At 34.8% G+C, this 72089-nt stretch overlaps 1 protein-coding gene across 1 annotated transcript; it reads left to right on the top strand.

Moving 5' to 3' along the window:
* Positions 1-13141: 13141 nt before the first annotated feature.
* LOC117323713 (non-symbiotic hemoglobin 1-like) lies at positions 13142-66814 on the top strand. Its single transcript, XM_033879129.1, has 3 exons — positions 13142-14181; positions 60625-60850; positions 64162-66814. Exons 1-3 carry the CDS (start codon positions 13937-13939, stop codon positions 64291-64293), a joined length of 603 nt encoding a protein of 200 aa, XP_033735020.1. The 5' UTR covers positions 13142-13936; the 3' UTR covers positions 64294-66814.
* The last annotated feature ends 5275 nt before the right edge of the window (positions 66815-72089 follow it).

Here is a 72089-nt window from a genome sequence, read left to right as displayed (position 1 = left end):
GACAATGGCAAGGTGTATTTTTATTTTTCTAATCTACGTCACAGAATTTAAAAAAAAAACAAATCCGGACATGTGTTTACACAAATACATGTACTAGGTTAATGTTGTTGGAGTATGTATATCACATACGTAATGGTTACAGGAACTGCGTATCATCAAAGGCTACCACCTGTCCAATAGAGGTGATTTAGTTCACGGATATTACCTACCTATTTTGTCTTAGGAATCCACTCCATGCTACACCTCATGCGATGCTATTTCCGACTCATACTGGCTACCTTTCGCGTTTCACGTAAAGAGTGGAAATCAATATTGTTGTTTTAATCAATATGAATATTTTGTAAAATGAACTAATGCACAAGATTCTACTATATATCCTTAAATGTTACGTAGAGCCGAGCGTTTGCATTCTGTGTTGGCTTCCGTAATTTGCTTCTGTAATTTACAAACATTTTTTTCTGTGGATTGCGAATCTATTAATTTCAACTTATAATAATCTTGCTCAGCATGATTCCGTCTACAGACTATGGCAATACATCATGGTATTTCTATGTATTATTGGATTTTATTTTGCACTCCGCACCCCTCTAAGAGCAACGCATACACACATCCCGACCATAAAGGAAAGCGATCAGGAAAAACAGTTAATGTAATAAGTCTCCCCGCAGAGATTCGAACGCACGTTGTATACTCCCTCAGCCTGACGTACTTATATCTGTCGGTGTGTAGACTTAAACACTAGGTTACTGATTATTAATTAATCTATAACAAAGTAGCCAATATGTTTCTCAATCAAACCATATCACCCGCTATACTGATTTGCGTGATGTACATCGTTTTTTGATAAAAGCTATTGCCTGCCTTCCCGTGTAGCATGCAGTTCGCATACACGCAAGCAGCTTTGCTTCTGGTGCATACTTTTACACACACATATATATATATCTATATTATCATAATAGAGTAAACGTTGTGAGATGAAAAGAAATTACCAACCGTTCAAATCATTTGGCATGTGCATCTTCCTTCTCTGTAATGTTTCCAAAAGGAGAACACAGATAGATAGTACAGACGACACAGAGCTGTTTAGAGCACTTTAAATCTTAAAGTATATTATAACTGTCACATATAGTTGGTTAGTCCTCCGCGGATCTGTATGTGATGTCTTGTCCTAAACGGCAAATGGCATGTTGAGACAATGTAAATCAGCTTGAACAAGTTTGACATATAAAAGGTCGGATGATAAAGCAATGATCGGGTCAAAAACATCTGGTCTGGACCTGTGACATTTGAAGAATGAGACATTGCGTTCAGTGTTATCGCAAACCTCAGAGACTAAAACCCCACTAAAAAAGTATAATATCAAGCGATTAAAAAACGCAACAGCCCTTTCTTTGTCTTATTGTTTTTATTTTATTGTTTCCGATACATGCCCATGTCTAGCTTAAACTATAAATGTCCAAAACAAGTAAATTCAAGCATTACAAATCCATACAGGTAAATCGCTCTCGGCGATTCAATATTTCTCTTATACTATTTCTATACCATATGCTTCTCCACATGTTCTCTTCGTCTTCTTGTATCAACTAGTAGGGTGTAAATGTGTTTGACCAATCAGAGCGAACCTTTCTATTCACCTCATTGAAACTTGCCGATTTTTCTAATCGAAGCGAAGCTAGATACATTGGTTATTTTGCTGAATTTCTCAAATACCCAGACTAGCTTTTGACAAAATACTCACTTGACGTTAGCTACTCATGCACAGATTTCCTATAACAGCATAAAAACGCTTAAATTGCGCTGATCAATCCTTTAAAAATGGCACAGTCAAGTTGACGTTGAGAAATGTCACAAATAAATGACGTCATGAAATATGTAATTGATTCTCGCACTTTTTGACACTATTCATTTTTCGATGCTTTTAATTTAATTTTAAGCATATAAAATGCAATATAAAGAAAATCGAATGGTGTCCCGTTTGATATAACATATTTTTCACTCGTAAGCCAGAATATTTCGAATACCGATAATCTGTCATACTCGTGAAATATATGTTATATTAAACGGGGAACCATTAAATATCCTCTTTTTATTTATAAGGATAGCGTAACTAACCAGTTTTCATTGTCCTTATCCAATTCGAAATATTACTTAGAATTAATCCTTTTTTAATTAATTCAGGATAGAATCATAAATCCGATACCTCTTCCCGCCTGCCGAACACTAATTTCCTATATACATAATGTATTGCTTTGTATTTTGTCCTGAATTTATGATATTTTGTAAAGATTTATAGGCATAAATGGATATGTTTGTAAACGCGGACATCACCATTTGATATCCATGTATTTAATATCCTTTCGGTTGCTGGCTCCAATTTCAATTATGATACAATCTCGACGATTTTCACGTGCATGTCGCCATTTGCTTTTATTTGTTCTTATAAACGTTTGTTGTCAGTCATCACGTGGATCCATGGTGACCAGCACGTGCCATCACATGAACACGAGGTTTTACACGTGTATCTGCATGGTTGTAAACAGGAATGAATAAGTGTGGATGTTGTGTGTAGTTTGTAGGAGCCTATCGTGACCGTGTCTCATTCGTCAATTTACTCTCCTTTTCTCGCAAGACTCTGTGTTCTTGTTGTTCAATACAACAGACGCCGCTTTGACAGCATAGTGACAACTTTTGGATTGACGAATCAGAATGTCGCTTTCTATTCATTTCATAAATGAAGCAATAGTAGGACTGAAATATGTTGATTTACTCGCACTCATTTCAATCTAATATACATTTGATAATAATTTTGTAGCCAACAATTGTCAATAAATACCTCATCAATGGACTTCTTTTGTTATCTAGTAATCTAGAACATGATATTCCAAAGATTAGGGAAATGATGTTTTTTTTATCTTATCCGTCCCCATCCCCCGACCCCACCCCTTTCGTTCTTCAACATATTGCATTTGTGACAAAGGATTATGCATGCATATTTCTAAGTAACAATAATTAGTTTACATGTTTTTATATATGTCCATTCTTTCCGTTCTCTGTTTGAAAAAAAAGGACCTTGTTATTTTAAATTTCCAATCTGACAAAACCTATCTTGATGAATCTTGTGATATCAAAGATACCTCTGTAACATAGTTCAACTCTATATGTTCTGGAATGTTTTAATAGATATGGATAAATTTGTTCTGGCTAATAAAATTACAACATTTCAATATTTTCTAACCAAACACGACGTTGATTTTTTAGATGCCTGTATAAAATTTCTATATAACATCAATTATATTATTTTGATATTGACGTCATGTGGATGTTAGGACACCATGACTAAACAAAATGATCATCATATTGGCGATATAAAGATTGTCGCATATTTATCCTTCATTTTTTTTTTTTTTTTTTTTATTATTATTTTTTTTTTTTTTTTACGTTGGAAGTCAATGTTTGAGGAATATTTGTTTCGCAATGCGCATATTTTTCGTGTTACCGTGATGTGTACATTTTCAAATTATTATCATGTTCTTCAAGTTTCGCAGCGTGGAAATGTTTTCATATCGATATCTAAATGTGTAGGTTTCTGCAATGCTCATACTAGTACAATATATAGGTCAGAAATTTCTTAATTAAAACTCTATAAGCATGTCATTGCTAAAGTAAATTCCACATAATTACTAAATATTTGTACCGAAATTTTGTCCCTAAATATGCTTCGTGGATGTAAACTTATGGATGCGATAATGACAATAACTTTAATAACCCAATAATCAACAAAACAATTAAACACGTGAAAATATGTTATCTTACAAGTATCATTAGATTTCCTATTGTTTTTGTTTGTAAATGCTGTCCATTATCCGGAGATTCTCATTATGAATCATACCATGTATCACTGAAAGTTTCTGAAGATTTTGAGCTTTACATTACATTCTTCATAACAATCTTTAGGACTTATGTTAAATTATGTATTGTCATTATCATAACATTTTGATTTGATTCACGTTAACAGGACCATGCTCTTCAGAACACGCTAATGGCATAGCATTACATGAAGGCTTATTTTGGTTAACTACTAACCGGCCGTAAGAGCAAGTAGGGACGAGATCTGATCATTTCTTAAGTTTATAAACATATGGGCATATAAGATTACTTTGTTTGGTAAAAACTGAGGATATCGGAAGATTTGTAGACAATCTATAGTATCCCTGATTCCAAATTAAAGATAGACACATTTTGTCATTTTTGTACAGGGCTTGTGTTGACAAATTTGGACAACAAGAAAACGTCATTCTGAATAGGATTATCGGAGTCGTTAAAGGTTAAATCCACAGTTTTTTTTATTATCACAAATGATAAAAGATGTTACTTGTAACGTGTGAAAACATGTAAAGGGGAACATCATATTAATCTATATTTTGGTAAACTTCCAGTTTAAAAAATGGGGAAACATGAGGAAACACCGATAAGGAGATCGCTGGCGCTTGTTTCATTTTCGGAGTAATACATTAAAACATGGCATGACGGCATCTTAATTATATCTACGCCATTGAATTAAATCAACAAATGAACAATTATAGTTTTGTCGAATTTGCATATTTCCTTCCGATGTAAAATGTCCATTTTTACTGCAATTTAGAAATGACTGCCACTATTATACATGGTATATTTTGTAACTTAAAAAAGCAAATCATTACTTCGATTTCAAATTTGGTATGATTTTTTCTCATTTTGTATTCTAGACGCTCTTGCAATTTAGCTAGGTAAATAGAGTTCGATTTTTTTTTTACTTTTACCCAATTTGCTGTTTAATTCATGTTTTGACTTATCCCAGTCTCAATCTTGTATATAGATATCCTTTTATATATTTTTATTTTTATATTTTTTCGTTGATCATATAATTACCTTGTTTTGTCATTTGCTAAAATAAATTTTCTATATTACAGACATGTACATTTTCTAATATATCATAACTGTGTCATGATTGGTTGATTCAATGTAAATATACATGTAAACGACGCCCACCACAAAAAAACACCTCCAGAATATTTTCTTACACGAATATGACACACACGATTATTTCACATTTCCGTCACTACAAAACAACATTGTAAACAGTCCTGAATTGACCCCAACTATCTCCTTTCACGGCAGTTTGAATACAATATTTGGTGGAAACATATCTCAATTCTTCTTACTCAAATAGTGGAACAAGTGAACGTATATCGATTAAAAAAACGCCGCCCGATAGTTCTGCATGACAGCGACATTGAATGACTGTTGAGGAATGGATTTTCGTGCCAAGTGTCAACCTGTGACGTCAGTAGCTTGTGTGGTTGCTTTTTTCTATATTATTGACAGACTAGAGTTTGATTTCTTGTTTTCTTTACAAACGATTCATATGCAAATTTAGATAATAAAAATGTACTACGCACCAATATAAAGTAAATTCTACAAGAAGTTCGTTATTTTTCCGCACTATTTTTTTATGACACGTGTTCACTTGACCGACTTCTGGTTTTAAGTGATTAGATCCAATAACAGCGTTGATCAGTTTATCTATAAGCTGCATGAACAATTCAAAACACAACAAAGCAATGATAGATACAGCATGTTATTCGTTTTCTTGATATTAAATTGATTGTTTGACTTTGGAAGTTTTCGTTTTTGGTAGAGACGGGCAGATATGAAAAAAGTCAAAACGAGTATCATAAATATAGCATGAAGGAAAATGAATGACAGATTTGCCATGCCTCTTATGTATTGTCCTTATGTAGGAACAAAATGCACTCTCGTTATCAAACACTAATCTATTAAACTACGCTTTCATAGTTTTTGTCTTATAATCTTCATGCAGCGCGAATTTTCAAGTACATATTTAAACACAAATAGATAAAGAAATTTCCCCACCCATCATGAAAATATCAATTGTACAATCTCAAAATATTCACCATATGTCCTGATTCTCCCCAAGCGCCGTGGCTCGTTTGTGAGAACATGGCATTGCCTCGATTTGGCCAACATGCTCAATATCTATTTACGCTTCGTCCGCCATCAAAGAAGAAGCAGATGCTCACCAAACAAGGTACTTGTCTTATTTTCCATGAAATTGTGTCCGCGTGAAACATAACTATCTGTTACTATCTTCCTCTTTTACTATGCGTTTTGATTTCCAACTACGTTTTTATACTCATGTAGCTATTTTCTTTGTTATTTCAACCTAACACGAATATTAGTGACATCGATATGGCATCTCGAAGTATACAACTATTAAACATTGATCAACAATATAGCGGAGTACATGTTTGAAAGGAAGTCTAGATCTGAACCATCAATAAGAGTATGGCAGTTTCAGGTGCCCGTTCGAATTCAGCTTTAATGAAAGATGATCATATTGAAGCATGCATAACAAAATTATTTTCAAACATATAAAATAATACCTCATAATTGACTACTTATGGATGGAGCATGTTCACTTGGACCTATAATACTACGTGTAATTAATTAAATGAAATCAACCTAAAACTTTATTTTGAAATAGGCTTGTGATTCCAGGTAACATAAAGTGCTTCTGTGACGTTAAGAGGACTGCACCCATGAAAGGCAGCTATTAGTTTACAGATTTGTAAGAAGACATATCCATTATCACCGTGTTTTCCTCTGTGTACTTTCCCACAAATACTACGTTACAGTGATGGCAGAACTTTCTTGTGAGCAATAGTTGAATGTATTGGCGGAAATCCCTAATCTATACCCCTGGGAGCAATGTAAATAAGGCAGCGATTACTTCTATGCACACGCACGTTGTGTTTCCTGTAGCAAAGTTCTCGTGTACTATGATTTCAAAAACTTTTTTCTGATCATACTTTTTATCAGCTATCTAATTGTACCTCCTAGTATTAATAGCAATAAAGAAATACAACCGTAAATACAACCGTAAATGAATCAAAGATACCTTCATCTGTTCAAATCAACAATGTAAAAATATCTGAGTTCGTAGGGAAACATGTTTTCTAAAGGTCGGCCTACACTGTATGCGTAATAAACAACCTAAAAAAGAAAGTGACTTTTAATAATGCAAAGATTTAGTACAAAAAAAGGTTAGTGTGTGCTTGAGAAAAGAAAAGCGAACTAAATGTTTTTCCTTGGCACATGAAACTATTTTTGAATTTCATACAAACATGCTTATTATTGCAGACTAAGAAGAATGCTTCTACGACTTTATTGAATTGGTATTATAAATGTTTTATCATGGTATAAATATGCTGAATATTAACGTTACGATGGTACTCAAAAGCACGATGGTCACTGTATAGTAAAACGACGAGATCAGACATGGAATTAGCTGATTCTTTTGGGGACATTTTTCAACCGCAAATAACTCGTGAAAGGATTTTTTATTTAACTGGATCGGTATAACAACAGCGGTTACACATACTGTGGTTATAACGACGCCTTTCAACGGGATATACATTACTGAAATTTGCAAGGTGCAGGTTCATCTACTGACGATGTTAAGAGATTTTGTCGGATTTTAATAGTATATATTAGGCATTGCTAAACTCATTTGTGTGTAGGGGGTGGGGTGGGGTATATATTTCATGTGAAATAAAAGAAATGGTAATTCGGAAAGATACCTTCGGGAAATCATAACCATCAAATGAAAAAAAATAGTATAGTGCAATGCTGTTTAATATCCCGCCATAAAATATGGTAGATGTAACATTTTGTTTTGATGTTTACTATAAACATTTTCGCTCACATATTCTTTGTGAAATTTCGTTTCGTTCGACGGAACTAGGGAAAATGAAATCAAATATTGAACGAACTGTAGTTTAGAGTATGTGGTACATCTCCACGCCATGTTCGAACCTATGTAGCTTTCAGAGCCGCTCTTGCAGTAATGTATTCATTGAAGACGAGGAATGAGTGGACAATTGGGAAAGACGATATGTTTATCAGCACAGGTGACGTTGTTTGGTGACTGATTATTCGAGCACGTGTAATTATATGAGTAGTTATCAGATAACAATTACTTGATGTTGAAGCCAATACTTTAGCAGAAATAGAATCATTGAAGAATCGAACAAACTTCACCCATGTATGCGAACTTCATATGTATTCCGGTATATGAATTGAAGCAATTTTAATTCTAGAAATTCGATTTCAACGTGTAAATCCTATGAAACGTACATCACTCCTTCTGTATCCTCCCAAATATAAAAAAAAAAAAGAAAATGTTTTATCTTAAACAGGTTACAACTAGAACACTGCTGATATAGTACTTATACATGTATCAGACCCAAAGAAATCTCTGTACTAGTATTGCAGGGTATATTATAAAAAAAACGACGTTTTTCACATAATGTTTTTGTACCAAAAAAGATATTTTTGTGTGAAAAATATCCATAGCAAGTAACGAGAATGTACACAACATGTAATTATCAAGGATTATTATCTAATTTATTTATCATAAAGCATTATTATAACACAATATTGAATCAAGTACCGATTGTCGTAGCTACCAAATGTTTGTTTTTGTTTATTGATTCATGAATCATTTTACAAAGCTATCGATCGGACATTAAAAGGTGTGCTTGCATAGTTTTTCCAATTATTTGAAGGTTACATTACTGTGTCATTATCTTTTAGACAATTATTGTCACAAGTCATGCGATTTTGTTTCTTTAACACAACTGGTAAATCATTTATGTTGACATATCACAAACATAAACAGGAAGGCACCTTATGGCATGTTTATGTTTTTGTCGAGATCCGTGATAGCATAACTAAATCAGCCCAGATAATGACTGCGGCATGTCGACAAAATAACATTGTTTAAAGTCAAGTTGGTGAAAACAAAAGACGCACTGTGTCACATTAATAGTTTTAACAGGTTGCCTCAAATAATGATAGATAGAATCTGCCTACTTCGGTCATTCGACTTAGATATGGACTGCAAATGATGATAGATGTTGTAAAGGTGGTTGGATGGGATGTATGTGACAATACAATGTATGCCAGGATATTGTAAAGCTGGATTCGATCGAGATACCACATACATTGTTTTTCTATTTTCAAAGTTGTTGTTCGTTTGTACTAGTTAATTGGTAAGAAGATATCTTAATTTCAGTGTGTTATAGGGTATGATTTTGGAACTAATGCAGACGTAATTAGCAAGAAGATGAAATGCTTACAACATTTAATACGACAATAAATCCAGGCACTTGCTACAAACATGCTTTAAGCTTAATTCGGAAAGTTTTGTCAATTGCATAACAACATGTAAATGGGATAGTTTAGCTTATTGACTATCTTGTTTTGAATACGAGATGTGTAATTGAAAATAATATATACATTTTTATACAAACAATTTAATATGTACATTTCTGTGACATCGTTCTTTATACTGAGCTAGAAATTTTCCTTCCTTATCAACCGAGGTTAATTACGTTCTACAGCCAAAGAAATTAGTCAAATTATTACAATGTAAGTCACATTATATTCATTTTATGTGACATCTTATGACCATATCATACTTAGCATTTCCCCGATCGAATCACTTTCAAAACGCAGCAAACTTATATATCGTGATATAAACGAATATAAACTGAATTATACAACTTTATTTTCAATTGCAATACGCATTTAATACAGGTTTGTTTGGGGGTTTTGTAGCAATTGAGTACACTACTTAATTTCATTCCAAAATACACGTGTTTTCCAAGAACTTTTGTGACTTTTTTTACCTAACAGGATATTGCTTACTTTCTAAGTAAAGGAATGTTTCGAAATACTAATATCAATATATAACGTTTGGTCTTTAAAGAGACATGCCTAAATTGATTACCTACGTGAGATAGTGCAGCCTTGTCAATGTAAAAGCCGAAACAGTCATTCCTATCGAATCATTAATGGCTTACTGAGCTAAGTAACTCCTTATCTCGTGTGGTCATTGATCTCAGGGCCCGGGAACATTGGCATCCAAACGAAAAATGTCTAAATGAGGTTAACGGATACCTCCCGGCAGCTTCCTCATCCAGACCGGAGATAACTCCACACTCTCCATGTAGAGACAACAATCACTTATTTATTAACTAATACTATCAGAGGAAGCAGATTCATCAGTGCGATTCGGGAACCGACAGCTTTGTTAAACATTCATGTGACCAAGTTCGTGTACTGTTGTCAACAAATCCCAATTGTTTTCAGGGCTATGAAGTGCTGCGATTCATTGTCACTTTTACATCACTAATTTAAAAGATCGTGTGATACGATTGTTCAATTGCGTATACTTGTTCAATAAAATTAAATGATGTATATCGATATCAACACATATCATCACGCTTATCGCTTAAATCCTAAAATAGCCCATCACGCCTGGATACATGTACATTTCCTGAAATAATCACACCTAGGTTCGCTTCCTTATCAAATCTATCACACTTAGATGCATGTTTAACAATGAAGGCATGTCAAAAAACGTACACCAGTTATTCTGAGCAGGATTTTGTACAGTACGTTATATTCATTTCACCTGTCTTTAAGGTTGAAGTCTTAACAAGAAGTGATGTTTCCGATACGTTTTGGGGGCTTACTGCAACAATGATATATGTATATCATATATCTGTCCTGATCATTTGATGTTGTGAATGAATATTTCTAATGCAACAAAAATAATCTGAAAAAGGTGTTACTTTTTACTGACATAGACTTTCTTGTGTTGTGATATTTGAATGCCTTTAAACACGCCAACAAGTGTATTGTTTCAAAAACAGAGAACGTGAATAAAAAAAGCTGGAAAAATAACCCAAATAATCCTAAGCAAGTGCAACTTTATTCTAATGGCATACATTACACAAAATATCATAGAAAGGGGTAAACAAAACATTTCACCACATCAATGATATTTATACACGTCCTAAACAATCCATCTGATATACTAATGTATGTACTGTAAATATAAATAACCATAACGTCATTATCATATGGCCTTTTTTATACGCTCAGGTTGTCTATTTACATGTTGACTAATGACCTATAAGTCATTGGATACTATCTTAACAGACATGTAGCGCTTATGCAAAGCGATAATGACGTGTTCCAGTGATAAATGTATGCATCAGAAAAAAATTCACCGGACCAATTATAGACCCCCTCACAATAATGCCATCAGATAGGCACTTAAGAAATAAACCCTGAATCAGTTCACAATATCAATAATTTTGATTATATTCACCAAAAAAAATATCCAAACCAATTATATGTGTCATAAAACAATTCTTCACGCCATTAATGTGAGTCTTAAATATGAATGATACCAGTGATAAACATTCCACATGCACGAATACATCCACTATGTATAAAATTTAAACAATTGCGAAATGTTGAGCAAATTTGAGATGCGCAGAGAGTATGAAACACAAGCGAGGTAATGGAATTTCACCCCGACATGTCGTTTACAGAAGTAAGAGACCAGTTTTGTGGGACATCAAAGCCATCCCCTTGATTACATTACCAAATGGCGGCTCTATCTTGTTAGCGTTGTCCAAGAAATAGAACGATTCGATTTCTACGATCAACTTAATGTTGGGTTTATCCTCTAAATGGCGAGGCCGTGATTTATGTCCTGTTGAGAAGCCGAACGAATTACATCACAACGTTTGGTCTGATAGGAGCGGCGGCATTTATTTAATATTGTAATATAAACATAATTAGCCAGGGGTACATTTTGTTTGATAAATTTTATTGAGGTTATTCATTACCTACGTAAATCCATTCGGTAATCTGAGGACAATATCACATTTCTGTAACTCATACAACTGGCAAAAGATAACATAATTATATATCATTGACCAAATTGATTTGAAACGTATTCCAATGATCTACGGTGCTTTATGAGTCACGTGTAAACCAAAGGATAGAATATAAGTCTTACAATGCTTTATTCTTTTAAATTTGTGTGTAATTTTTCAAGTTTCCCATGTTGAAATGGTAACCTTCAGCAAATGCCGCTACCGGGAAATCTCTCCTACAATACTACGAGTGTGAGGAGTATCGGAGAGAGCGCCAGCGGTCTGTAGGCGTTGGGTTGTAGGGTTAGGATTTGGTTGATGATGTTAAGTTAGAAGGAGAGTGGATGAGGTATACATATTACATATTAAATATATCAAAATAAACAAAACAAACTTTCAAAATATTGAACTATTACTATTTAGTGACTGATGGTGGTGAAGTCATCATATGTATTTTACATTATATACTGCAAAGAGTACGTATTTTCACTTTGTCTATTTTTTCTATGAAACATATCTACACGTAAATTCAATTATAAATATCTTTATTTTCTGAAAAGATATGAAAACATGAGTTATCATATACTTTAGTATAATAACTTTTCAATGAGTGTTTGTATCCACAAAATTCCATGCAATTCTTAAAAATATTTATACATAATCACATGCCGTTTTATCTGTAGAAATATCGTTGGTGATGGGACATGTGGTTTTGGAACGGGAAGTTAGACGTACCGTCACCTAGGCAACAGGGTATGACGATTATATTTAATTACAGTTTATGTATTTTGCCAGGCCAGACAAAATACATATCACATTGTGCCAGTCGCGATATACAGACCAGTGTGTGATATATCATATTAAACATTTGACGTCCACGATAACTTGCCATGTATCAAGGATCCATTTACCACAAGTTGTCACGTATTTGATACCAGATCTTATGCCCTGTTACACTTTTCTCTCACTTTTCTACATACAGAATATGCGATATTACACAGCACAATATTCGACTCAATACAATTTCTACAGCAACACTCAACTTAATTTACAAACGCAGAAAATCACTGAGGCTTCCGAAATCGAAATCATTACTCTGAATTACGGTATCTGTCAAGACATTGTCATTAGGGAAGGTCGTTTTTATAATATGAGCTAAAGCATATCACCTTCCCCACATCCAGGTACTTACTAACATCTTTTTGCGGTCAATGTATGATAGACAGATACATTGTGTTACGCGCATACACAAATGTGACGTTCATATCGAGTTATGAACTGATTGATATCTGCTCGTGCTTTGCTTCGTGTGATACAGACAGTGTTGGAAGCCGTGTGGAGAACACAGCTAACAGCATTAGTAGATAAGGCTACGTGTTTAGGAAGGCGTACTCCAGGTGTAACCGTCATCATTATTTCAAGGTAATGATTTTCAATCTTCCAACGCGCTGCTGTGAAAATACCGAGACACCCTACAGTTGGGCCAAAGGGAGAGCGAATGTTTACCTAACAATCAACACCCACTCTTCATCGTACCGATAGTTCAGGCTACCATTAGGTCGTCTTCTTATACGTTCACGTTTGCGAATATCCAGAAACTCTTGCAAAGACATCGGCTATTTCCTGTAATATTCTCCAGAGACATAACAAAGCACTTGAGGGCTGTTTCTCAATGGTTGTTATAAATAGGTATAACCTCTCGGAGAGATGATACAGTTTAACACAGAAGTTTATCTATTAAGTGTTTGAGTGTGCTAAATCTGTGGATGTTAATTGACTATGTATTATCGTTACCTTGTTTAAGGGTCGGTGGTCTGTGTAGTTTGTACGGATACGTCTGGCCACCCCGACATTTATCGATCTTTGTTGTTCCTAACTCCGTACTCGCGGATCCTATTGGTTGAGCTTTGTATTATAATTCGTTTCGCTGAAGATTAAATATATTTAATTGGTCGCCATGCGTGCTCGAACTATCTATCATCGAAGTGTTTGACGAACTCTTTACTATTATAAGACTACTGACTGCAATTTATACTTACGGAACAATGAATACGTGAAGACTGAAACCTGAATGTTTATGAAAAAATCTTTAAAATTTTCAGCTTCAATGATGTCACTAGATTTCTAACTTAGACAACATGGGATGTATTTACGCTAAGAGGAGGAAAGAGGCGTTACGAAAGGGCTTGGACATTACCTCAAACTCACACAGAAAGAAAACTTATCTCAAAAACACAAATCAGTGTGACGGGTCTCCTCAACAGGCCCGGGGACTAACCGAGCCTGCCCCGGAATTTACCGACCGCCAGAGGGAGCTAGTGGTGCAGACATGGGGGATAATACAGGAAGATATGGCACGTGTCGGTGTCGTCATGTTTATGAAGTAAGTAATTTTTTTGCAGTTTTCTTGTAATGTTTAGAATATGACTAATAATCTCAATGATATCATAAAGATACGTGTAATACATTTATAAAGCACCGTATATTGCCGTTAAAATGAATACAGTTATTTTTATTTTCTTACCTTAAAAGCTATATTAGTGACTGATGTCTAAATCTATACAAAATATTCAGGACTGCATACCTAATGTAACCTGTATTTATTTGATAACTGCATAGCATTACAATTACACCGCGCATTATAACATGGTGCACGTTTTAAACTTTTCATTTATTTGAAATATGAAATCTTAACTACATGAAATGACTTGAAATGAAGAAGGTTACAACTGGCAACATAAGGATACTAACATGAATTACAGGTCTGTTAAGGATAATACACGGCCATATTGAAAATGTAGACTATTATCATGCCATTGTATGGATATATATATAAAAAAAATACCTTATAGGGTAAAAGAAGGAAAAAATATTGAAAAGTAACTTTTCAATGCTTACAATTAGTTCAAGCCTAAGCTCGCACAATGACAGCTTTTTCAAAATCACTGACATTTCTGAAAATTTTAAAAGATCACAAAATTCCCAGTAGCCTGTGGTGGTATATTATCAATAATAGGTGATGAGATGACCATGTTTGTATACTGAAAGAACTACCTGTAACACGAGCGCCCGTGAGTGAGTGTGCCAACTAGCAGGTAGTACTGACTTTCAGAACAAAGCATTGACACCTCAACTATCATTTTGGATAACATACCGACTAGATATAACCTAATTTATTGGAATATTTGAGAAATAAATGACAATTATATAACTTTAAAAGTAAATGTGTCTTCCTGGATCATGATGAAACTGATGAGGCTCCTGTTACTTTCTGGAATTTTAGCGACTTTAAAATAGCTGTGGCTATGCAACTTGGGCTGGACCTAATTGTAAATATTCAAAACTTTTTTTTTTATTTGGTTTCTCTTTTACTCTCAACGAATTTTTTTTTTCATTTATATCTTTCTAAACCGAACCAAGAACATTTGTGAAATACTATTTTTGGAAAAAATTTGCTAGTTTTTTTCATAAACTTACATTATCACATTTAGCAATCCAACAAGGCCTACATTAACCCTTAACATGGAGAATAATCACACTTCATCTATTTTTCACTGACTATATCAATCATTTTCCCACATATCCGTCAGGCGATAATGTATATAATTAGAAGGAGTTACTTTAAGGTACAGATATTGTTATAATGTCAAGCTCATGACATTTGAATAGGGCAAATGACCATACACATGTATAACAGACATATTGCATTCAACTACATGTTAACATAGGAGGCAACTAGTATGAGCCCTCTTAAAATCGGACACTACACTCAAGAACCGAACGCTCTTATTGCAACAGTTGGGACCGCAGTTTTTCCTTATCTTTTGATTCGGCGAGTTCAGCGACAATAGCCTTTCTATCATGATGGTTAATCAAACTATAAACATGACAATACAATCTATCTGTCCTTTAATAGTTCCAGCATATCATCATACATAACAAGATATGTGTAATCTACAAACCTGGAGAGAAATGACCAATGTAACTGCTCAACGTTGTTTGAAGATTTTTGTTGATCGAAAGAAACAAAAGACATATGAAAAACAGTACTCTTGGGTGATAAGTAATATTTATAATAGCGGTATATGTTTTATTCAAAATTGTCTTGTGTCTAGTATATTTTAAAATTGTTGTTCCTACAAGTGTAACACTACCTCCAGATCCGTATTAAAGTGCTGTTCTTTACACTTCATCCATATCCGTATAAAACAGTCGTTCCTACAAGATTAGTATAAAACTGTTATTCCTAACTCGACGTCCAGTTTGGTATAAACCTGTCGTTCCTCACACTACTTACAGCTCCGTATAAAACTACCGCCTCTAGCACTACCTCCAGGTCAGCTGAAAAAGTGTTGTTTCTAACTCTACATAAAAGTAGGTATACAACTGTTGTTTCTAACACTACATCCAGATAAGTGTAAAACTGCTGTTTCTAATACTATACTAGATCAGTAAAAGAACTGTTGTTCCTAGCTCTACATCAAGTTTGGTATAAAACTGTTGTTCCTATACCAGATCAATGTAAAAGTGTTGTTTTCTACACTACCTCCAGATCAGTATCAAACTATTGTTCCTAGCTCTACATCAAGATTGATATAACACTGTTGTTCCTATACCAGATCAGTATAAAAGTGTTGTTTTCTACACTTCCTCCAGATCAGGTTAAAACTGATGTTCCTATACCAGATCAATGTAAAAGTGTTGTTTTCTACACTACCTCCAGATCAGGTTAAAACTGTTGTTCCTAGCTCTACATCAAGTTTGGTATAAAACTGTTGTTCCTATACCAGATCAATGTAAAAGTGTTGTTTTCTACACTACCTCCAGATCAGGTTAAAACTGTTGTTCCTAACACTATACTAGATCAGTATAATACTGTTATTCCTAACTACACATGTAGTATATTATCAAACTGTTGTTCCTAGCTCTACACCAAGATTGGTATAAAACTGTTGTTCCTATACCAGATCAGTATGAAAGTGTTGATTCTTACTACCTCCATATCAGGTTAAAACTGTTGTTCCTAACAAAATACCAGATCAGTATAATACTGTTGTTATTAACTCCACATCCAGTACAGTATACAAGTTTTGTTTCTACCTCTACATCCAGATTTGTATAAAACTGGTGTTCCTAACACTGCATACAAATTGGCATAAATATGTTGTTCCTATCTCTACATCAAGTTAGATATAAAACTTTTGTTCCTAATACTATACCAGATCAGTAAAAAGAATGTTGTTACTAACTCTACATCAAGATTGTTATAAAACTGGTGTTCCCTACATTATGGCAAATCAGTATAAAACTGTTGTTCCTAACACTACATCCAGACCAGTATAAGATTGTTGTTGCTAAATATACACCCAGATCAGTTTAAAACGTTTGTTTCTACCTTTACATCCTGATTGGTGTAAAACTGGTTTCCCTTACATTGTATCAAATAAGTACAAAGTGTTGTTCCTAACACTATACCAGATCAGTAGAAAACCATTGTTTCTAACTCTACATCAAGATTGATATGAAAGGGTTGTTCCGAATGCTACCTCCTGATAAGTATAAAACTGTTGTTTCTAACTGTACATCCATATTTTTATAAAGCTTTTGATCCTAACTCTCATTCAGATTGGTATAAAACTGGTGTTCCTAACACTACATACAAATTGGCATAAATCTGTTGTTCCTATCTCTACACAAAGGTAGATATAAAACTTTTGTTCCTAATACTATACCAGATCAGTAAAAAAATTTTGTTACTAACTCTACATCCAGATTGGTATAAAACTGTTGTTCCTATCTCTAAATCGAGATTGGTATAAACAGTCGTTTCTAACTCTACATCCAGATTGGTAAAAAATGTGATTCTAACTCGACATCAAGATTGTATACAACTGCGGTTCCTAACTCTACATCCAGATCGGTATACAATTGCTGTCCCTGACACTACATACAGATCGGTATACAATTGCTGTTCCTAACACTACATACAGATCGGTATACAATTGCTGTTCCTAACACTACATACAGATCGGTATACAATTGCGGTTCCTAACACTACATACAGATCGGTATACAATTGCTGTTCCTAACACTACATACAGATCGGTATACAATTGCTGTTCCTAACACTACATACAGATCGGTATACAATTGCTGTTCCTAACACTACATACAGATCGGTATACAATTGCTGTTCCTAACACTACATACAGATCGGTATAAAATTGCTGTTCCTAACACTACATACAGATCTGTATAAAATTGCTGTCCCTAACACTACATACAGATCGGTATACAATTGCTGTCCCTAACTCTACATCCAGATCGGTATAAAATTGCTGTCCCTAACACTACATCCAGATCGGTATAAAATTGCTGTCCCTAACACTACATACAGATCGGTATAAAATTGCTGTTCCTAACACTACATACAGATCGGTATAAAATTGCTGTCCCTAACACTACATACAGATCGGTATAAAATTGCTGTCCCTAACACTACATACAGATCGGTATAAAATTGCTGTTCCTAACACTACATACAGATCGAAACAAAACCGTTTTCGTCGCACGACTTCATGACCAATATAAATTTAGTTCACTATGTTCACTTAAAGCATCATTATAGAAATATCAAATATAATAGAATCTACATAAAAGCACATATAGTATCATTGTATTTCTCAATAATTCCAATGCACATTAAACTACGAGGACGGGATATACAGTATATAGGGATTTATTGATTTATTCAAGTCATAATTCAATTTTCGTTTCTGTTTACTGATCCAAAACCAATAAATTCACAACTTTAAATTATGAGTTAATTACAATGACTAGTGTTTGCGATCTTGATGTTAAGATTTTTTTCTTTTTTTAAACAGCATACACTATACATGTATTGGTATGATAATTGGAGACCTTGGTAAATATTCACTTCAAATTCTGTGTAAATATATTTAGTTGAGGAATATAGTAAAAACACATACGGAGAGTATTTGGGGAAATGTCTCTGGAAGTGGGCAATGTTCCTGAAGAATACACTAAGAAGATGGATGGTGTTGATAGATAAAGTACGCATGATTATGTCTCAAACTCGAAATGTTGATACCCATAAAAAAAACTGCCGAGTAACATGCTGACATCCACTTGACCGGCTATCAGGCTATAATGTAACATTCCTAAGAGGTTACCCCATAGATAATAAAACGTTTACCGAAATAGAACTGACGATGAGCAGGAGCCGGTAAACAAAGACTGGCATATTCAATATTTTATCTTCCGTCTGTCCTAATGTTGCCGATAATAGCTGTACTACTGATATATAGCTTCACTGATCCGCTCCATAATACATCAAGCATTATCATTTACTGATGTGTAGGCGACACGCTGCACAATTTTTTATATTAGTTACTGCTGTTAACAAACCCAAATAGCACTGTTGTTTGTCATCGTTAAAGCGACACAATTACATGCCTGTTAACCAAACTGATCGCTGATCAGTCTTTGCCACCCGGCAGACCTGTACGTGGTCAATGTCGTTTGTTTGCAGAACATTCTATTGCAATGAAAATGAGAATGCACAGTCTCATATATGGCTATTGTATCAGCTAGAACTGTTACGCTGCTTCATTGGATATATCACCCGGTAAAACAGAACGAACCTTCATCAAATATTTGTCTATGGTTTATTTTCTATCAAGTATTATCATAAAAATATCAAATTTCGTGAAAAATATTCCAAAAGGCACAATTATTTGCTGTTCTTTGTTTTATATGAAATTCCATTTACAGATACCTCGAATGAACACCACAGTGTTGATTTTCATCACATATCGTGTCTCATGTGGCCGTTTGCTCTTTTGATCATGCCCGGCTATTAAGGACAACAGATGTGATTTGGTATTAAATATAAAACACTTTCCCTCGATGTAATCCTGATCAAATTACACTGTTCGGTTGCTACATATCCCTAATAGTCAACGTTACTGTACCGGGTAATAGTCCTCCGGCGAGGATAAAGAATATAAGACACACATAAATGCCTAATCTGCTTACGTACGGTCTCAGAGGACGAGACTTCCAGCAAGCCTACACTGATATTTCCTGGAAAAAACGATTGCTTTATAGATTGTCTCGAGCCCTTTGGTATACCATGTTTTGTAGCTGATATTGGAGCAAACGTCTGTCCCCTCTACACACAGAAATAATTTGACATTCCAATTTTACGGAAAGCTATCGGCTTGCTATTGAACGACTGGTTATCTGAGAAAGAGTTCAAGCAAGTGTACTTACTTCTATCGGCACTTCATTTTGTGAATTTCTTTAGCTGGTGGAATGGTGCTGAATTCATTTTCTGTTGTTGACACTTTTCAAGACACAAAAATAGTCAGGCTCGATTTTTTTCAAAGCATTGAACTTTCTTTGATCCTGGTCTTGATGAACACAGACAACATCACTGTTGACGAAACTGCCTTTCGATTCCAATTTACTGGAATCGTATTCAAAATCTGTTAAAAGATACAAATATATCGATAGTTTGCTACAGGGAAATATCTTAATAAGAGCGAACTCGAATTTTTTTTAAATAACTGTATTTAGAGTAACGGATTTTATAGGGGTACAAAGTATACATATATATTTAATATATGACATTATATGACATTATAAATATATTTAATTAATGTCTTTTTATTAAATGTCATATGTGAAAGCACCTATTTCTTTAGCGACAAGAAGCGAAACGTGTCCTTTGAAAAACCTTATTCCTATTTATTCCATCTTCATCATAAAGAACTGACTTTTTGAACTGGATAAAAATTAATTAGTTCTTGAATTAAGTTTTACGTATCAATTTGATGTAGTGTAATGTTAACTTATTTTACAAGATATGGGTATACTAAACGTTTCCTTTTCGGGCAAATGTTTGCAAAACAACGATTTTGAAAACACCATGAAATTCTTTGACTTTGATATCGATATTACAACGTGTTATACAAAAGGCACACAGCATATTGACAGCTGTAGATACATCATACAGTTGTTCCGTCTTTCAAGGACTCGTTAGAGATATCACAGTGTTCATAAGCTAAAACAAAACCAACACAACTAGCATGTCGTCAAAAATGATAACAACTAGCTTTAGTTTGATTTTCGGTGTTAGAGATTCATAATCGATTAATGTAGACTATTCTTTATTTCAAATTCCGCTGAGTCAAATATTTATACATGTGTTGCTTTCCCGATCAGTAGGCGTGCAACTATTGCATCAAACAAGGCTCAGTATTAAATGAAAATCGAACATTTTGGTCGTAACGTCTACCTTAAAAAATTACCTTTGACATACTACTACATAATAGATAAAGGCTATGCGTTTCTTCAGCACTACCGATTCTTGATAGCATTCCTGAGTAATAAAATTACCGATCCAAGACGTTTATGAGTTAAATCTGTAAGCTGATGTAAACACTTCTTGACAAGGTGACTTAATTCTGTACTGAATTGACACTTTTAACACGCGTACTTTTTTACCTATCCATTAAGTATTTTATTTGGTTACTGAAGCTGATAACATGCATATACAAACTATTGAATATGAAACTGCTTCCGGTTATAGGAAATACGAAAATTTTCTGCAAGGAAAATGAAATAGACCACCCAGTGCACCTTTGGATTTCTTCTAAGCCAGTTGGTATTCGTCAAATTGCCTATAGATGTTCTCTTTGGACAGTTTGGTACATTCAGTTGTGCATTAGCGTTTTCACATATTGTCCATGAATTCAAATACCTGCCCAAGTATAGCTTTATCTTTTTAACTGATTCATTGCTTCTGTTGCAGAATAAGTGTAGAATAACAGTTGTGATCTCATTGGGAATAACATTATAAGCAAGATTATAACTTTTTTTTTCATTTCCTTGTCATGTCGCAGGACATGCACGCTTAACAAGAAGTTGGTGAGAATTGTGCTGCCGACCTTCCATTGTTATAAATTTTAATTTGTCTTTTGTTTCTTTTATCTTATCTAAAATTTGATACAGTTTGAACATGATAATGTAAAATTTTCCTAGAACATGCCTAGAAATGCATTAAGATGCTGCTGAATTATTGCCCATGAAGCATGTTGGGTAGTGGTAGCACATTTGCCTTTCAGCTGGTCGGCTTGGGTTCGATTCCCCGATTGGACGTGGACGTTACCGATTGACCTGTGAACACGTGTTTTTTTCTTCTTGTTTACCTCCCACACTAAACCCCATCGCGCGCTCCAAACAAGTGTGATTAACGTAAGTTAATATAAAAATAGTTTTAAAATAGATAAAGTTTACAGGCGCGAAACATATCCTTCGACTGTAAAAGGGTATATTTCCTTCATCTCAGAGTAAGTCACTATAAAAGCTGACCTATCACTTTATCCAACCATCACCTCTAGTTTTCCAGCAGAACAAGGAACAGTAACAGCTCCTAGCTGTTTTAAGTCAGACTTTGAAGACACCTGTCTGAACAACGATCTACAGAGGCGTGAAATTGCCTCCATGATTCATTTCACCTTCAATCTAACGCCTCATTAACTATTTACTGAGATCTAACGCCTCATCAACTATTTACTGAGATCTAACGCCTCATCAACTATTTCCTAGGAATGTTTCCCACTACTACTGCTATAGGGGAGAGCCAGTTCCAAGTTTATATATAACCAACCACCCTATGTTTCCTCGAATGAACACAATCCGCATCACACATTTGATAATTACTTTCTTAGCTTAGGACTTTGTTTCCATTAAACATTAACATGAACAGGAACACATAGTCCATTATAAACTCGATCGAAAGAGGTCTGTGTTACAGCTTTATAGAGTCATCGACTGGTCTCTTTTTCGAAAGGTGTCTGTCTTACGAACCTTACATCGCCCCATGTATTGCTGCCATTATGGCTGTGTACTTCATTCATATCCATTTCAAAATTAAATTGATAGATATATCGTCAATTAATGCTTGTCTTGGACTAAAGAACAGACAATCTCGTTAAGGTGTACATACTTCTACAAACCCTTCAAAATCCTCCAAACAATTATCATACTAAAGAGAGGATCTGACAAATGATCTTAGCGAATTTTGCTCCTACTTTTACAACTTTTCTTAGAGGCATTAATCTGTATCGTAGATATTTCGAAGTTTATGCGGTCGTCGCCATGATCTCAGATTCGGCTGTTATGGGATAGCTAAAACATGACAGAAGATTCACATGAAGTGTAGGAAACATTTTCTACCACAATACGCTGTGTTATTCCACTCTCAAGCCATCGTATACATGTGCCGACTGTTGGATATATATGTATGTTATATTCTACTACTGGAATATGACCTTTCGGTCTTTTGATTAGTCAGGAATTTGAACTTTGACCCGAGCTGCAATTGTTATTGATTGTCATCAATAATCGAATGACGTCCCATCACCGGGTCCCGGCCGTCCCCTGTACACATTATTTGCATACGCGAAATAAGACTTGGCCAAGTTTCCCTGTTATTCAAGCCGATATTGTTGTGGTAGAAACAGGTCACACCACTCGTGATTTTTGGATATTTAACTTATTTGACACTCGTAAGTTATTTTTTAAAAGTTACAAAACACACTCGCTGAAGCTCGTGTCTTTTGTAATTTTAAAAAAAATAACTTACTCGTGTAAAATAAATTCCATATCCAACAACCACTCGTTGGGTAACCACTACAGCTTTCATTGGACTTAGTTTCCGCCTCAAAGTTCATGCATGATGACCCCCACCTTATCTCTTTTGTCTTTCCTTTGTTATATCCCATTTCCCTACTAATGATAAAGCAATTGACTCTCATCTTTCTACGGGTTTAGAAACACTGTGTATTTCTAGTGATTTGCTATCGTCTGCAGATATCTGACGGAGATGTATCATCTGTTTTAGAGTTTTGAGTCTACTTTACGCCTAAAGAATAAACCATACCTATCAAGAAATGTTTTACGATACATGTCAGTTTTGTATTTCTTTTTATGATAACTCTGCCCTGTGAGAAACAGTTTGGATCATTTAAGTAAGTGCTATTATTTTGTCATGAGTATAATTTATGTCTGAAGATAAATTGTCATATGCACCGAATTCCTCATTAATCACATGTATAGATTCCTATTTTAATGCATTTAAACTACCCACAACTGCGTGTTGAAGTAAAGATAATTCGTCAATGTCGAACATTATCGAGCGTTTTCGGACACACAGAAACAATATTGACGTTTTTGATTGACAGGTATACTATTTAGCACTGATAAGACCTGGGGAATGAGATCGATGGATGTATGTCTACATACAACTACTAGCAACTCGTTTGTGTATTTTACTGTGTACAGACCGAGATAGGTATCATCACTTCCAAGACGCAAGCTTAAAACCATCGTGTAATATGTCATAAAGTTATAATATAAATTCAGAGGGAAAATGAAAACGGAGACAGGTAGTTGAATAACAACAATAAAGTTTGTACTGTTCTATCTATGTCTGTCCAATGCTGAGATTTTTGCCAGTATATCTTATAGAAAATCCAACCAAAACTAAAACAAGCTCTCTATCGATTGACCTTTAAGCGGAATTCCTTCAAGTCGAATCAATAGCATTTTTTTCATGGCTGACCACTGTGAATGTATAATAGTAATTAACTTCTATTTCATTATTTATGTGACCCCGGACAAAAAGCTATCCCATTGTAGACGATATCTATCATGGCCTACGAAAGAATCGCCACTGGATGATACCGTTAAATGTGACTTTTATCGATAGATATAACAGTATTAGCGGACATTTAATAGAAAGGTGCATCGTGTAGTTATTTCATCCCCTTGATTCATCACAATGATGGGGGAAATGTTGAAAGGCCATTAATTGCATGTTGTAATATATATTTATACTTCGTATTTACTCGATGGTGATAAATTCTCATTAACTAGATAAATAAGATGATGAAATGTATGTTTTACTATAGATTCGTATCAAAACAGAAAGCGACATAATTGTTTTGGAAAACAAAATCAATATCAGAGAATGTTTTCTAAGAATTGAAACGAGGATGATTGTTGATAATGTTTGTTGACGTGGTAATCAAATAAATAAAACAACACCTTGATGTCCATTTATGACGACGATTATGACCAATTCCATATCAATGTCCTTAATGATGCAGATGGGACCTGCATTACCGCTATCGTACATAGGAAGACATCTGATCCTATCTTTGGGCGACACGAATCGAACCATCATAGATACATTTCTATTACAAGGACTGATAACGAATTTACCCAAACAATGATTCATCTAAAATTCAATAAGATAAGAATGTAAGAAGACGAAATTATATCTTAACTAATCCACTGATATTTTAATGAACTGAACATCTGATAGCATCTCATTTTCACACCAGATTCGTCGTCGATATAGTTTACTTTTCTTTTCTTTTTTCTTTTGTGTGTGTGTGTGTGTGTGTTTTTGGGTTTTTTTTTAATTGTGTTTCTTTTTCGATGATTAGTTAATTGATTTAGAGCCATCTATCTCCAGGACAACCCTTTGTTGCGGATAAGAAAACTGGTGTAAATGATAAGTGGATCTTGATATATTTGAACCATTCCGTTACCACACGAAGACAATATAAACAGCTATGTTCTTGTTGGCGATACTGGCGAAGCTTTTAGCGGGCATCTCCAACTGGTGTGGAGGACGAATGAAATTGTTTTCATCTGATGTCAAGAATCGTTTGGCTATTAATCTCTCTGGTCGCGTTTGTGAGAAGCTGAGATAAGCAGTCTGTAGATGATCGGTCTCAAACAATTTCGGTTCTCCAGAAGTTCGCAGCAGTTCTGATCATACAGAAGAAAGTACGACGCAATCGATGAGTGACAATTTGATATAACTGAGTGCGGTTTTGCGTGCCACTCCTTCTTCCCTTGCAGCTGTTGTATTGTATACTCGTCATTACCAACACAGGAGCAAACAACCACTCAGCAACACCAAACTATGATGGATGTTTTTGTGTGTTAGTATTATGGAGTAATTTTTGAGATTTTCCTGATACAGGAACATATCTTTGTTATAGAAGTAGCATCCAAAGTAGGGTTGACGCGTTCCCATTTCGAGTTATAATAGACAATAATTCATATGATTTTATCTTCCTCAGCACATTTTATAATGTTTGTTTTGTAGTATAACCTACAGTGCATTTTTTATCGATGAATTCTGTCAACTACATGCTTGTCTCTGGAGGATTATATTGTCCGTAAGTTTCTGTTTTGCTAAAATTATTAAAAAACAACATCAAAGAATACCAACACAATATAACGAAACCATTTAAGGTTACACGTTTTTATGTGGACTATCAGTATCACCGCGGCTCGGCATCGTTTGCTGACTTTTTTTCTGGTTCAAGACTCGAATAACACACACTTATATGACTTATACATTTCGATTTATCATTGCAATTTGTAAAGCCTTTTGCGATCTTCCCTCATTTTCATTAAATAGTAATAACAAAATTGTCCTGTTTTGATATATTTTGAAATAAAGCTTTGAAGTTTCTTTTTCTCAGAAGGTTATTACCGATTGTCTTTACATATTTCATTTCGCTATAGCTATAACAACAACAGATAATACCGACATACTTGGGACACAGTATTTCTAACATCGACCAAAAAGAGGCGGAAATATGAACAATAATTTAGATTTGCATGGAGAATAAGAACAGGTATTCAGGAAGGGTAACCGTCTTCTGTTTCAACGACAACACATATCATGTAAATCGAGGTCACATTAATTAATTCCAAAAATAGGGACGAGATTGGGCATCAGCACTTGACATTAGGATAAGTGAACCTTCTAAATTTGACGACCGCCGATGACACTACGTTTCGTAGTTATATAGGAAATATCATGATAGCGTAAGTACCACATACACAATAAGCGGATAACTATCGCTCTATCACGCTAAGCATTTGAATTATGATTTATGGTATAACACTTTAATTGGAACTAACTGGCTTCTAATTTCTAGTTGCATACCTGGTAGCGCCAAGCAAACTTTGAAACCCATTTCATTGAAACTCATGATTAACTATTCACTGAAACTGAACTTAGTGCAGGGTATGTCTTTGAGTTAGCGAAAGATTGCTGCCTAATCTTAAGATGAAAAGTACTTTCCAAACACATGCTATAGTAGTAAAGATTAATTGATCTTTTTTCTTTCTTTTGTTGATGTCGCTGATTTCAGAGTATTTGCCTGTGTGATAACACTCTCGCCATACATTTTTGTGGAACATTGGCACACAGTGATATCACAAAACATTATTTGCGAGTCCGTCTCATAATATAAATGAAGAATGAGGAGGTGATCTTGTGTTCGTCTTCAGATTTATCAGTACGACACGCCTATGAAACCATAGCCATTTCAATTAATTCTATGTTCACGGACTGGGTTCGTGAGATCAACTGCAACATATAAAATGGCAATTACACAACAAAATATTATATTTTCCGATGTAATAATGATAAAAAGAACATAAAACATTCATATTCCTTATTAGTCTGTATTTCTCATAATCCTGTATCAAGACCATACCAATTAGTTATCTTATCATTTGATGGTAGTAGCTTAGAGTTTTACCGTCAAAGTCTTATCAGCCTTGAATGAAAATTGTAAACGGTGACTAAAAAATTGGTGGAAATATTCGCGTGTCAATATTTTCACGTGTTATTATGTTCGCGTGTGGATAATTTCGCGGAGATTTGATGGTCGCGAAACAAGCGAAAATTTCCACGCCGCGAACATTTCCACTTTTACAGTATAAAATGAAAAAGGAGGAAATCATCGTGAATACCCAATACATATATAGGAATTGTAATAATGGATTGTAGCTTTGTGGAGTTATAGTACAGTATGTCTGAGATCTAATTGCATTCAGTGCAGTTTATTGAAAGTTTTAAATGCTTTCCTTCAACATTGTTAGGATAAAATGCTCTGAAGGACACCTAACATAAACATGTACCTATATAGGGAAAACATTAACACGGATAGAAATTCAAATCTCTGTTTACGTTCGGAAAATAGAAAGTAAACGTTTAATACACAATTTAATATACTCACACAAGGTCTAATAAACTCAATGCTAGGTGAATCCAGCAAACCATGCACACACCAGTATTAAGTTCAAGAGGAAACACTGTTTGGAAAGTCGATAGACCTGGTCCAGGTGATGTCTCTATACACTGGTTTGATATCTTGCCAACAAATTGATGCAAAGAATGTCATGGCGATTTACCAACCATGACAACATAATGAAATAAGAAAAGGCTATGGCGATATTATTTATATCTGTGTGTGTACGTAAACGATGACGAATTATTCCTGGTATTTCTGATACACATTCTGTCGTCATGCATTTATGTAATATAATTACTTACTGATCCCACTTAATCTGGTTCCATAGTTTTTGAGATTGTGAGCAAAATGTACCACTGGTGTTCGCTAATCTAACGGCATTTCATTCGGCGCATAGAGTCGTACATGTAGAGCTAATATAAATCACATTTGAGACAAAAAAACCCTTTATCTAAGACCAATGAAAATATATCAGAGATGTCTATTACCAGAAAGTACAGGAATATTGCTATCAATTTGGATGCGATTTAAAGGAGTTGTGCATAGAGGAATAGTATTTGTTTACTTATATATCTACTTTGTTCCGGCAATATACTGTAAATCATTTTCGCTCTTACTTTTATTTGTAACAATAATATGAATGAATCCGATGATAGAAAGGCTTAATGCAAGAACAACTCATAGTTCGTGTCAATAAAAAGAAAAAAACTGAAATGAATATACGCTTTGGTTTTTTTATCTCATCTTATCTCAATTTGAAAGCACTTTGGTCTGAATAGAGACGTCCCGCTGCCAACCATCGAAACAGTAATAAAAGTTGACTAAACAATTTAAAATATTGATACACAATTTACATGCGGTTTTTTTCCTGATTGGCTTTAAACGCGAAAGGAAGAGTACATATGTTTGCACTCGTAGCCATGTACTCGTTCAGGTGCTTTCTCTCGTTATGTCTTATGTGTATAGACATGATGCAAATTTCATGGTTAATCGCCACATTTCTTATACAGATTTCATTCCCTTAAAATTCCTGAAACAATATGAATATGACAATACGAAATGAGGGGTTGTGGGGAACAGATATTAGCAATGATTGAATCTGCAGACAATGCACCATGAATGAACGAATTAGCAGTTCATTATATTGGTGCGTGATAAACCAGAAACGTAAACTGTGATTTGTCAAATGTTCTTGTATTCAAAGGACAAGCTATTAGCAATAAAATGGAAAGAGGTTTATCAATCTCGTGAAAGAAATCAGAGAATAACGAGCAAAAATTAACTGAGACACTGAAACTCAAATCAGAAACAATAATATTAGATAATGAGTTATGACTGATTGTTTCTGTATCAGAAAAAAAAATTAAAATTGAACATTCCAGATTTTTCTAATATCCATTCTTAAAACAATTAATTTTCCGTCGTGTAATTAATCTGTATTTAACTGCTAATCAACATGCATATAAAGATTGTCCGTGTACTATACCTAGGTTTAAAGATTAAGAGAAATAGGTATTCATATTTAAACCAAAATCAATGTCTGCGACATGACTAAAAACGTGGGCACAAAATGTAATGTAATTTACCCATCAGTTGACCTCAATGAATTATTTATCCCCAATATTTTCGCCATTTATGCACGAGAAATATTGAATTCGGACATCTGCTGTAATTAATTAATTTTGTGATCAATAGTTTATTATATTATACAAAACCCGAAACTCCTTATAAAATCAAATTCACATCAGATCAATAATTCAAATAACGCAACACCGTATGGAAGCGAGAAAATTGAATTACTAGGCACTTAATTATGATGATACAACTTTTAATGGCTTCAATGCTATATCATTTCGCTGCGAATATAATATCTGGCGAAGCTTTGCTGTAATAAAAACGTCAAGCAATATTTGTTATTGCTTTTGTTTTCATGCAAATACGTTCATTTCACAATGTCTTGTTTGTTCTCTCAAATAACAGCATAAATGGTATTGGTTTTTGCATTCTTTTAACGTCCTATCCGCAGCTATGGTCATTTAGGGACGTTCTCCTCTGAATGCAAGATGCACGCATATCGTGCATCGTTTTTAATTTTTGTTTTTTGTTTTTTGTTGGTTTTGTTTGGGGGGGGGGGGCAAATAATTGGTTTTGTCTCATCATGATATAGCAAAAATGATGTGGACGTTATAGTGAGATATCACAATAAAACGAATTACTGCTGATATTCAGCAGAACCCATGGCCTTGTCAATTATACTGACATCCAGAGAACCTGTCGTCCCACTCCCTAAAATGTGTTACGCAGGAGTAGCAACTATGTTTGTAGAGATTGTATTATGTTTCCGCCGGGGACAGAATTCAAAACCTACCACACAGGAGCGGCTAAACTGAAGAACAAACCTGGTGCAGTGCCACGGGAAACATTAGGAGTTGTTTAGAAAGAAGGGAAAAGATAAGATCCAACATTTAGTCGCATCTTACGATCACTTACGATGTATCCGCATGCCTCCTTGTGCAGTGTGATGGTCTTGTAATAGTTGTTATAAAATGGAATGGTTTTATATTCCTATCGTTATACACACTAATTGTTGTTTAATTTGTAAATTGGTATCTAAACGAAGGATATCATATGGTATCATTTTCATACTAGGTTGATGAACAAAATCCGAAGAAGCATATCGCACAATGTAAACTAGATAAAACGTGAATATGCAATTAGATGAAGTACATTTCATATGCAAGGTAAACTAGTCAAATTTATAGATACATTTATTCATCGATGCATAGATCTAGTAAAAAATATAATATGCACACATGTGCACATTCGACTAACCACTTTCATCTTATATTGGTCGTTAACTATTTTTTTTTATACTTAAGGTTGCACTTCTTTGTTATCAGTTCGAATAGTAACATGTAATTACTGCAAATGTTCAATGTGTTAATTGTGACATTCATAATATAATACATGCATAATTTAAAAGTTAAACGTCATAATTGTAGCAAGATTTCGTATTAAAATCTATATTGTGTAACCACTATGTAACCGTTAGAAGTTTAGATGACATGTGGACTTGTCTAACATGATCCATAGACAGGTAATAACGTCATAGTTGTAGATAAAGACCTGCTATCAAATCGCACTCAAAGTAATAAGAAAACTGAAATGTCACTTTGAATATCTAGCAAGGCTTCATAAAGTTGCAATAAGCATTTTATATTCATGCTAGCTATTGATGTCAATTATAACCAGGTGAACGGTTAAATTAATGTGTAATGTGACTTGCATACAAGATAATTTTAAATTAGTAGTGTTGTAGCTGCATATAGGTAATTGTAAAAGTTCAAAAGTTCACGTGGTTTCATTCTCCATGGGAGCCTATACAAACCTAAACCTTTGTGCATATTTCCAAAGTCTTCTCGATTTTTTTCGGCATTCTCTGTTGCTATTGTGGATGGATATATATGTTATTGAGGACGGGTCACTTTGACGATGTTTTCAATAATGCATTGGATGGGACTGTTTATAAAAGGATGTGTAATGGAAATCCTGGTCTCGGACACTACCTATATTTTCCCGGTGCACATACAGTAGTTCTGTTATCATAGTGATGTTATATTCCAAAGACAGATGATACCTATATGTACTCGAGTTTACGTTATTGTCATAGAAATTAAAAGAATCAATGTGAAATAAAAGCAGATAATTCTGCAATTAAGAATCTATGATCTCTAAAACCATGTTCTAAGACCATGGTTATAATTAAACGTTAGCATCGTCTTGACGCTTTTCTTTGGTGCGCTTCAACACAAGGAATAGCACAAGGATAGGGTCTAAGATTGGCACCAATAGTCTGAGTGCAAAAAGGAAAGTATTTCCTCCCCGTCTGAGTACACAGGGAGGCTATGCTTCCTTCTCTAGTAATTACCTGTGTCTTAGAGAGTACATTTCCGTGTAGACTGCTGTTGACACTGAAACGGAGACGTGCGGATTTAAGCATCTCCAACCCTGTAAATAATGTGAACGGGAAAGCCGGAAATCGTCTTTCCAAACTACACATTCGGAATAAACACCAGTCAGTTTCTCAAAGACAGATCCGGTGTGTTTACAAATGCATCACGGTCTTAATGTCCGTGATCCTTCACGTAAAATAATTTCAATTTGCCGATGTCAATAACACTCAACATACATGTCGTTGTACAAACTGGACAACTAATTGGATGAATAGAAATTTGCCGTTTGCGAGTGAAAGTCAAGTACGCCTGAACGCATACCACAATTAATTTAGTCTGAAAAGGAATAAGAATTGTGTCTCAAACATGGCGTGTGTTTGATTTAAGTCCTCCTAATGATTAACATGGTCCAGTGCGCTTATCACTCCACTTGTAATGGATCTCTGTTGGGGAAGTTATATATACTTGACCTATTTGACTTGTGATGACTCCGTTGGGGGAAGGTTGTATATGCCTTCCATGTAGAGCCCAAAGGAACATTTTTGAAGGTAACACACTAACCTAAGAGGACCCTTAATGGAAATTTGAGAGGAACCTACGTATACTTAGTGTTGAATGACATGTTCTTTAATTTTATGACGGTTAGTGATACATCGCAGAGGGATATCGGAATACCTCATGTTAAGTATGGATAACCTTGGTATCAGAATGACCTACACTCGTACCTTTGAACGCGATGGAAATATCTTGCTAAATGGAAATCAGCATTAACCTTATACGGCGTCTAGATAGAAAAGTAAATAAAAATATATCAACTTTATTTGACGTGCTACACATTTAAGAGTCTTTCTATCAGTAGAATTTAAATGTAATCGTTCAATGACTTAATTAGACTTATTGTACAGGCAACAGCGCTGTAACAGTAACAATATATCTGACTCTTGGGAGCTCTTGAAGATGGTGCCCGGTCATGTGATTTCATGATTACAGGTCGTACCATAACATTGGCAATTAAATATAGTCACTTAAAAACCATCCGCATATATCGTGTTTTATTGGTCGAGATGTTATTGGCAAAATGAAATACAGCAACAATTATGAGCGTTGTTAACAATAAAGCATGATATTAGAGCTTGTATGCGACAAGTAACCCTACTGATGAAACGGACGAGTGCAGCAGAGTAACTGTATATATAGGCACGACAGTCCGAGATCGAAATGCACTAGGTCCTTACACCGGTATTTTACGTTATAGGACTCGCACAACTAAATAATTTACTATATGTTATTACTTGTGACCCAATCCCTTCATTCACTCGTTTGAAGTTCAAATGATGTGAAATTTATATCAAATTAAAGTTTGAAGTTTTATTTATCGGACAACTGTTGTTATTGCTTAGGTTTAATGGCATATAAGAGCACATGGGTACTCGAAAGACAGTAACCCTGACATTTACAGTGCACTGGGGAACCCCTACCTGGGGAATTCCCGCCTTTTTAAACTTCGAGTCCTACGTCATTCTATTTTTAATAGGAGTGTATATTTTTGATTTTCCAAATCTCTAGACCCTACTCTTTATTTTCGTGTGAAAAGTACCCATTGCATATGTTATTTACTCAGGAAAACAGCCACAAACCTAAGAAACACATTTTCCTCGTGGACTTGGTTCAGGTGAACAGCAGCTGATTGGCTGATTTAGTTGTGTGAGTCATTTAAGATACAACATAGATCTGCAATATCACAAGGAGGCAAACACAAACACACCGCAGCCTCCTAACACATAGACACAACTGCCAAAAAATGTTGATAGAAAGTTAGCACATATCAAACCCAACCAATGGAATGGCATGAAAAGCTACAAGAGTGTACGAATAGTAACGGTAGAAGGGTTTATTTACATGTAAATTTATATTCATGAATGAAATATACGTTTTACTGCCGTTGAACCCTTTCTGTAGACGACAAAAGTGTTTCACTACCTAAACGAGTGTTGATTGCATTGAATGTACTGACACAACCAGTAATCTGCAACCAACTCGTGTTACGAGGGCGGTGATTGGCTGTACTTGAGGTGGGCCGAGTTCGAATTAAAATGTTGACAACAACGGGAAATGAAACATAAATTCTTTTTAAATGCTTTTGTATTAACGCATGTCCATATTGATCAAAACAACGACAGGAATAGGGATTTGAAATATCCAAAGTAACAATAATATCGACAGCATTTATTTTTTTTGTTTTGCGGCAGACCGAGTTCAGATCGCAGGTAGAGCTGTCGCTACCCCGACGTGTTATTGTACCGTCATGATCAAGCCCACCGTTAGTACTAGAACTGTTGCGATCTTTATCGGCATTGCTGTCGTCGTTGAACTGAAGTTGCCTTTTACCTCGCGGCCAGGGCTGTAATGTGTTTATATGTTATTTCAATTAATAACCACATCCATTACTTTAAGCGAACAGTCCAATGAGTAAACGTTTAACTCTCTGAAACCGCGGTTTATTGTATTGGATATTATTTTACATCAACTATATATCACAGCCAAGGATTGGTTGAGAGCCGTCACGTGTCAGAGAGACTACACTTCCTGTCTCCCTCGCGTGCCTCGAGTCATGTCCAATTTATCATGTCTCCCCCATGCGGAGCCCCTCGCGTGATTTTTTCTACAGAGTTTTCGTTCGTGATACGGAACTCTACGAGGTGTTCCGATCTGCGTTCTTTCATTTGGAAGACGACAATGAAATCAACAATATTCTAATAATATTCGCCCTCGAGAAATATGAAATGCCTTGGGTAAACACATTGTCATGTCTCCCTACAACCAGGGCAATAAATGTATAGTGTACCATTGATACTGTTCGCAATAGTGTTGTACTCTCATCGTCCACAGACAGCGTTCAACGGTACATGTAGTAATATACGGATTAACCTTGCGCTATTAATTGCGCAGAGGTTTTTTTCAAGTCATGCTAATTTCCTCAATATCAAACAATCTTTAATTGAAACAAAATATCAGTTAAAATTGAAATATTGAAAAAAAATCTTTTATTGAAACTGAAGTTAGGTATAGTAAGTAACAAATGAAATCGATCAGATCTTTCACGTAGATAAGTATACGTAAACAAGGAAATCAAGAAGAAATTCATGAACTCTTGATGCACAGAATGTTGTTGAACTATTCGTTGATTTAGGATTGTGTACTCGCATTATGTATACAAGGATGATGCGATGATGATATGTAAAGCTACATTTTACGGTTCGGATTTAAAGCCATCCCATGATCACAGTGAATACTGAAGCTTGCGACTGCTCCCTAGTCTGTATCTTTTTTTTTTTCTTTTTTATGTAACTATAATGTAATTATGGTTAGCGAGACACAATAGCACGAAAGTAGATACGAGAAGAAGGAAGGGATAGATATATAATACAAACGAGGCGGTAGACCGATGAGCCTTTGGGATTTGTGTGGGTTAAATTGTATGAGCCTTCGAATGTAAATGTTCAATCACAATTTGCAGCGTTAGTAAATTCTATTTGTTCCTTTGATTTCCATCAAGGTAAATCTCAAGCATTTCCGACGTGTCTGCTTAAGCAACATTTTAATCTTGTTTTGTATTTTGAATGAGATTGAAATGCCAAAAATAGCATACATCATCTAATTCGTTTTCAGCCCAACGTTATGGCCATGTTAGACCTTGGCATGGAACACCAATACACACTTGTCAATGTCCCTCTATTAATAATATATGCGCGATTTAATAAATTTTAAAATATATTTCCATTAAACACATTGAACTTTACTCTGACAAAGTTTTATCAGCTGGACAGCTGTGGTGGCTGAAGTAAAACTTGCGTTACCCTAATGATGTAATATTTTCTTAGTTTGAGTATTTGAAAATCCTTCAATAAGCAAAAGAAAAATAATTAAGATATAGTATGCTAACAAAAGTAATTGATGATATCTACATACACTGTACATAACATATATTAACTATTCATTTATCATTGTTTTACCCTTAGTGCAATGCATTTATATTTGACTGTCAACTGTTCTGCAAGGGTCAACTGTCTCAAAATGTTGATTAAACTTCATACTCGGTTACTTACAAATATTTCTCTGAACCGAGGGAAATTCAAATTAACTGGGTTATATCACGCGGACTACGACTCGGTAGAACAAGTTTTTGATTTGATTTGTGACTAAAAAGTCTGATGGGTACAGTCATTTGTCTCGATGCCAATGCATAACCATATCAAATTCGCTGCTGAAGCCAGAGGGCTACCAATTACTGGTTTATACAATATCCTAACGAGCGTTAATAAGAAGGAAACGAGATAAAGAGGGATTATCTAGCCCCTAAACATTAGTCTGAAGAACAGCATGCTTCTAATCACAGCATATAATTACATTGCCACCGGAAAATGTTCCTACCTTTGTGGCATATAATATGATTGAAGGAACAAGACACTATATTGGTACAACAATAACCCCCCGAAGGTGACTCCTTCAGACCACTAGAACGACAAACGAATGTATTTTTCATATCTTTATAGATTCAGGTTAATTGTCCATATTATTGCCTTTATTACATTGTACCAGGAAAAAACTTGCGTTTTTTTTTTCTTCTTATTAATGAAATAAGTCCACCGAGTCCAGCCGTGCCCATCTCGAATGAGAAACTGCTCCGATAGTTTTAACTTTAAACCTGACGGAATGTTGGAATTTTACTGATAGATTGATAAATTAAAAAGTATCGATAGCAAACGTCTTTTGACCATAATTACAAATGAACTGTTTCATCCAATGTTGGTTAATTAAAGTGACACTCAATGACCGCACATTCTCAGGAAATCATTAAACCGTAAGCTTGTATATACAATATCAGGGGATTGTGACTATTGTCTGGTAGAGATAACAATACTTTCAATTGTGTTCTAATTACCATAGGCGGTAGACATCTTATTGATATCTAACTAATATCTTAATCATAAAAGCGAATCATGCACAGTGATTATAAGGACATATAACTATTAAATTTGTTCCCATTAAATTATCAGTACACCTGTTTAATGAACCAATCCAAATCATGCGTATGTATTTTTCATCCATGGTGATGAAGCAGATATAATAATTAATAAAGGTATTCCTCAGATGAAAAGACATTTGAATGCGCCACATTCTGCATTATAATCATTTTTGTACAAGACAATTACACATGCATATACTGGACAATAAGGTTTTTTTTATTTCTTTTCTGATAACATATTCACAAGCAACTGAAAACAGGATAAGACCACTCTAGTACTATATGTTCTATAAATAACATTATGTGTGATCTTGTTAATTGCAGAACGTGTTAACTACATTTGATATCAACATCAGCCTCTTTTTTACCTTTCTTCAAAAGAAAATAGTTGTCCAATTTGTGGCAATAATACTGTTCAAACACACTTCAAAAACAGAATTTTATTTAGCCGGTATCCAAATTGCCTACATATCTTGGCTATAACAGATATTAATCGACCCGAAGTTGACATACCGGAAGTCAGGTTTCAAAAACTGCGCAAATGAATCAAAACAATCTGATTAACGGGGGCGATTGATATCTGATGTACTTGTACCTATACCGTTTTCAACTGACAGTATGGATATTGATAAGGACTTCACACGTGAATATTTGTGACAATTTCGAGGTCAGCTGACATCAAACATTCATATATCGTTCCTTAGATCTAGTACATACAATACAAGAACAGCTCTACTCTGGTAGATGCAGTCGTATATGCAATGTAACCTTATTCAGATTTTGAATCTCCTCTAAAGTTGATTAAACCTCGAAAGCTATGATTAGATGGGTGATATGGATAGAGGCAGCATTTGACTTAGATCGCTAAATTAGGATAGCTATCAATACAGCCCCTCTGGTTTAACAATACAAATGCATAGCGAAACTATGGGGATCATATGAGATTTATTCTGATTTTGTTTTGACAGGAATAATCAAAATGTCGGTTGAATTTGATAGCGATTTGTGTGTATCTGACGGGGAAGTAATTAGCTTGGCAACACTGACATATTCAAAAGGTACCAGACTTTATCCGTAATAAAGTCAAACATGTATACCATTATCGCATATGCAGGTTAAACACGGCATCATGTTAAGAACAAGCAATGTCGATCAGGTGTCAGCCATTACTGAGGTAGATACCATTGAAACCGAAGTGTTTGTTAGATATGCAAATAAATAACCAAGCGCAATGTAATTGTTATCGTAAAAACAATTGGAGAATGTATGACCTGCCAACCCAAGAGACAATGACTGGACATGAGGACATGAAATTCGAGATTAAGTTCTCAAAGCAGCTAATGTTGAAGGAAGGCGGAGGATGTCATGAGATATCATGCGAATTTGGACTTCTTTTGATTATGCACCATCATCCCATAATCAATAAATGTTATCTGCACAAAATGTCTGTAAGATATTCTTAACTACATACATGGTAACCAATGTGTTTATTCCACCCCAGAGGTCATTTCCTCTAAGTTTGTCTTGATATTAAACATTACGATATCGAAATACAAATCCTTATATTAATTGATTTCAAATATTGCTTAAGAGATAGGGGGAAATGATAATGTTTCGATTGAATTGAAGAATAACGGATTTTCATACAACAAATAGAAATGCTACACAAATTCGTTGTTGTTGTATATGGTGTTTCTTTCTCTCAAGTTACAAGCGTTTGCGGGTATTTTTGGAAACTTATGAAAAATACCTAACGAGAATGAAAGAAATACCACATGCAACAACCAGGAATCCAAGTGACCTGTTTCTACCACAATAAAAAGGCTATTCCGATGAAGAATGTTCTTGCTCAGTGTCAATGTGTTTTTATAAGTATATGTATTATAAGTATAGGTTATTAATAAGTTTATTACCTTAAAGGCAATAAATTGATAGAAACATACGTAAAAATATATCATCACAAAAACAATTCTGAACTGCTTTTTGGGTGTTATCATTCTTGCGACCCCGTGAAGCGGCATTCATATGTCAGCACATCAAACATTATTGAACCAAGCACGTGATCACAAATAATCCCAGTCAAAGTTCACCATGTCAGCCATTCAAAATACATTTACAATATTTATACCAGGTGTGTTATAAACTGTATGCCATTAAACACTTGTAATACTGAAAACTTTTAAAAACATGGGTTTTATCTAATCACGTGTTCGTCTGGCTTATTTCTAACATAATAAAAAAAGTTTTTTTGCGTGAATAAATTGACCCTCGTGTGTTTTGTTAACGAAATAATTTGTTATGAAATACCGTTATTTGATAATGACAACTGACAATTTCAGAAATATATTAAAATGTTATGGACTAATTTCAACTCATAATGGGTATTTAACACGTTTATTATCTCCAGAGCAATACAAAGGTACACATCTACATCAAAACTGATTTTTCACAAAAGAAGAAGTACGAAGTACATTCTGCCTGCTATCATTTCAGCGAACGCTCGAGTTGGCCACCACAACCAGCCAATCAAAACTCCTTTAATAGTAAGATGAACGAATTGCCCCGGTTAAAGTGTATAATAGCATCATGTTTGAATTGTGACCTTTGACGGAGAACACTTTCAGCAAATCATTTTGTACGATGCAATTTTCAGACTGTATAGTCCCCATAGTTTTTTTCGATCCCGAATGTATATCGGAAAGCATTTTAAGATTCTTTTTTGTAAACATTATATTTTAGATATTTTCAAATCTTTCAACAATTTCGCTTTTGGCAACAGCCCCATATTATGGTTTCGCAGTTTATATGCCAGCCTCATCAAGACCAATTGATGTTTTTATTGAGCATGTTGAAATTCTAGAGTCACTAGTTACAGTTTACTCAAAAAAGGGTAGGGTTTTTATAATTGGTGATCTGAATGTTAAAATCAGAGGGCACAGAAGTAATTTTGAAAAAAATGAAAGGTCAAGTGTATTCCAATCTTTTTTAGATAGAACTAATTTGTATTCTGCTAACGTTCAGTTAAATTGTAAAGGACCAGTGTACACCTTTTATCCTCAAACAGGACACTGTACTACCATTGATCATATCTTAATTCAGTCAAACGTTTTTGACTTGATAAATTACTGTGAAGTACTAGACGATGATCTTCATAATTTATCGGAACATCACCCTGTCATATGTTCCATATCCATACCAGTTTCTGCCCCTCATTCTGCGGGATCTGCATATGTAAAATATAATTGGAAAAAGGCAAAAACAATCAATGCCTTGAAATGTTATACAATATGTCTAGATGATAATTTAAGTTCAGTGATTATACCTGAAGGTATTATATCGAATAACGACATTGACGGATATTATTCTAACATAGTATTGTCAGTCAAGAAAGCTGCTGACTTAACATTACCTAAAAGTGAATACAAAAGTTATCTTAAACCGTATTGGAACGACGAAGTATCACAAATGCATAAGGTAATGACTAATAAAAGGAAACGTTGGATCTTAGAAGGTAGGCCAAGATCCGGAAGCGTCAGTTTTTTGGAGTATAAACAAAACAAAGCTATTTTTCGCAGAAATTTACGTACTGCCTTTCATACTTATATGTCAAATCAGTTTTCTGAAATTGATAAGTGTGGTGAGATAGACCAAACATTGTTTTGGCAATTGTATAAACGTAAAGTTAATAAACGACCACAATCACAAACTGAATTAAGGTACAATGGTAAAACCTTACGTGAGCCTGCTGACATTGTAGAGGCATGGGCGTTACATTTTGGTGCGATATTTCAAGATAAATCGGATGAATGTTTTGAAACAGGCTTTGAAAATGATATTAACACGCATATTGACAATATTGAGTCCAATGTTAAGTTTGAACAGGATAATTTCCTGAATGACGTCATTACGTCAGTAGAGATATCGACGTCATGCAAGAAACTCAGCACAAATAAAGCTGGAGGGCATGATGGTTTAGTTTATGAGCATTTTAAGTACGGAAGTAATAAACTATTCGAACATATGGCTGCGTTGTTCAATATGATAATAAAAAATGAATACATCCCAAAACAGTGGAAAAGGGGATTAATTGTTACGTTGCACAAAGGTCAAGGGAAAGTAAAAGATGATCCCAATAATTATAGAGGCATCACCCTACTGCCAGTCATGTTTAAGTTATTTGAAATGTCTATATCAAATAGAATCAGCCCAGTCATATGTTCTGATACGTTTCCCAATAAGCAGCAGTCTGCATACCAAAGTAATCTGTGTAGCCTATGCACATCTTTTAACTTACAAGAATGTATTAATTATAATTTAGAAAATGGATCAAATGTATATGTTGCATTTTTAGACAGCAACAAGGCGTTCGACACAGTGTGGCACGCAGGTCTTCTTTTTAAAATACATGAAATTGGACTGAGAGGCAAGATATGGGTTATTCTTAAAGAAATGTATACACATGTAGAAAGTTCAATCTTATTTAATGGCTTAACATCACCTTTGATCAAAATGGAGAGAGGGATTTTGCAAGGGGGATCTTTGTCTGCCAAACTGTACCTAATTTTCATAAACGAATTATTGAATGAAATGGAAAATTGTGGAAACGGCGCAGTTATTGCAGATTTAAAAGTTAACATCCCAACTCAGGCAGATGACATTTGCCTTGTTAGTACAAATTTTCAAAGCCTACAAAAAATGGTTAATATATGTGAAACCTATAGTAAGAAGTGGAGATTCACTTTCTCATCTACGAAAAGTAAAATTGTATTGTTTTCTGAAAAACGCATATCCCATAATATACAAAATGTCTACCTATACAAATTTGTACTGCCTGTAGTTGAAGAAATTAAACATGTCGGAATATTGTTAAACGGCAGAAGAAATTCAGTTGAAAGAACTACTAGAGCATGTTGTAAATTAAAAACTGGTGTTATGTCTCTTCTAAAATCTGGTGCTCATCCCAACGCACTTAACCCTCTCACTGTTGCTAAAATAGTCAAAATTAAAGTGTATCCTTCTGCACTTTTCGGATGTGAACTATGGTTACTCTCCAAAACTGAAGTATTATTATTAGAAAAGGCACAAAATTTTATTGTGAAAAGTATTCAAAGGTTTGAAAAGAGAACTAGGACAGACATGTGTGTATCATTGCTTGGCTGGACTAGTATTGAATCTTATATTAATATCAAGAAATTATTATTTCTGGGACGAATTTATAATATCGATAATAGTATGCTAGTACACAAGATATTTATTACTAGATTTTTTATGTTCATTGTAAACAACGAAAAACAACAGGGATTTATACCCGACATTATTTCTATTTTAAGAAAATATTCATTGTATGAGACTTTTGTTGACTATATAAAGCAAGGGTATTTTCCGGGGAAACTACAATGGAAAAAAAGTGTCTATGAAAATGTATATAGAGTAGAGGAAACTGCATGGTTAGAACGTATGCATAACCACAATGACTTTTTCAGATTTAAATTTATTCATTCTAAAATTAAACCACATTATTTATGGAAATTGGCTATTAAATATCCTCAGTATTATAAATCTATACACTGTATCATAAAATTATGTACAACATCTCGTATGTTGGACCATATGGCTTTATGCCACTACTGTGGTATTTTATACAACGATACTTTAATGCATATAATTCTACATTGTGAAAAGAATACTGCTATTCGTGATAAATTATGGTGTTTTTTATTTAATATGTTGGGTATTGATTTTATTGCGTACCTTCACAATTTATCAGATTTTGAACTAGTTAATGCTTTATTAGGAAGCAAGTTAGACTATGACATGTCTAACGAAGACAACGAATATGTAAGATTAGCAAATGTAAATTTTCTGAATGAAATGCTTAAAAATATAACCCAATTTGCTAACAATTGATGTTTCAATATAATTACTTGTGTGTGAAATAACTTTGTATATGTATATTCAGACTATTCTTGTTTATATGTTGATTGTATGATGTAATTATTCTATTTGTGAATCTTCATTTGTGGAGGAAATAAAGAGAATAATAATGGGTATTTAACACGTTTATTATCTCCAGAGCAATACAAAGGTACACATCTACATCAAAACTGATTTTTCACAAAAGAAGAAGTACGAAGTACATTCTGCCTGCTATCATTTCAGCGAACGCTCGAGTTGGCCACCACAACCAGCCAATCAAAACTCCTTTAATAGTAAGATGAACGAATTGCCCCGGTTAAAGTGTATAATAGCATCATGTTTGAATTGTGACCTTTGACGGAGAACACTTTCAGCAAATCATTTTGTACGATGCAATTTTCAGACTGTATAGTCCCCATAGTTTTTTTCGATCCCGAATGTATATCGGAAAGCATTTTAAGATTCTTTTTTGTAAACATTATATTTTAGATATTTTCAAATCTTTCAACAATTTCGCTTTTGGCAACAGCCCCATATTATGGTAGAGTGCCTGTCTGCAACATTTTATAACTTCTTGATTCAGTCGCTCTATTGTATGACTGACAAATTTATTTGCATCAGTTTATGGGGTGTAGTTTTGTTTCCCGCTGACTTAACACTAACCGACAATGTATTTTGGTGTTCCACAGCCTGTCAATAAGCAAAGAGTAGTAACCTTCACTAAAATAAGTATTAAATCAGTTTTTTAAGTGCAGTGTTAAGTACGCTGTATCTGAAAAGATGTTGCTTCTGTCATTAAATATGTATGGTGAATTGTCTCCCAACGATGCTGGTAAGTGGTGTCGTTTTGGGAAGCTCGTAAATTATTGAATTGTCTGTGCCTCCGGGACACGTCTTACGGTCTTTCAATCAACGTGAAATGTCGGGTGTACAGACTATATGTAAAGGACGTTAAAATCCAAACATGTACACCGATAGCCCTATTGCAATGGTCATTATTTATACATTGTCTATACACAACGTCATGAGCAGTACTATTGGTGTTTTTCAGACGAGAGAGACGCTACATATTGTACATGTACGTCTTTTGCATAAACGATTTAGTTTCTGTATAATAACATTTGAATCTCTTGTAAGTCATAGGAGGGACTGGCGATAGGATTTACTAACAGGAAATTACTTAAACATGTAGGTCATACTTTTATTTTTGGATTGTTGTGTTATTTATTTATTTATTTTTTATTTTATTTTATGATTATTTATTTTTCTTATTCTTATGTTAATGAATATTTGCATACATATTTGATATGGATTAGTTCATTATATGCGTTAGTAAATATATGTTATGGATTAATGGTTCCATATCTTGTAAGCACACTATGTCCATAGCTCAGTGATTATAGCAAATAAAGCAAATAATTCACATATGGTACCATACTGTTAGTGTTTAGGTATACTCCGGTTATTTGTTGACCAGATAAACCAAAGATCGTTAGTATTTCCATAGTACAGTTAATAGTTGATACGATAGAGGTGGATCAGGATTAAGAGTGACTCGTTAGAGAATTAACAGGCGACACAAAAAGTACTACTCATACGGTGTGAATGGATACTTATTGAGGGGAAGTTTTGACTTTTTATGATAACGGCTACTTGTTTACTCCTTGTATAAGTGAGATGAATGAGGCGGTGAACTCGATGTTCTAGCGTTATAAAGTTTAATATCGTAGTTTATAACCCAAGAAGACAGAAAACAACTGTCATTTCACCACATTTTAAAGGTATTAACTATTCAATTGTAGTTATCTTTTTTAATGTACCACTGTTTTCTGTTAAAATGTACGTATGGGATATGCTATCATATCTCTGTTGTACTAAATATACCATGGGATACCTTTGTGTGGCGATGTTACCATTAATTACATGCTAACCAGTAAGACATAGAGAAAAATCTCACACTTACGTGACTTAGAACAACTTGATTTGACATTAATACTCCCTGGATATTTTCCCATAGTCTGAACGTCAGGTGGATGGACAGTAAAACCTTAATGTTATGACACGGAACAAAATTAAATGTCATGATATTTTTTCTGTGTACTTAAGAAAGTATTACAAACGTATCATATTCAGCTGACTATTTGTGGGAGACATTGAATATGTATCGTAGTAATGTGTTTAAAATGATATTTAATAGAAATTGTAAACACTTTTCATTATGAATCAGGCCTAGCAATACAAAATCATGTTTACCTAGCGGCAGTAGCATGATATTACAAGATGGGAAAATATTTAAGCGAAAAAGAGCTATAAATGTAACATACATACAGTATGATATAAACCTTGTTTTGTCTGCTTCATAGATTGCTGAGATAACATTATGTGTAATAAAAGTGTTTCGATTACGGTTGCTTTTTTTTTTTTTTTTTTTAACAAATTATTATGATATGAAGCAACCACTGCGTTAAATTCCTTAGGAAATATACTCCATGTATCTAAATAATAAAATTCATCAATTTGATTTATTGAAGTGTATAGATAATCACGGAGTTCTCGTTAATGCTTGATAAAACAATATAAACATTATTGTAATTATATTCAAAGAATAGTAGACATAACATTTACTTCAGAATGGGGATATAAATTAACAGTATTCGTCTTCGAACGATAAACTAATCCTAATGACCATACACCTCAGGCAATGAGTGGAACAATACATATCTCCATTAAAAGCTTGGATTGAATGACCTTGTAGAATCTGTCGGGAATATGTCCAGTCCAGGATACTTTAAGCACACTAATGTCTTTTGTCACTCACCGAAAACGACGTTACAATATCACAATATTCTAACTAGGTACTCATACATTATATATGTCTGACGGTATCAAGACAGACACAATAGGTGTCACCATATTGGATTCACCTTGACTCCATCTGTGTTACACGAAAGTCACTGTAACCTTTCAGGTCTACCTTGTGTCATCAAATTGTCGTGGATGAGGCACTTTTCCGTTACATTCAAACGTGAACAGCTGGATTGTAATATTGTATTATATTTCATCCTACACCCTCATACATTTATCTTAAGTAACCAGCAATCTTAAAATTATCTAAAATCTAAAGCTATGGATTATTTTCATGGCGTTACCAAGAAACCGATCTATTCTTTATTGAAGGAAATGTAATTTCATGATACTAATTGATTCATTGAAGAGTATTAGATGGCGATGGTGGTAAATACAAAATGCGCTCAAGAAACATATTTTCTTCTCCTGGTTGTCTTTCAAAGGTGTATTCTTAATCGGTCTATACTCCATATTGCACCGTTTAATCTAAAGGACAACATTTCGTCGCTGATTGTCCTTGATGCAATAATTCATACAGGAATCGAACTGATAGAATTGAATAATCAGAAAAAAACAGGTTTGAAACTTCATAGTTAAGTACTTCTGGCAATCAAGATATTTTCTTCACTTTTTGTCTGCGCGTAAGGTTCATATTGCCGATTCTATTTAACATAAATGCGACTGTAATGATTGATTTTGTAGGCCTTTGAAGAATGATAGGTCCAAAAAATCCTTGATACTTTTATCTAAAAAAGTAACACTATTCATTTTACTGTTTTAATGACGGTGAGCTGATATTTCGACTTGATTTAATCATTTTTAAGCTAACCAATCGGATGAGTCATTGTGGTCACGGGTTTGGAATCTACCTATACTGAAAGGCACTGCACGTTCCTGAGGTTTATGTACACAAGTTTGCATAACTATTTCTGGCACTTCATTAAATGTATTAACTTAGTAGTCTACCTGTGTCTTAACTCAACACTTTCATCCGACGTCTATACAACCATACTAAGGTACGTTTTATTCACAATTGTGACGTAAATACAAGACAGGAAATGATTTAGTGATCAAAACAGTCTATATGGATAGTTTAATGTTGCGTTTGAAGGCGGAAATCGCAACATATGTCCAATATATCTGATTATGAGAATTCCATATCTATCGTCTGACGCACACTGCGACGTTATCGAGAACCAGCTCAACTCTGTCTGGAAAGACTTCAAGACCCTGTAATATAAACCCATACTATATGTATGAATATTATAATAAATTACTGATATGTTTATCAGTTTGCTCAAGTGCGACCAATACATTCAATTTCAATAAGATTCTTCAGTTTGGAAATATGTGACTTCCTACAGAAACGGCCAACGTGTTTGAGGAACAGAGACGAGTGGGACACCAGTTGAATCATTTGTATGACTCGATACTAACATAACAGGAGAGATGCTAGACATACACCTATTTGATGAAGCATGTATACACTCTCTCTCTCGAAAGGCGAAACATAAATGTTCGTTTCTTCGTCGTACAAGTAAACAATACAAACCGTTTACTCATTCATAGCCTGAGAAAGTGACGAGTCGGTCTTGAAACGTTGTGACGTTATTGAAACGTACATTGTTTGTGTAGAAAGTACCACTTTGATATCAGTGTCATATACCTGTTAGAATTAATATATCATCAACATTACAATATACCGTTAATTCCATTTTTTCCTAACGATACATATTTTTCCAAGTGAAATACAAACTTTCGTAAGGAATTATATTACAAAAGTCGCTGATTGGAATTGCTATTTAATCATAGAACATTATTTCCATACATAACTAAGTATATTATATAAGTTGACGTAACCCCCGTCATCAACATATGATAGCATGACGTATTGATCACAGATAAGATAGGATTTAGATACATGAAAATAGATAGGGCGACACTTTGACTGGTAAGGAACTAGTGATGTAATCAGCTTTACACACTTGGAGAACTGCTGTCATGTCGTAATCAGCCTGTAATGCCATTTGCGTTTGTGCCGGGTGGTGGCAATTGTGCTGTCCAGGATGATACACGAAAGGAGGGACGTGATGATGTGACGGCCCAGTGTGCAATGGGATCTGGTGAGACCTGCATCCACTCTAATCTAAAATCAATACCAATAAACCGATGTTTGTGCGCGCTTGTCATCGCCAAATATTGTATATGTCATGTTTTAAACTAATAGAGATACCAATTATGTAGATGTCACCTTTTGGAATCGATTTTTAAAACAGTCATACATGAAATCCGTTGACAACTGTACGTATTATGAAACATTTCTTTGTATGCTAAATAATGTTGTCCCATGTGTCTGCATGAGCTTTTCCGTATACATCGCTGACGTCAATTATTTGAATTTAATCATGATTTATTCAAGAACTATATAATGTTACACTTGTCATGCTTTCCAGCCGAACAAAGTTACTTACTTTCATTTTATGTAAATCTATTCCCAAAAGTTTAGAAATTCCACGTTTTCCGTAGCTCGTTTGATCATTTAAATTCAGACTAAATGATACCAAAAAAGCCATATTTGAATAAATTCATGCGCACAAAACACATCTCTATATATCATTGGACGAATTGCTACATATAGTGTCGACGATAAATCATAAACGTAGGATTACTGGTTAAATATTTAACCTGACCCACCAAACCGTTGCCGAACACATCTGATTAATGATTAATTAATGGGAAATACTAAAACCATCTACCGCAACGCTACCAATACTGGCAATAATTTTCTCCGATAAGAATTCCATTTGTTTCGAATCACCGTAAGCTACATGGGCATGTGACGAGAAGGGCCAAAGACAACACATGGCAATAAGAATATAGAAGAATATAATACAATATAATATAATATAATACATAGTCTACATATTGAGCTTTTTACAGTTTTCGGACTTGATACATACCTAACAGTCTATCGTGAATCAGAAACTGAAAGAAAGAAAATGTGTATTTATGAAAGTATACGGGGAATTCCCATCAATAATAACTGTGGCTGCCGGACCAAGATTCCCTGAAAATTATACCTACGATGCAATGGCGAGTTTTACAGTCCATACAAAATGGCGGAACGCCGAAAGCTGGACCTGGGGAAACGCAGACAGATTCTGCCAAAAAAAAGACGCAAACGTGAGTGGAATCGGCAAAACCCCGAGTATTTCCTTAGGAAAAGAAATGATTAGTTTGGAACTAAGCGAGAAAAGAAAAGGGAATAGACTCGAAATATGATTTTGCCGGACGACTATTGGATTGCTGGTTAGCTTAGGAACATTGTCAACTTCACCGATCTAAAATTGTATCGATGTTTTGTTGTATGCATATTGCTACATTTTAAAATTAATATTTATATGTTAACTATGTTTATTTTGTTCAGTTATTACGCGAATATTCTGTCAATATGTTTAAATGAAAGCATTATAGGCAAAGTTCACGTATGCTCGATATGTAAACAACGGCCATGTGTGTAGTTTATAATTAGCGCACGTTGTTATAGCCTCGTTCTCGGCTCCGTGACAAATCTCGCGATAAATATGAATGCGGCGAGTTATTTTTATACACTGATGTCTCAAGCACTCCCCCCGGTCAAGCGCCTAAGCCAATGGTCATTATAATGTTAGGAGAGCGTGAGTGAGCATCTTGGATTGCCATTAATACATGTGTACAACTCTAATTTTAGGTTGTTTGGGAGTATGTGGCTTTAATAGTTACCAACTATTTGACGTAACAGTCTGTCCAGCTATATGTTTAAAAGTACATTTGCCATGACATTTTGATAGAGAGCACAAGACAAATTTTGTCACTTGTATTTTTCATCCTGAAATTACTTCTCAATGACTGCATATTATATTGTTCCGTGTTTAATGATATCATTGTACCATAAAATATAATAAGGGGCCATGAAATATATCAGGTAATTATCCGAGGTTCATGATTTACGTTCAGAGGGAAGCTGAGAAACGGACCAGTCTGTGTTGTCGTGGCTGTATCCTGTGCCAAGACACTGTACCCGTATTGCTTACCTGTCGACGATCATTACCATCTCATACATTACATACACACTTACCACCCTAGTGTACACGGGCTATACTTAGTCATTCTGAGTCTGTGGAAGATAACTGAGCTGTTTTCGTCACGTCACGAGCAATAAATGTATTGGTTGTGTTAGATAACATTTTTTATCCTGCAACTGGCATCTTCATTGTCAAAGTACACCTACCACATTTATTTTGCTGTATTCGGCAGTGACGGAAACAGCTGTATTTCAGAATCTTAGCACGCGCGTCAAATCGACTGACCTACTTTCAAGTGAAACAACGTTTGAAATGCGAACATACATATGGAACATTGTTAAAACCGTTTCACTTCTTTCTTCACCCTCGCCATAACACAGTTTATATTTTAAAACACCAACAATACACCATACTTGTTGGACAAATTCCTATAATGAAGTATGAAACATTTCAAAACCCTCCCCAACATTATACATCGACCGTCATTACCTTGTGACGCCAACAGTGGGGTTTTATACTCCCTACTGTCACCTGTAATATATCAAGTAGCAATTAAAACTAATGTGAGTATCACGTGGTTTTTCATCTTATATTTCCCAAAAGAGAACATTGCGTCTGATAAAGACATTACATTTGCGTTCTGAGACATCTTTTTAAGGGAATATGGAAACAACATCCGGAAATCAATGAAAATTGTCGAAACATGGTTCCTTTAACTATTGTCTGTACTAAGCAACGCTGTGCTTTTTTCTTGCAAATTCAATTAAATATCAAGCAGCAATGACGCATGATAATGACGGATAAAAAACCGCATAACAAAAATGTAATGAACTTGTATGTACATCCCCTTGATGCATTAAGTTAAGGGTACTGCTACAGTCTGTATTTATCGTCCCTGCAGGTAGGGCGTAAGAATTGTACTTGCTGCCCCCATTGCATGATCGTAGGAGGCGACTAAATTTGGGATCTTATCTTTTCTCTTCTTTCTGAACAACTTTCTTCTTCCTAATGTCTCTCTTGACAATGCTTCACATTTGGCCTTTAGTTGAGCATTCGCCGCTGTGAGGAAGGCCTTGGGTTCTGTCCCCTAGCCGAGACATACCAGAGTCTTTAAAAATGGTAGTTGCTACTCCTGCTTAGCGCTCAGCATATTGGGAGTGGGACGACTGGTTCGCCCGTTGTCAGTATAATGTGACCGGATGGGGTGTCCTGCTGGGTGTCTTCGGCAGTATGCTCCAGTGAGGTAGCACTATAAATCGGCAAAAGTTCCGGCCTATCACAAGGAGACTTAACACGAAAATACCGCAGCCTCCCAAAACACACATACGCACTCACCACACTGCATGCATGTCGAACGCACGGGAGGCCGTCCTTAAATGACCTTAGCTGTTAATAGGACGTTAAACAAAATAAACCAAACAAATCGGTCGGTGGAAATTGGATACTTCCTAAAAATAATATGCATAAATATCTATTGATGCTACATCTAAAATTGTACACTGCTTCTCACCAATTATTGATACATTGACACCCGCATAGAAATATAACAAAGGGAAATGAAAAACAATTAATAACAACGCTCTAAACCTAGCGAAAGCGGCATACCAAATTTTCGAGATGCAAATAAGAATGTGCCCAATTCAAGTAAGAAGTTAAAGCATTTAGTGAATGATAACACCAATCAATATGTAACGGATTATGTTTGTTTTAAATTATCTTAACTACTCTTTGTCAGAGAGGCAGCTTCTTAAATAAACGACCATGTCTTCACTGTGTTTTGGGTCTAACATTAATGCCGTTAATGCCAAGGATTTGTACTCTAAGGAATTGTCGGTGAAACACAAATGATCTATTTAATGTTTTCAAACTATTGTGATTTTTTTCTAAACCTGGCAACATAAACATCGTCTCAACATCCCTGTGGTACTTTAAGGAGATATACGTTAATTAAAGATGTTATAATGTCTTTAACTTGAACGTTTTAATGGACGCCTTATGTACCTTCGAGAGAGAGAAAAAAAATAGGTACATGTATCACCCAAGGTTTGATAAAAAATCCGATTCCAATTACTTGGAAAAGCATTTTATTTTAAGTACTTATTCGAGGTCGAGGGATTTAGAAAAAAAGTTTACGAGAAAAGCTAATTCCAAAAGAAAGGGATTCAGATGGAGTCTTATCTCGGCGATAGTGATATGTTTTGTTTCGTTTTCCCTGTATGAGATTGACACCCCATTTTTTTCCTGAATATCTATTTCTGTATATATAAAGTACTGACGATTAACATTGGCAGTTTCGCCAACTACAGAATATACATCTTAAGACTTCATGATTATTAATCAATTGATTTAAACGAATGATATAGATATCATTAAAAAAGATCATTCTGAACTGCAGGACATGGAGAGTATTTTGATATTCGTCGAAGATTTTATTTTCCGGCTTAAAAATCCAAAACAAAACTGGTATATCGATTGTCTTCTTTGTTCTTTGTTCTTTTCATATATCATATATATATCTAAAATACATTGGGAAAATGATATCAGTTGCTCCGAACAAACAATAAAATGACCAAGAGCACGACACCTATTAACGATATTCCACAGGTGGGTAGGTTTAACCACATGTATTGATGACGTAGATCACCGCGTTAGAAATTAAACGGAGTCTTTATATCATACATATGAGAATGCATCTTCTCCTATATAACACATTTGTGCCTTAACACAATAATAACTCAAAAATCATATAAATTGCAAGGCGGGACCACGCCCAGACTAATTTCATTCTGATTCATCCCTCAAACGATTGAAATAATATTTCTCCTATATAACACATTTGTGCCTTAACACAATATTAACTCAACAATCATATAAATTGCAAGGCGGGACCACGCCCAGACTGACAAAAGACAGGTGGGTAGGTTTAACCACATGTATTGATGACGTAGATCACCGCGTTAGAAATTCAACGGAGTCTTTATAGCATACATATGAGAATGCATCTAATATTGCCTTAATAGATACTCACGTACCTATAACGCCTTCGGTTTGCGCCAGCTGTGACGTATATGTTGAACATCATATATGTACGTCTATACCCCCAAAGTAGCATTATTTCCTGACACAATATATGTAATGGTTTGTACTTCAACTTAATATAAGTCTTATATAAATAGGTGTACCACATACAATGTATGTAATATTACCCCTTACTTAATTTAGTCCATTTAAACCCACTGCATTAAGGTCGAACATTATATCAGCTGAAGGCTGTTTATGGTGGGCAGTAAAACAATAGTATTAAGGACAAAAGAACGTACATCAGTAAACAATAGCCTAAACCATATATTCGCGGGTAGCACTTTAACGTATTGTAGGCTTAACAAGTCCAAGTATATCCTAATACTGTAGTTAATGTTTTTCATTAAAAAAAAAAAAAAAAAAAATGAAATTTTGCGAAATGAATTTTTAAATCTTTTATTGAGGACCTTGAACTTATAGAGATGAATTACCCCAGGTAATACAAATTTTGTATTTGTGTGGGCTGTTTGGTTAATACTACAATATACAGGAACTCAGACATCCTTGCCCGCAGCATTTCCAGAGAAGAGTGCTTAAGGTTCCTATATGTTAATTTAACCTTTGGAAATGCGTCCTTTAGGAGTTGATTACGTGCCTACCGTAGATTGATAGCACAGTGCCCCCGCCAAAGCTCTATATCTCTACATACAAAAATATTCCCTAGGCTGTGTTAGCATCCCCTGAAACTGTATTCCCTTAAGCTCAGTTTATAATACACTTAGATGGTTATGGCCTCCCAAATCTCCCGTTTATAGACGGTGTCGTCGTAGCATTGAGCCTTGTGTCACTGCAAACAAGGACTACAGGAATCGGTGTCTTCTATACCCGGCTCAGCAACAATAACTCGCAACGACAGACGTGTTGGTAAAGTAAACATAACGAGCGCTTGCTTAACAGAAGGACGAGGAGACAAATACTGGCAGACAAGATAGTCAACTAACATGTTCGATTTAACAGCTGATCCTTAACAGACGTGCCGAGGAGAAAATCAAATGTCTGTGTTTACGTCCCAGGACACTATGATGTACGAGCTACCATGTGCTATTTACTGGTGACAAGGCTACTTCACAGAGTAATCAGATTGATAAACAAATATGTAATGGTGTTTTAATAAAGTTTGCCATTGCTGCTGAATATCGTAGTTGCAACAATACACTGAAACAGAGGCAAAACGGAAGTAAAGTCACTTTAATTGTTGCTTTATGTTTTGAAGCTATTATTTTCAGAACTGATCTTTAAATATATTATCTTGATACGCATCGAGTTCATTGCTCAAATTATTGTGAAGGTGTATTCATTTGAGAGATACTGAAAACTTAAATCAAGTGTATTTCTTCTGTGAATATAAATATTGTTCTTATCTTTACTTCTTATATTTTTGCAGTCGTAATGCTTGAGATATTTGAACGATGTATTTGATTTACATATAAAATTTGAGATATAAGAATCAGATATTTTTAATGTCGGAAGCTTTTATAATATATAATAGATGTACGGAGTAGTGAGAAAGGAGTTATACGGAGTAGTAAAATAATAGCTATACGGAGTAGTGAGATAATAGATGTACGGAGTAGTGAGATTATAGATGTACGGAGTAATGAGATAATAGATATACGGAGTAGTGAGATATTATAATAAATGTACGGAGTAGTGAGATAATAGATATACGGAGTAGTGAGATAATAGCTATACGGAGTAGTGAGATAATAGATGTACGGAGTAGTGAGATTATAGATGTACGGAGTAATGAGATAATAGATATACGGAGTAGTGAGATATTATAATAAATGTACGGAGTAGTGAGATAATAGATATACGGAGTAGTGAGATAATAGCTATACGGAGTAGTGAGATAATAGATGTACGGAGTAGTGAGATATTATAATATATATACGGAGTAGTGATATACTATATATACGGAGTAGTGAGATACTATATATACGGAATAGTGAGATAATAGATGTACGGAGCAGTGAGATAATAGCTATACGGAGTAGTGAGATAATAGCTATACGGAGTAGTGAGATAAAAGATATACGGAGTAGTGAGATACTATATATACGGAGTAGTGAAATAATAGCTATACGGAGTAATGAGATAATAGCTATACGGAGTAATGAGATAATAGATGTACGGAGTAGTGAGATAATCGATGTATGGAGTAGTGAGATAATATATATACGGAGTAGTGATATACTATATATACAGAGTAGTGAGATACTATATATACGGAGTAGTGAGATAATAGATATACGGAGTAATGAGATAATAGATATACGGAGTAGTGAGATAATAGATATACGGAGTAGTGAGATAATAGATATACGGAGTAGTGAGATAATAGCTATACGGAGTAGTGAGATAAAAGATATACGGAATAGTGAGATAATAGATATACGGAGTAGTGATATATTATAATACATGTACGGAGTAGTGAGATAATATATATACGGAGTAGTGAGATAATAGATATACGGAGTAGTGATAAAATAGATGTACAGAGTAGTGATATACTATATGTACGGAGTAGTGAGATATTATAATAGATGTACGGAGTAGTGAGATAATAGATACACGGAGTAGTGAGATATTATAATAGATATACGGAGTAGTGATATAATAGCTATACGGAGTATTGAGATAATAGATGTACGGAGTAGTGAGAAAGGAGATGTACGGAGTAATGAGATACTATATATACGGAGTAGTGAAATACTATATACATTATATACGGAGTAGTGAGATAATAGCTATACGGAGTAGTGAGATAATAGATGTACGAAGTAGTGAGATAAAAGATGTACGGAGCAGTAAGATAATAGATGTACGGAGTAGTGAGATAATAGATGTACGGAGTAGTGAGATAATAGATGTACGGAGTAGTGAGAAAATAGATGTACGGAGTAGTGAGATAATAGATGTACGGAGTAGTGAGAAAATAGATGTACGGAGTAGTGAGATAATAGATGTACGGAGTAGTGAGATAATAGCTATACGGAATAGTGAGATAATAGATGTACGGAGTAGTGAGATAATATATATGCGGAGTAGTGCTATACTATATATACGGAGTAGTGAGATACTATATATACGGAGTAGTGAGATACTATTTATACGGAGTAGTGAGATAATAGCTATACGGAGTAGTGAGATAATAGCTATACGGAGTAAAGAGATAATAGCTATACGGAGTAGTGAGATAAAAGATATACGGAGTAGTGAGATACTATATATACGGAGTAGTGAGATACTATATATACGGAGTAATGAGATAATAGCTATACGGAGTAGTGAGATAATAGATGTACGGAGTAGTGAGATAATAGATATACGGAGTAGTGAGATATCATAATAGATGTACGGAGTAGTGAGAAAGATGATGTACGGAGTAGTGAGATAATAGATGTACGGAGTAGTGAGAAAATAGATGTACGGAGTAGTGAGATAATAGCTATACGGAGTAGTGAGATATTATAATAGATATACGGAGTAGTGAGATAATAGATATATGGAGTAGTGAGATATTATAATAGATGTACGGAGTAGTGAGATAATAGCTATACGGAGTAGTGAGATATTATAATAGATATACGGAGTAGTGAGATAATAGATATATGGAGTAGTGAGATATTATAATAGATGTACGGAGTAGTGAGATAATAGATATACGGAGTAGTGAGATAATAGATGTACGGAGTAGTGAGATAATAGCTATACGGAGTAGTGATATAATAGCTATACGGAGTAATGAGATAATAGATGTACGGAGTAGTGATATAATAGCTATACGGAGTAGTGAGATAATAGCTATACGGAGTAGTGAGATAATAGATGTACCCAGTAGTGAGAAAGGAGATGTACGGAGTAGTGAGATACTATATATACGGAGTAGTGAGATACTATATACATTGTATACGGAGTAGTGAGATAATAGCTATACGGAGTAATGAGATAATAGATGTACGGAGTAGTGAGATTATAGCTATACGGAGTAGTGAGATAATAGATGTACGGAGTAGTGAGATAATAGATGTACGGAGTAGTGAGATAATAGATGTACGGAGTAGTGAGATTATAGCTATACGGAGTAGTGAGAAAGGAGATGTACGGAGTAGTGAGATACTATATATACGGAGTAGTGAGATACTATAGCTATACGGAGTAGTGAGATAATAGCTATACGGAGTAATGAGATAATAGATGTACGGAGTAGTGAGATAAAAGCTATACGGAGTAGTGAGATAATAGATGTACGGAGTAGTGAGATAATAGATGTACGGAGCAGTAAGATAATAGATGTACGGAGTAGTGAGATAATAGATGTACGGAGTAGTGAGATAATAGATGTACGGTGTAGTGAGATAATAGATGTACGGAGTAGTGAGAAAATAGATGTACAGAGTAGTGAGATAATAGATGTACGGAGTAGTGAGAAAATAGATGTACGGAGTAGTGAGATAATAGATGTACGGAGTAGTGAGATAATAGCTAAACGGAGTAATGAGATAATAGCTATACGGAGTAGTGAGATAATAGCTATACGGAGTAGTGAGATAATATATATATACGGGGTAGTGAGATAATAGCTATACGGAGTAGTGAGATAATAGCTATACGGAGTAGTGAGATATTATAATAGATGTACGGAGTAGTGAGATAATAGATATACGGAGTAGTGAGATAATAGCTATACGGAGTAGTGAGATAATAGCTATACGGAGTAGTGAGATAATATATATATACGGGGTAGTGAGATAATAGCTATACGGAGTAGTGAGATAATAGCTATACGGAGTAGTGAGATATTATAATAGATGTACGGAGTAGTGAGATAATAGATATACGGAGTAGTCAGATAATATCTATACGGAGTAGTGAGATAATAGCTATACGGAGTAGTGAGATAATAGCTATACGGAGTAGTGAGATAATAGATGTACGCAGTAATGAGATAATAGCTATACGGAGTAGTGAGATGATAGCTATACGGAGTAGTGATATACTATATATACGGAGTAGTGAGATAATAGCTATACGGAGTAGTGAGATAATAGCTATACGGAGTAGTGAGATAATAGATGTACGGAGTAGAGAGATAATAGATATACGGAGTGGTGAGATACTATATATACGGAGTAGTGAGATAATAGATATACGGAGTAATGAGATAATAGATATACGGAGTAGTGAGATAATAGATGTACGGAGTAGTGAGATAATAGATATACGGAGTAGTGAGATAATAGCTATACGGAGTAGTGAGATAAAAGATATACGGAATAGTGAGATAATAGATATACGGAGTAGTGAGATAATAGATGTACGGAGTAGTGAGATAATAGATATACGGAGTAGTGAGATATTATAATAAATGTACGGAGTAGTGAGATATTATAATAGATATACGGAGTAGTGAGATAATAGATATACGGAGTAGTGAGTTAATAGATATACGGAGTAGTGAGATAATAGATATACGGAGTAGTGAGATAAAAGATATACGGAGTAGTGAGATAATAGCTATACGGAGCAGTGAGTTAATAGCTATACGGAGTAATGAGATAATAGCTATACGGAGTAGTGAGATAATAGATATACGGAGTAGTGAGATATTATAATAGATGTACGGAGTAGTGAGATAATAGATATACGGAGTAGTGAGATAATAGATGTACGGAGTAGTGAGATAATAGCTATACGGAGTAGTGATATAATAGCTATACGGAGTAATGAGATAATAGATGTACGGAGTAGTAATATAATAGCTATACGGAGTAGTGAGATAATAGATGTACGGAGTAGTGAGATACTATATATACGGAGTAGTGAGATACTATATACATTGTTTACGGAGTAGTGAGATAATAGCTATACGGAGTAATGAGATAATAGATGTACGGAGTAGTGAGATTATAGCTATACGGAGTAGTGAGATAATAGATGTACGGAGTAGTGAGATAATAGCTATACGGAGTAATGAGATAATAGATGTACGGAGTAGTGAGATAATAGATGTACGGAGTAGTGAGATAATAGATATACGGAGTAGTGAGATAATAGATGTACGGAGTAGTGAGATAATAGATGTACGGAGTAGTGAGAAAATAGATGTACGGAGTAGTGAGATAATAGATGTACGGAGTAGTGAGATAATAGCTATACGGAGTAATGAGATAATAGATGTACGGAGTAGTGAGATAATAGCTATACGGAGTAGTGAGATAATAGATATACGGAGTAGTGAGATATTATAATAGATATACGGAGTAGTGAGATAATAGATATACGGAGTAGTGAGATATTATAATAGATGTACGGAGTAGTGAGATAATAGCTATACGGAGTAGTGAGATAATAGCTATACGGAGTAGTGAGATAATATATATATACGGGGTAGTGAGATAATATATATATACGGAGTAGTGAGATAATATATATATACGGAGTAGTGAGATAATATATCTATACGGAGTAGTGAGATAATATATCTATACGGAGTAGTGAGATAATACATATACGGTGTAGTGAAATACTAGATATACTAGATTGTTAAGAACAATAGGTAATCAAATGAAACGAGTGATTCGCAGAGAATTCAGAATCAGGAAATAATACCATTGAAAGTGTCATTTATGTTTTTAATGTTACCTTTTAGAACATTTGTCGGACCAGCAATAATTTTTTTCAAAGTTGATGTCATACAAAACATTGTTAAAGAGAAAACAGGCTCTCCAAAGTTATTTCCGTTTTGGGATTACGTGTACGTGCACCAATACCACCGGGACAATAAATAAACAAAAACAAACAGGCTTATTGTTGTTTGTTAGTACACGCCATTTCATCAATTCATTAAACAATCAGCGTGGAAATTCATACCGCATTTACCGAACGTTTAAAGTGGGATATGGTACAAAATTAATTTCTTTGCCATTCAAGCTGTTTTTGCTGAAAATAAATATACGTTGCTTTGAATACATAACTAAAAAGAAGTGTTACAGCGGTAGATGGCATAATTGCATTTCGCCTCCAGCTTTGAAGTAACCGTAATCATGAAGAGTAGATTGAGGTGTAAACTAATCACAGACAGAGCGGGGGCTGTGATTACTAGAATTGGAGAATACACATGAAAGTTTCACTTCGTTTTCAAATATTGGTTTGGTTTTTGAAAGTAATTGTGTGTAAAAATTCGTCTTACTTCTATTCTCGTACGTAATTTAACTGTAATCGACTATTATGAAACTGATCATTTTTCGATAGCTGGTATTTTATAGAATTGAACAGATGGATTGTCGGATATCTAAAATGACCTAATAGCGATGCTGTGATACAAAATGTTAACACTTTCTTAATCTCTAATGATTACAACTAATTGGTGAAGGGGTATTGCATGCGAATCTCCTATCCTTGGATCGATTTCCTAATCTGGATAATTATGAATATAATTTGCAATAAATTTAGGTAAAGTTAATCTGACGTCGATGCTAAACATGCAATCATGTTACAGGTGTATTCAACTTAACAATGTGCTGTTCGTATTATCTAAACTTCAAAATGACGTCACTGTCAAAATACCATTACTGATAAAGATGTACGTATTTGTCATCAGAAGACCCCATTATTGATCATCATCTATCTCTTTCAATTTGTATAATGTTGAAGCGATTTCATTCATCCACGGTTCTTCATTCATATTTGCAGCATACACACTCATTAGAAAACCTGTTGACGTTCTTTCCTAATTAGATTCATGATAGAATTACATCTCTTTTATTATTTCAGGCTGTTTGAGACTCATCCAGATGTACAAGACGTTTTCATGCCATTTAAGGGACAATCCAAAGAGGATTTGAAACACAGCTCACAACTCAAGGCACATGCGTTGAGAGTGATGAACACAGTGGAGAAATGCCTTGGGCGGATGAATGAACCTGCAAAGCTACAAGAAATGCTTCATGACCTTGGCACGCGCCACGTCATGTATAGTGCCAAGGTCGACTATATTGACGTGAGTAGCGGGGTGCAAAACTCGGCCTTGCCTGATCATTACAATTATTGATAACATGCAACAATACTAGTTAAAGACTGATTAAAAGAAAAATAACGAAACTGTGTGTCATTTCTACTACAATCCTGTTAATGACACCCAGATATAATTAAATGGTTGACGCGTTTCATGTAAAGAGGGAATAATTACTACAGATAGCTTGTTTCACTGAATTTAATACCTTTTTAAAAAAAAAAAGGGCAAATGCCTGCATTCAGTAATAAGAAATACTGACGGTTAATGAACAAAAAACAAAAAACAAAAAAAGTGATTTGATAATAACTGTTTAGCCGTGAATGAACATTTCTACCCCTTATACAGGTTATATAGATCTATCATTTACTATTGTGTTTGTTTGTTAACATGTGATCTCCCTGACACAAAAATCATGCTATAGTTGAAATATTTTGGTGGTATTTTTTTTAATTCGTGTTTTTACCATTTACAGTTTAATTGTAAACGACCTAAATAGGAATTTAAATATTTACAGTGAAATGCCCTGATTTATTTATTTATTTGTTTTCGCTTGTTCATAGAATACAAAAAAATACAATTTAAAAATGTATTTGGCATGAAAGGGCGTAGTTTTGTTTGTTTTTAAGAAGCATGAAACAATGAAGAGTGTTTGTAAGTATTACGATATACAGAAAAAGAAATCGATTTCCCGGTTTCCTGTTTTGCCATTAGAAAAAGCAGCAACATCACAGGCATGTATTGGCAAGACGGAAAACATGTTTCTGTGCAAAACAATTCCAGTTAAATGGTTTCATTTCTGTAATTACTGAAGCCCGATTCAACAAAACTCTACTTGGATAATTAACACTTAATCTAACACGGAAATGACTCTATATTAGCAATTTGTCCCTTCTTTCATTAAAATCGGAAAGCAGAATGGTACCAGTGATTAATGTATCAAATTTCAAACTTTTTGGGTTAGGTAATTGAAAAAAGCATTACGTCAACAGCGTGAAAACAACTATAAATAAAAAAGCGAACAATCAAGTAAGACTCGCATGCCTCTGGTTGAGTGTAATATACCGCTTAATTGGATTGCTTGTGAAGAAACCACTAGGAAGCTTACAGTAAGAATGTTTTACGTAAACACATTCGATCTTCTTGGTGATATGATATTTGTTTTATTTGCTGTGAACCATTAAGTCTGGGCCTTATTGACTCCAGTGTTATTGGTGTGCAAAAAAGGCAACTAAAATCATATCCATATGAAGAAACCCAAATGTAGGTACCCCGAACAATTTTGACAAGACAATTAATCGTTAATAATGGATGGAACGCTCTGCAAATGTGGGATGACGGAACTGTTACTTGCTTGGTAAAGTGGTCACGTCACTCGATGTATGACGGAAAAGCTCTCAGCACGGCCACTTATGTTGTCTATGACCTCAGGTTCTATCTAAGCAAACAACGGCTTCATTCGGACCGCCTGGTCCAGGTGCGGGAACAACCACGATATTACATCATCTCTGTACGGCAAGGTCAACATTATTATGCAAGTGAAGCCTGCATATATGGCATGGGTTTGCCATTGCTTACTGAAATTGTTTTATATGTTAATATTAACAAGTATTTTAATAAAATAAATCTTAACTTGGGCTCAATAAGCATTTCTTCCTATATTAACAACAACCAATATTCATAATCTGTTCAAAACCATTGTTTTGGTATATGTTATTTAACAATTAATTAAAGTAAGGGGATGAGGAATGAATAGAAAGTTTATGATTTCCTGATCCTATGCCTATTTCCCGAGGTGAAAGCTCCGATACAGACCGCAGAGACATCGAAAATATTTGTATATCTTGTCACTTAAACTCAAAAGAAACTAAATTAAACCAGGGTGAACTACGATAAACAGGATTTAATGGCCTTTATTTCAATCTTAAAGTTTCGCAAGACAAATTGTGTAAACTGGCTTTTAGCTTGGCAAATGATTTGTCGTTGATGATATCCCGTTTCGTGTCCGAAGAAAACGATCTTGAAACATTTGTAACTGGTGCCATGTTCGGTATAAACTTCATCCGCCTCTCGCCTGATTGACTTTGCGAAACACCCGAGTGCAGGCGTGTTTTAGTCTTGCAGGGGTATTTCAGTTCCCAGACTAACACCCGAGACTAAAACACAGCTAAGCGAAGTCGAGAAATATAATCGATTTAACCAATTACCTTGATATAGAGCAAATAAAGTTGGAGAATAGGAATTGTTTTAGGTTAAATCGATTTACCTTCCTCAAGAGGGAATCGGACTAACCATAACCCCTGACTGATGTCGCGCGTGTGTCAGTGCGGCAGAAAATATGCCATGCGACCATTATAGGTAAGCCAATACTATAATATGTTTTAGCGTACATGTAAGCTCTCTCGCATGACTAGCGCGGTCGCCTCGACATGTTTATGTGGCGTAGTACAACACAGCGGAAACTCTAATGAAAACGACTATGCTTAGGCTCTGACCTCGTCTGTCCGTTAAAGCCAATCTGCGCCGTGATTCCGCGCTCGGGACCTGGTCTATGTCATTCTGTCACTCTTCAGTCGCTGCAAGATAGCTATGCCATCAAACCAGTGGACTGCCTAATGTGTTTGTAGGCACGCTCAACACACCGCAGAGTTACCTATAACGTCATCTCGTGGTCCAGTGATGGAGCTGTGTGCCTTAAGCATGCAATTTTGCTATACTTTCTGATATCCTAAGATAGCAGTCAAGTGGTAAATTAATCTAGTTCCGAGTTGGTCCTAATTCTTTAACTCGTTCTCGGGATATAGATACGTTGTTTTGTGTGTCTATTTGCGTATACACATGAATTGTAATTGCAATTTATTTAATTCATAAAAATACAAAACTCATGCAAGATATAACCACACAACTGAGGCATGTCCGGTACAAATGATGAGTGTTATTTTGTTACTCTAGTGGTTTGTGAAACGACTTTGGTCGTTCCCTGATCACCAAAAAATGTCATGCAGAACTACTGATTAAAATGGCGTGAGGAATGCATGAGAATCGCGCGCGTGTGTGTTTGTGTGCTTTAACTTGTATACCAACTTTGATATTACTGCCAATGTCAATCATTTTATTTGACAGATGGGTGGTTTTCATGGTGTGCAATTCAGAGATTTGCTCCTTTAAAACCTCTTTATATAAAACCAAAACCATCGAACAAAACTCCCCTCTATAAAATATAATCCAGTGCATGCTCATTGTAAGTCATAGTTCTCAGCTACTAATTTACTGAATGCCTTGACCTTTGTATTTTCCAGCTGATCGGTCCCCAGTTTATCTGGGCTATCCAGAGTTCCATCGGAGACCAGTGGACACCGGAAGTAGAACAAGCCTGGTCAGACCTATTCAAACTCATATCACACTACATGAAGGCAGCCATGGTATTCTGATGTACCGTAGTAAACACGAGGCGATATCAATCGAATTTCCAACAATCCAAGTACATGTTATCAAAGTGTAAATAGTATCAATCAATGTACAGTTTTAGAAACAGATGAGTTAATGTACTGATAAATGGCGAGGACAGGACATGGGATCTTTGGAAAATGTGCAGGACTTAGACAATTGTCCGAAATACTTCAGTGCGTGTGCACTTGTCGGAATGACTTATATGTAGAGTGGTGTGTGCGTCGATCATGTCCGGTGAAGTTAACTGAAGTAACATGTTTGATTCCCTAAGCGGACAGTTGGCATGGGATATATTTGTGTGAAAAGGCTGCCTCTACCTTTAGGTAGACGGTGGCGATACGGAGCGTGATGACACACTGTTCATCTAAGTGGGATTTTCACAAATAACTAGTTTCATTGGGTATTGATATGTAATGTTGTTGTAAATAGACCGATAGAAGAGGGCGGATTGTTACATCTTAGTTAGAGAACTGACCAAATGCACGAGTTTGTCTTTGTCAGACATCTGGAATATTTTTGATTGATAACATTACCTTATCATTATAAACAATAAATCAAACATCATTTGATAGATTTTTTTTCATATCAAAAGGTGAAAAATATACATAATGAACAAGAACTGATGTCAACGTCAAAACGTTGTTGCTATTATTTGTAGATATACATGTATGTATCTTTCACTTCATTATCCAAAATCGTAATGCCCGTGAATGTAAGTACGACGAACACAAAACGTGATCCGTAGTACGCTGTGTATATATAAAAGCACGGATATCTGGTAGCATTTTCCTAATCTCCTTTTTTAAATAAGTTTAACCCGAAGAAATAGATCCTTTACAGAAAGCCATCTTTCTTTCCTCTTCATATAAACAGCAAATCCAGTCAAAACATTGATATTTTACAGGCCTATGAATTCCTACTATGGTGCAATTTAACAGAAATTACTTGATGAACTTTCAGTATGTTTCATGTCAAACTGTCGGACTTGCTGTTGACATGTAATTTGGTAAGCTTTTTGTAAATTTCACCAAAACATACAAAAAAAACATGTTTCAGGGGATATTATTACCTCATTTGTGTCGCATATATTGCACAAAATAGCCATGTCGTTTTGTTCACAAGTGTTCGAAGCAAAAAATAGGAGAATTGGTTTGACCAGATTTGATTTCACAGTATGTATAAACACTGTTTTATCTTGACCTTGAAATTTAAATGACAGCCGTAAATAATATCACAAAAATAGGGCATATAAGGTATTTCAAACATAAGAAAAATTGTATTAGACACTCTTGACAATGCAACAAGACTGCTTTTAGAAAAAAAATGTTCGACTGTTGAGTTTGAAGTAAAATATGCCTATTTCAAAAAGAGGCCACAAACTCACTATCTTAACAATTTGATTTAAAAAGAACCATCTTACTATAATCAGATGTCTTAAAAGTATGATAAAGGAGGATTTAATTGATTGAAATGCCTCCCTTTATACACTATTTGTGAAATATTATTCACAGCCGTCATTTGCATTTCAAGGTCAAAACAAAATAAGCATTGTTACGTACATAAAGTCAAATTCTGTCAAACAAATGTTCCTACCCTGTGATATAGACACTTGTGAGCATAACAGCTCGGCTATTTTTCAGGTTTGGTCATTTTTGTGACTCAGAATTATATTCCATGTTACACCATAACACAAAGAAATTCTTAAGAAGAAAAATGATAGCATCTACAGCAAATTCTGATTGTGATTGTAAGAAACTACATGTCCTAACTAACATTTTGGTATATTACATTACTATTTTTGTGCAATTTTTTATTATATATTTGAAATTCAAAATTATTTTGCTACATAGATGACCCTTAAGAATTCAATACTTATCAGTAATCATACATTATTGGATAAACAACAATGAACTGTTTGCTCATATATTGACACTTATTAAATATTTCTGCTCAAAATCTGTCTAACCTGAATTCAATATTCCATGCTTGAATTACATAATGTATATAATGAGTCCGGGATAGCGACAAAAGCAACGTAATTAATCATTACAGCTATACAGACAGTGTCTGAAAGCTCGTTATACCTGTTCTACCGACAGTGTACAACTGAGACAAACAAAAATGGTTTTGTTTGAATATAGTGATGAATTATAATTCACTAAGATATTGATATGTCGATCGGACATACCCTAAAATAGAAATGAAAAACGCATTACATTCTTTAACTGCCTACCTCAATGTTTACTTACATTGCAACTAAAAAGATCATTTTACATAGATTATCTAATATCTCTTTCTCCTTGGCATAGTCTTACTGCTTATTACAAACTGACAAATCGGGGTGAGGGTTGATAAGGATTGATTGATTCAAATTGATAAAGATTTATTACTATAAATGTTTCTCACGACAGGTTGTAGTGAAAATGGTTACTTTCCAGTCATATTGTAAGCATTGTCATAAGACTATACCTGTTTTTTAACAATAAAATTTGTGACGTTTCATTTCATGTATGCCATCAGTTTTCAAATCAAAATGATTTAAGCCATTATGTTACTCATTTTATTGGAAACAGAGAAATACAGGCACAAATCTGCGTTCAATGCCATCAGAAAAGCTAAGTCGTTAAATCTACGCTCTACTACACCAACTCACATTGATATACAATGAAGAGTTCAAAAAGACACTGTGTCCAGAAGCGTACAAAGGCGCTGTCATCACGAGATATAGACGTTGTAAAACCAATTATCTGCGTAAGCGGTTCTCCTGAAAATCACTACAGGGATCGACGAATACTCTCACTTCATAAAGATATACATCGAAGTAAATGACATTGCATTCTCCATTCAAATGCTCTTAATTTCCCAGAGTAATCGGCAATTTGTATTTACTTGTCCTCAAGTCCTCAAGGTGTTTGAGATATCTCTCGAAGTCAGACAAACACTTGTCGCGATAGACTATCATATGTCAAACGTGGTTGTGACTAGGATTGGACACATACGTGACGTATGTTTCGTTGTCATGTCAACTTGTGTGATGTCTAGCCCTCCGATGATATTGATGACCAATTTAAGGTAAAATTCACTACAAATCACGTTTTATTTACGATTGCCTTCGTGCTCTGAAATCCTTAATTTACGGAAAAAAATAACGTCCTTCCCATTTCAGGTCGAATTTATCGGAACGTATTCCACAATTTCGTTCTTTTATTTGAAAGTCTCATTACCATCACCGCCTGTTAATTATATCTTCTGGTAGTAAAAGTACTCTTGTCTAATGCAGTTCACGTGACTATGCCAGAAAATCGTACAACAATATTTCATTATCCCTTTTTTAATCATTTGACATTAGTTATCAAGTTATTTTAGCGTCTTCTTTGTCAACAAGACGAAAATGATTGGATGTTAGATTAAAGTTTTTGTATTACCAATTAGGATTGGCAAAGCTGAATGATACCTTAGTATCCGCTTAACAACACAACCAGTAGTGACATCTTACAACTGACCTGTTAACACGATTTCGAGTCGATGTTGACAACTGACGGTTAAATGACAAAACCAGTTTTCGTGAGATGTAGGTTGATGAAGGCCATAGGGAAATTTTTTGCTCGACATCATGATCTACTTTGGTGTCATGGGCAAAATGTCGCTTCTTGATTTCTGAAGGTTTCATTATATTTTCAAATAAAGCAACGTTCGATTTGTTGTCGTTTCAATTTTACATTCACGGGTAGTTTATATATCCGTGATAAGGTTATTGTAAACTTTTTAATATTGACCTCTTTTTAGAAGAACGTTACAACTAAGATGTGTACTTCTTGAAGAGACATAATGAAGTGCGGTCAATAAGACGCTACCGCTACGCTTAATTGGAATATACATGACGATTCTGGCATACAAACATTTCAGTCAATTTGGTTTAGCAATAGTACGAGCACAATGGTGTACAGAGGACGGGCGATATGAACGTGCACTTTTAACAAGTTAAGTAGGTTGAATTATAAATAAATAATCCGTCTGAAAGGATATACACTGCGTGTCAGCTGAATACAGGTCGATATTTAACGAAAAGAATGCACTCATAGATAATTTGAAAGAGACATGCACTAGAATAGTGTCAGCCTCTGTATCCATGGGGAATGACATATGGCTATTTGGAAGGACAATAATTTACAGTACAAATAGGTTAGTGTACGCCAATAAGAGGCTTGTTCTAAAAATCAAAAACATCCGTCTGTCAAATGTACGGACCATCATCAACACCTTTCATAGATTCGTTTACAGAAAGAATTTACCACCAATCTAATGTATATATATACATTAAATGAAATGCATTACCATCGCTGTCGTCATATAGCAAAATATCTTTCAGTAGTAGAATATAATCATTTACTTATCAAGGACCAACTACAGAACTTTAGCTTTTAAATAAAAACCATTGTTACTTTAAACATATATAGCCATATATATCCAATTTTCAAGCACAAGAAGAAATACGGAAAAAAATAACAAAACCATAACTTAAACTTAATATCGATTAAACGAAGACAAAATATAAACAATGCATGGATATTCCAGACAAAGTACTAGGAACATAAGACCAGGTGTTCCGAAAGAGTAAGCGTCATCTGCTTCATCGACGACACTCGCCATACAAATCTAGGTCACGACGACACTCGCCATACAAATCTAGGTCACGACGACACCCGCCATACAAATATAGGTCACGACGACAAACGCCATACAAATATAGGTCAAATCCGAGTTAAGTCTAAATCTCAAATAGGAGTAAGGAATCATAAGATATGTAGAGTTTTCAAAATCCACATTCAACCAATTCTACTTCTAAAGTAAACAATATCCAAATACAAAATGTAGGACCGCAGCAACTGCGTCCTCTTTTTTATTATAATTTTAAAACCCTTTAAATAATACAAATGTATAAACATAACATATAGTCCGTCCATATATTTCCTTCGAGGACAGCTATTTGAACCAGGCTAATGCTTAATTCTCGCTTCGGTGTATACAGTTATCATACTTTTTGTTGCTTAGTATATAGATAAAATTTGGGTAGCAAAAATCATCAGGTTTCCTTCCATTTCACCTCTAACGGGTATACCTGTACTTGTGATACCTTATACTCGAGGAAACGACTTACACTTACACATCAGCCATGTATTATTTACAGCGTAATCTTCATGAAAGCTGTGATCATTTCAATTTCCGTGTTTCACACATTGCTAGTTACGTCCTACGGTGTTTACATATCACAGTTTCGATAAGATGGAGAATTTTTCAGGATCTTAATTCAGTGACATTTGTCGACTGCTAATCGAACAACACGTGGCTATGGGAGTGTAGGTTGATGAGAATCCAAGGAGATAATTTATAGTCGACAAAATTTTTCCATCCTAACTAACCTATTACAATGTAAAGGTAACGTGTTATGTGCTCTTGAACACCTCTTGTGATTCATGTGTTTCTATCCCGTTTCCCATTTAGAGGTCGTAGAATTTCCGAGACTTGATCTAGGTTTACATGACTGATAATCTCGATAGAGCAAAAGACTCTTACCCTACTTGTATACCTTATAGAATAGATTTTTAGTAAGAACAGAGATCTCTCTTACACATCAGTATTAAAATATTAGAAAACTGGTTAATTTGCTCTGTATATTCGAATATTGTCTAAATGATTAAATTATCCATATACAAAGAAAACGACACGGCAAAATTAACTACAAACGTTATTTAGATAAACTAGCCTATAACACACTTTGTCATCGTGATAAACACGTCTTCTATGTGTGGTAATAACCCTTCTTTAGCTTGCTTACTCATTCTGTACCAGCGATATGTTCACATCTTTTTTTGTCAAAATAAAAAAACTATGACTGGAATTCGCGACTGATTAATTTATGTTGGCAACATAATTGGTAATTAAGAAAACAGTACCTAGTTCCAATTAACATGACGGCTTTACCAGGCTTTCGGGTTTTATTTTCTAAATTAACAACAGGTTTATTGACTATGTGTTTAATTATCTCTAAATTACCATAATTGCGTTGAATGAAATATTCCTTTACAACCGTGCACGTTTTTGAAAATGTTGATTAGTAAATACTTATATTATACCCATGCTAAACAATAACACCTCGTTTCTCGAACCACTCACTTTATATCATTTGGCTGAAAATAGCGGTTTTAACAAAGCAAAAACTATTAATCGAAAGACTCGTCAGTTAGGCTAGGGCACATGATATATTTGTATTGTAATACTTTCTATTGTGCTGGGAATCAAATGGCATGTGGCATCGCTATCAAACACACCTTTTAGAGAACAAACCCTGAAATTTCACAGCCGAAATCCAGGGATTAAAGTGCTTTTGACACTATGATAGTCTAGATCGTGGCTTTTGTATCCAACGTTACAGGAATCATTTGCGCTGAAATTGATTTGGCATAAACGTGGACACCCACTTGGCTATATCAGTCACTGACATCGGCTGTCACTAGGTACACCAGGCAATTATTACTGTTCATATGTGTGTACTGATTGTTTGTTGCAAAACTAATAATATATTCATAAAGTCAAATATACGAAATGTTCTAACATAAGAATTTTGTAAATATACCAACTGTTCACAGACAAATTATTCCAACGCTTCAGATCAGCCCATGGACAGCTCTATCAGTTTTAAAAATACATGTAGCATTGACACTGCCACGTAAATCTTCTTGAACCGGCTGAGATGCTCCATTTTTGGTTACCTATGTTTGTTTGTATCTTACGAAGAACGTATCATCGATAATAAAACAAGGTTAACCATATATCGGACAATTGAGTCAATTATCTTAATATGTCTACGTCCAATAGCAAAAATATGCATTTCTTTCTTTGACATTCACAGGCAGATCCACAATCTAATCTATGCGGATTCTATATAAGAATTTGAAAACAAAATGGTAAGGTCATACATTTTGGAGATGATACTGCCGCTATCAAATTTCTCCCGCAGCTAATATTTTCAAAATATTAAGTTCATGTATAAGATTATGTATATTTGTTGTTGATAATCCAAATATTGATATCTACATATGCATTGAATTCTGTAATCTGACAAGGCTTTCTACTATTAGTTGCAGTATTGTGTTTGGCAGATGCTTACCCTTCAGAGGGTTTACTGATTAAACATAAAAATAAACCACATGAGTGGCATAACGATAATTAAATCTAATTTTTTTCTCACAGTAATGATTAGCATACCAGGCTATTAATTTGTGCCCAATATTTAAAAGACACGTGAAGAAATTATGTTACGGTAATGCATGTTTATCTGATCCAAAATGACACAGATAATGATCTCAACAGCAGTAGCCACAAACTTCACGATAGTGGCGTACGAGTACACGACATGCACGTGTGGGTGCTGCATGCTTTCAGTGACGGGTATAACATTTGTATACATAAAATACACTGGTGCCATGTTTGTTGTTATAGATTTTCATCATTATAGGAGAAATTTGTATAAGGCAATTTTTAGATTTGCTTAGTGGTAAACTCTAAGTTTTAAGTTACTAACATTTGCCAGTTCTCTATCTACCACGTTGAAATTCCTACAGGCAGTTAAACTGATTCCAAATAAGCATACTCATTTGATGATCTATTGAAATTATTCAATATCGATAATTTTACGAAAATTGTTTATTTTAGAGTAATATAGCTCGCCTTCTATAACATTTGCATGATATGCCATGGTGCCATGTTGATTCCATGT

Source organism: Pecten maximus, chromosome 3 (genome assembly GCF_902652985.1).
Source record: "Pecten maximus chromosome 3, xPecMax1.1, whole genome shotgun sequence".
In the NCBI taxonomy this organism is placed as follows: Eukaryota; Metazoa; Mollusca; class Bivalvia; order Pectinida; family Pectinidae; genus Pecten; species Pecten maximus.
Note: the sequence above shows the minus strand (reverse complement) of the source record. Positions and strands in the feature narration are given on the sequence as shown.

Coding starts and splice junctions, on each gene's coding strand:
- LOC117323713 (XM_033879129.1), top strand. CDS start 13,937: ATGGGATGTATTTACGCTAAGAGGAGGAAAGAGGCGTTACGAAAGGGC. Junction 14,182..60,624: donor GGTGTCGTCATGTTTATGAA/GTAAGTAATTTT, acceptor TTATTATTTCAG/GCTGTTTGAGACTCATCCAG. Junction 60,851..64,161: donor CCAAGGTCGACTATATTGAC/GTGAGTAGCGGG, acceptor TGTATTTTCCAG/CTGATCGGTCCCCAGTTTAT.